Source organism: Petaurus breviceps, unplaced genomic scaffold (genome assembly GCF_028583685.1).
Source record: "Petaurus breviceps papuanus isolate PSGF00001 unplaced genomic scaffold, PetGlider_PUasm1.0 140, whole genome shotgun sequence".
NCBI lineage: Eukaryota > Metazoa > Chordata > Mammalia > Diprotodontia > Petauridae > Petaurus > Petaurus breviceps.
Window position 1 is genome coordinate 40717439 of NW_027185698.1, and position 72089 is coordinate 40789527.

A 72089-nucleotide genomic window follows, 5' to 3' on the forward strand; every position below is an offset into this window, starting at 1 on the left:
TTTCAATTGTAAAAAACCTACAAAAAATAGGGAAGTAGAGAGTCCTGTTTCCACATGAAATTTATTTTCAAGTCCCAAGTTTTGGAAGTCCATGACCTATTCTTGGTGGAAAAGGAGCAGAAATATATTAGCAGTTTGTCCATGCAAAAGTGGAATGAACTAATGCTGTTAAGTACTCAACTGAAGGACCATCTATCAGGAATGCTGTAGGAGTACTGGAGCCCAGGGAAGAGAGGTTTGTCTAGACAACCTCTGAAATTCCTATCCAACTGGGATCAAGTGAGTCAAAGAAAATGGAATACCACAGCTAGAACACCAGCAACTTAGAGATAGTCTAAAAAAGCCCACGTTTTTTACAGAAGAGGAAACTGGTCTGAGAAAAGCCTAATGATATAATTTCTTCAATTAGTAGTTGAATTATAACTAGAACCAGGGCTATTGACAAATATCTAAGTTCAACTGAGTAATTTTACCTAATAAAACAAATTTTAATCATTTCAGTGGCGTGTGCCTGTTCCCAGCTATATTTTGTGTCCTCTCTGTTTTGGGTACAGTATTAGTATCAAAATCTCTTTACTGTCTATTTATAGATGGGAGAAAATCTAAATAAGAATGTTCAAATAAGATGACATATAATTAACATTTAATTAGTGTGGTATAGATAGTAACTGCTATAGAAGTCCTGAAGACATTGTCAGCTGAGGTCAATAAGGAGGAATCTTGAAAAAGAGATGGAATTTGAACAGGGAGGAAAAAATTATGAAATCTACATAAGCATTATAATATACACAGTTCTATAATTCACCAGAGCAAATCAATATTCACTCTTCTAGTCTTTCAATTTGGTTCAATTTAGTTCACTGTGGAAATGTTTTATATAGAAACATAAACATACATTTTCCTCCTTACCATTAAACTTGAAAAATTAGGTAAGTCCAGAGTGTATCATTCATCTACACAAACATCTTTGAATCATGGATCTGGAAGCCTGGGCCAGGCAGGCCATTATTAAAGACTCTGATCTAGCCAACAGATTCCACACTCAAAGCTGTCAAGACTTAATGGAAGTCTTGATTGAAGTGACTCTGCATCCCCATTAAATGAAGAAGCAAAGTTTTAGCCTGATCAGCATGAACAGCTTTATACATATACAGGCATAGACACAAGTTTATGTAGATATGCACTAGAGGACGTGCTGCAATTAACCTTTTGGGATCAGATTTATGATTCCATTGCTATAGCAAGCACCTTATTAAAAAAAAACCATCTGACAATATAGACCTTCACCTTCTCTGCAGCTCACTGTCTTGGTTGCCAGTGGTACTGAGAGACTGAGACTTGGTCAGCGCCAGAATGTGTTACAGGCAGAACTCACTTCTCTATGGACTGTGCCACCATGTATCTAATACTATGAATGAACTATTGTCTATGTTTTTCTTCTTCTTATTATTATTATTACATTTAGTTTTGGTTTTCAACATTCACTTTTATGAGATTTTGAATTCTAAGTTTTTCTCCCTCCCTCCCAACCCCTTACCCCAACATGGTCTGCAATCCTATATAGGCTGTATGTACAATCATATTAAACATATTCTCACAGTAGTCCTGTTGTGAAAGAAGAATCAGAACAAAAGAGAAAAACCACAAGCAAGAAAAAAAGAGAGAAAATAGTCTGCTTCTCTCTGCATTCAGACTCCATAGTTCTTTCTCCAGATGTGGATAGCTGAAAAGAGCTAAGTCTATCAAAGATAGTTATCGCACAATGTTGCTGTTACTGTGCACAATGTTGACCTGGTTCTGCTCATTTCACTCAACATCAGTTCATGTAAGTCCAGGCTTTTCTGAAATCCACCTGTTCATCATTTCTTATGGAACAATAACATCCCATTACATTCATATACCACATACTTGTTCAGTCATTCCTCAATCAATGGGTGGGTAGCTCCTCAATTTCTAAGTCTTAGCCACCACAAAAAAAGAGCTGCTATAAATACTGTCCATGTGAGTCCTTTTCCCTTTTTAATGATCTCTGTGGGATACAGACCTAGTAATGGTATTGCTGGATCAAAGGGTGTGTAGTTTCATAGCCCCTTGGGTGTAGGTCCAAATATTGTCTCTGTTGAATACTCAGATGGGAGCTATGATATTGTCAATGTGAATATTTTCTCCAATAAGACACACACACCTGCCTGAGTGATTCTTCTCCATATCCTCCTAAAGGTTCACCACAAGACATGCACAGGCCTTTCTTTCTCCTGAATTCGAAAGGATACTAGTGGATCACCCAGGCTTTCTGCTGGTCATCCCTTACTGTCACCACATGAGCAGCTCCATTTTCTTTTTCAATTCTATGTTTATTTGATAATATCCTTTAGCCAAGTTCTTGGTCGTGGTTTCTTATTTTTATATTATTATAGTTGGCTCATACCCACATGCATATGTATATTATATATGAATATAATTATGCCTAGAGAATATATAATGATAATATAGAGAGATAAATTAGCATGTGTTTGCATATTTGCATGTATATAGCATACATGTGTGCACACATATGCATGTATGTTTGTGTATATACAATTATATCTAGGGAATATGTATATATGTGTACATAGATGCATTGTATATATGTGTGTACATGTAATTCTATCTAGAAAATATCTATATATAGTCACCGTATATCTGTAAATAAATAGGTTTATATATACATGTGTGTATATAGAATTATGTCTAGAGAATATATATAACATAAAGCTATAATATATAGGAAATAAGTTTAAAATAATCTATAGATATTGATTTATAAAGAAAGCCATATGTAGTATTATATAGACATGTATATGCACATACACAAACACATATTATATATATTTATTATGTTATAAAGTCCCATGTATTCTATAAACTGGCATTCCGTCTTCTTGTTATCTCTCCAAGCTAGATCACTTCCAAATCTAAAATTTTGCTTTCTATGTTCTAGTAGAGGAGAGGAACCTGTGGCCTCAAGTCTACATATGGCCTTCTAGGTCCTTGGGTACGGTCTTTTGATCGAGTCCAAGTTTTACAAAACAAATCCTTTCATTAAGGGGATTTGTTCTGTGAAGTTTGGATTCAGTCAAAGGGCTGCACTTGAGGACCTAGAAGGCCACAAGTTCCCCATCCCTGTAAATCTAAGGTCTCTTCTACCACTAACATTCCACCCTCTCGCTTTGACATCCTATATTCTAAGGTCCCGTTCTATTCCGACCAGAATCAAATGTAAAGGATTACTGATGAGTCTGCATGAGCTACATGCATGGTAGAGAAAGTACTGATACAGAAGGTACAGAAGAGTCCCATGCCACACGCTGCTTTTTTTTTAAATATATCTTTATACTTCACTGAGGCTCAAATTGTCAGTGCTTTTCCTATCCATTTGATCCTGAAATCTACTTTCTGGGATTTAATTTCCACATGGATAGAAAACCAGTCAATTAGTAGATAATGAACCAATTTGCTGCCTATAAAAGGCAGGTGGTAGACATATTAATATTAGGAAATTGTCAGAATTCATGGCTGATTACTTGCAATACTTGTAAAATTCCAAACAGAAAATTTCCACCCACCCTATTCCTTTGATATGGGAACAGTTTGCTTATTGTCATAGATTGTACTGGACAGTAAGCCTAGAGACCTGTGTTCTAGGTTCAGCTCTGCTCCTTGCTTAGTGTGTGACCTTGGACAAATCATTTCTCCTCTTTAAGCCTCGGTTTCCCAATTTGAAAAATGAGGATCCTAGACCAGATGTCTAAATTTTATCTTGTTGATTCTGCCAAGAATGATAAGAAAAGATTAGGCAGGTTTCTGACTCATTAATCCCCTGAAGCTTCACCCTTTTATCAGAGAAGCATGATTTCTCTACTTCCATCTGTTCTAATGTACACACCCATTTCCACACTGGGAGACTCTACCTAGGGCCATCTTCATCTGACTATATCAGAAAAGCTGTGGCAGTGGACAAACTGTCTATGGCCTTCCCAATCTGACTGCACCCTCCTATTCCAGCCATGTTTCACATTCATTTTTTTCATACTTTCCCTTTGCAGACCAAATGAACCGTCCCCTGATATACCCCAACCTGTCCCTCATGCCTCCATGCATTCACAGAGTTTTACCTTCACTACCTTAAACACCACCACTATGTGAAATGTTTTCTACTTATCTCCACCTGTTAAAACATTTCCCTTCCTTCAATATAGACAGTTATTTTCTCCTTGACATCTCTAAAGTATACTAGCAATAATTTGTTCAGATCTCTCTGTTTTGCTCCCTTCCCACTTCCTATCCCCCCACAGGTTTCAGTTTGCCTTTATTCATTGAACATGCTCAAAACTGGAGGAGAAAGATTACTTAGATATCATCCCTACCCATGTTCATCTCACATGGATCAAAGGGTGTGCAGTTTCCTAGCCCCTTGGACTATTTAATTTCAAGCTTCTTGAGGGTAGAAATAGTTTTGTCTTTTAAACTTGCATCCTAGCACCCAGCACATAAAAGAAGGAAGGGAAAAGGCATTTATTAAGCACCTACTACCATGTTTCCCCGATAATAAGACCCATCCCGAAAATAAGCCCTCCCCTTACTATGTAAGATTCCTCTAAAATAAGCCCTCCCCCGAAAATAAGCCCTATTGAGATTGCTACTGTAGTGAAGGTGATCCCCTGTGCTACACACTACATTACGGTACCCTCTGTATGCACCGTCCCTCCCCCCCCCCCGTGAAATGTACACCGCGCTCCAAGCTGCATCCAATCAGAGCTGCAGCAGTGAGCGGGTCATCCTGTTCTTCCCCAGTGATTTGCTTATTGAATAAAGGTACATTTTTTTGTTCACATTTACCTGTTTATTAAAATTGCTGTCAATGTTCATTAAAATAAGCCCTCTGGTGTTTTTCTGTCCAAAAATTTAATAAGACAGTGTCTTATTATCGGGAAAACACGGTATGTGCCAAGTACAGGGCTAAATATTTTATAGATATGATCTCATTTGTCCCTCACAACAAACTTGAGAGGTATGTGCTATTATTTTCCCTATTTTAGAAATTGAGAACAATTGAGACAAGCAAAAGTTAAGTGAGTGGCCTGCCAGGATGCCACAGCTAGTAAGTGTTTGAAACTGGATTTGAACTCTGGTCTTTTTGACTCCAGACTGAGTATTCTATATATACTGTAGCACCTATCTGCCTTCTTTGCACATAACACTATATACATATGTATGTATGTATGTATTTGTTGAACTGAAGTGAATTACCTGAATCAATTCAGATCACCCAAACCCATTATTATAGGGATGAGGAAACTGAGGCCCAGAGAGAAGGCACTCACCCAATGTCAGCTGATCACAGAAGCAAGACATATTGACTATGTCAACTCCCAGACTAGCCCTCAAAGAATATTAGAGATCCAAGCCCCTAGCTTTGCAGTTGAAGAAACTGAAACCTGAAAGGGAGAGGTGATTCTCCCATGGTCATGTATATGGTCATGTATAAAGTCACAAGACATCCAATTAATACTTGTCAATGGGCTGTTATTTTTTTAAGCAGAACTTAAAAATGAACAGACTCAGTCTAACTCAGTCTTCTCATGGTACCTCGGACAGAAACTCCGATTCATAATCAACAGAAATTCTAGGGGATACAAGCTTGCTTGTGTGTCTGAGTGTCTCTAAGATGTAGCTATGTCTTATTCATCATTATAGCAACTCTACAGGCACTGGAGAAGAGTAGAAATAATGCAAAATATGGTTTCTAGCCCAGTTCCTCCACAGACCAGGAGTGCGACCTTAGGAAAGCCCAAAAGCCTGCTAGGACTAAGGAGGGATGGACTACATCTTTCTTCATAATAGAAAGGTTTAATTTTTTTTTTGGTAAGTGAATTCCCAGAAAAGGAAATTGTTTCAGTGTGTGGGAGTTGACAGAAAAAGAAATGCAAGGAGCACTTACGAGACGAAGTAAGTTGTGGGAGGGAATATCTGCTGAGGGGAAAGAAGGCCTGAATTCCTTACAGTAAAGCAGTTAAGTTGAAGGTAATAAACTTTCTCCAGCAAGGAAAAGAAACACCTTAGGGCCTAAGAGCAAAACTCCCAACTTCTATATAAATTTCCCGTACAAGCTAACATCTGTCCAATAATGCTTTATTTAAGCACCTACTTTGGAACTACTTCCCCCATTCCCACATATACTGGTGAGCTGGGTCCCCAAAGACTGGCTATTTCCCTCCTTCAAAACTCTAAAAGTAATCCTGAGGGATTGGGAATGGCTTTTAATACTGCCATTCATGAGCCCCTGTCTGATGTGCTCCATATTGATTACAAGCCAACCTTTAGAAAGGAATATTTACTAATGTGGTATAGTATAAGAACTCTTAGTACAAAAACATCTATCTCCCCAGGTCAAAGCATATGAATGAGTCATTTTTAAAAAAAGAAACCAAAGCTATATTCAGCAGTCATATAAAAAGAATGTTCTAAATTACTAATAATTAGAGAAATTCAGATTAAAATAACTCTGAGGTACCACCTCACATCTATAAAATTGGCTAACATGACAGAAAAGGAACATAACAAATATTGGAGGGGGTGTGGAAAAATAGGGACATTGTTGGTGGAGTTGTGAACTAATTCAACCATTCTGGAGAGCAATTTGGAACTATGCCCAAAGGTCTATAAAACCATGCATATTCTTTGACTCAGCAATATCACTACTGGGTCTGTGTCCTGAAGAGACCAAAGAAGAACGAAATATTTATAGCAAATGTATTTAAAGCAACTCCTTTTGTGGTGGCTAAGAATTGGAAATGGAGGGGACATCCATCAATTGAAGAATGGCTAAACAAGCTGTGGTATGTGATTGTAATAGAATTTTATTGTGCTATAAGAAATGACAAACAAAATGACTTCAGAAAAAACTGGAAAGACTTACATGAACTGATACAAAGTGAAGTGAGCAGAACCAGGAGATCGTTGTACACAGCAATAGCAACATTATGTGATAATCAACTTTGATAGATTTGGCTCTTCTCAACAATACAATGATCCAAGACAATCCCAAAGGACTCATGATGAAAAACGCTATCCACCTCCAGAGAAAGAACTAATGTCATCCGAATACAAACCAAAGAACACTATTTTTCTCTTTCTTCCTTCCTTCCTTGAGTTTTTGCACAAAACTAGTAATATGTAGAATTTGACATGACAGCAAATGCAAAAAAATGATGAGTAGGATGGTTTAAGAAAAATCTGGGTAAACTTTTCTGAACTGATGCAAAGTGAAGTGAACAAAATATCATACACATTAACAACAATATTGGAATGATGATCAGCTATGAAAGACTTGACTAATTCTCAGCAATACAATAATCCAAGACAATTCTGAAGGACTTATGGTGAAAAAATGCTATCCTCCTCTTAGAAAAAACTAATAGATTCTGAATACAGATCTAATCATACCTTTTTTTTTACTTTATTTTTCTTGATTTTTTTTGTCTGCATTTTCTTTTGCAACACTCCCTTGGGGTTCCATGCTGTTAGAGTTCTGAGGGTTGGTGCCCTTAGAAAATTCTGAGGCTGCTTTTCCTTTCTGTGGCTAACTTGTCATTCATTCATGATATATGTTGCTATTAGTTACTACTGTGTTAAGGGTACTGCTACCAGCAATGCCAGTGGAAAGTCCAAAATTTCTGACCTTTCAAAGTTCACAAGGTCATCTTCTGATAAAATTTGGGAGCATGTGAAACAAATTCTGTATCCTACTAAGAAATTCCCTTTAATCACTACACTAGCTTGCTAATGGAATTCTAGATTCAAAATTAGATTACTATTTTATCCAAGCTGCATTGGGCACGAATGATTTTCTTCAACCAACCATAAGACCTTACATATATTATGTCATCTGCTTTCTTTCAATTCTTACTATCTCCTAATAGGGGTGATAGTTTAAATCTTGTATTTATTGAACTAACTCAATAGAAGTATCTGGGAATGGTTTATACCTGGTTTACACCATTGATTAGGTAACTCAAAGAAATGTCCACACCTAATAATGGTAAGAGACAGTAGAACATCTCATTGTTTACATTAGTTGTAGCTGCAAGAAGAAAGTCAGTCCCTGCTTTTAAGTTTATATTCTAATGGAGAAAGACAACAAAAAAATGGAGCTGAAATGCAACTGACATGGGGACATAGTATCCACAAAATCAAGAACTTCAGAAACAGCTGGGAAGGGAATGAACATTGGCTGGCCTGGGTCTCTCCCTCGAATGGAAGCTCCAGTAGAATTCATCCTACAAGTATATCCAATGAGATAAGGAGGCCAACATGGTGGAGGGAAGTTCCGTAGCGAGATGGGAGGTGAGGCATGGTAGCAAAGTCCAGAAAGTCAGAAGTACAGCTGTGAGGAGGATGGACTAGATGATACAATGATCTTGGAGCAAGTCCATGGGTCTCACTATCATCCTCTAGTCTGAATGAGAGAGCCCCAGGACTTGAAATCAGAAAGAAACAAGTGTAAATCCTGCCTCAAAGACTTCCCAGCTACATGTCGATAGAGTCAAGTCTCAGTTTCCTCATCTGTATGGGAGGACAATAATAGCATCTACCCAAAGGGATTAATATGAGGATCAGAGAAGATAATGTATGTAACACACTTGGCAAATTTTAAGGCACTATGTAAACGTGAGCTATTTACATCAAAATCACAAAGAAGTACATAGGAAATCAGCTTAGCCCCAATAGGCACCAAAGCCAACTAATCTATCCTACCAAACAAAAAAGATTCTTAGAGCCAAGTTGTCAGCCCTGCAACTATTGGGCAAATGAGCAAACTAGGCTCCCATCAGGAAGCCTGAAGAACAGACACCTAGAGAAGAGAGCAGAATTTTCTCACCTCCTATTAAAATTCATTCTGATGAGGACATTGGCTTCTCAGCTACTGACAAATGACCTGCCAGACTGTTCCGCCTTAAAACTGGTAAGACCTTTGGCAAATCACTCACTGAATCTCTCTTGGTCTCAGTTTCCTAATCTGTTAAATGGGGATGATAATTGCAGCACTTTCTCCCTCACTTTTGTCAAAGTATATATCTTACACCTTCCTCTACCCTTCTTCTTTATAGGAGGCATAGAGGCTCCTAACACTTGGCTGCCTCCATACAACTTCTTAGAGAAACAGCATTGTATGGTGTCGGAGTGTCAGAGTTCTCCTTCTTGGAAGTCTTGAAGCAGAGGTCAGACTATCCTCTAGGTCATCTAATGTGGCCCTTTGACTGAATCCAAACTTCACAGAACAAATCCCCTTTATTAAAGGATTTGTTCCGTAAAACTTGGACTCAGTCAAAAGGCTGTGCTGAAGGACCTAGAAGGCCACATGTGTCCTCAAGACCACAGATTCCTCACCTATGGGTTAGACGACCACTTAGGTATGCCATAGTCAGGATTCCTTTAGTATATAAATTGGATTAGTAACCAAGGATGTCCCTTTCAACTTGAAAAATGATTCTTTTTTAATAGTTTTTTTGTTCTTTGTTTTGTCAAGGCAATCAGGGTTTAAGTGACTTGCCCAGGGTCACACAACTAGTAAATGTCAAGTGTCTAAGGTCAGATTTGAACTTAGGTCTTCCTGAGTACTATATCCATTGTGCCACCTACATGCCCAAAATTTATGAATCTTTGATGGGCTTTCTGAGCCCTCCATTCTCAGTTTGACACCCCCTACATCAACTTTGTCCTGGGAAAGTAATTTTCTGTCCCATAATATTCTCAACTGCTTGAAGAGGTTCCATTTAAGCCTGAAGGAGAGAGATCATCACTCATCCTCAGCACATACAGGTAGAGGACTGCATGACTCCCCTTAGTCTACTTTAAATATCATGATGATCTGTTTCCAATAAGGAGATGATTTTCCCTTTATATGATTCCCTTTTTTGGTGAATTCCCTGGTCATCTGAATCCCAGAATTTCTGCAACACTGAATACAGATTTCATGAATTAAACTATATTTACTTTTCAGCCTTCTTCACTTCCTGTAACACCTCTTAAATATCATGGATTTAAAGATGTCTCTCAGTAGGACCTCAAACTCAACATGGCCAAGAATGACCTTTCTCCTAAAATGTGCCCTACTAGCACCAATGTTTCTTTCTGTGGAACCACTATCCATGCTGTCTTACATATTCAAAACTTCAAGACTGTCTCTGACTCTTTCTTCTCACTCATTTCTCACAAGTATCACTTACTAAGTCTTGCTTCTTCTTCTACAACTCTCTGATCCATGCACACCTATCTTATCTAAGCTTTACATCTACCTCAGTGCCCAGCACAGTGTTCTCAACAAAATAGGCATTTTTAATAAATGTCAAATTCATTTAACAACTTACATGACATTAGGCTAGTCTGCAGTTAATGCAGGGGCTGGACTGGATGACCTCTGAAGTCCTTTTCAGCTTTAAATCTATGGTCCTATGAATCAAACCAGTATATTAATCCAAACATGTTCCAACTCAAAGTCCACATTTTCACTACCCCCATAATGCTACTGCTTTGAAAGTAATAAGTTGGGATGGCCAGGTGGCGCAGTGAGTAAGAGCACTGGCCCTGGTGTCGGGAGACCTGGGATCGGTTCCGGCCTCAGATACTTGGCACCCACACAAAAAATAACTGGCCGTGTAACCTTGAGCAAGTTACTTAACTCCAATTGCTTTTTTTAAAAAAAAGAAAGTAATAAGTATTGTGAAGATTAAATTATTAAATATTTTAAAAATTGGGGAATAAGTAAGTACTGCATTCTTAGCAAAACAACACATCTTTAAATGTGTTTTACTTGGCAAATATTTGGCAAATAATGGCAAATTTCATGTAGTTTTCCCCTGAGCTTTTGTTATCTCTAAGTTTAAATCATTTCAGAAACATTTTTCATAAGTTCTTTAAGGAGTTCACTGCCAGTCCCCCAAAGAACTCAAAAAGCCTATCAATTTCATCTGAAAATATAAATATCTTAATAAATAAATATGAAAGAAATTTGAAGTGTTCTTCTTAGCCCCAGGGGACTGAACTAGAAACAGTGGGGAGAAGTTGCAGGCTAGATTTCTATTTAAAACAAGGAAACATATCCCTCACAGTCAGAATTCTCCAAAAGTGGAATGACCTACCTCAGAAGGGAATGAGTTCCTCATCACTAGATGTATTGAAGCAAAGGCTAGATGCTCATTCTGAGAGATGTTATAAAATGAATTTACATTTCAGGTAGGAGTTGGACTCAATAGCCCCTGCCCAAGGTCCCTTCTAGTTAGACGAATTTAGGATTCTACAATTCTATTATTTTGTATCACAGAGTAGCTAGATACTTCAGGGAGGAGTTTCAATTCTACCACCCATTGATCCCTTCCAATTTCAGATTCTTTGATTTAATGGAACATTGGTCAATAGTACAAGCTATCTTTTCTTCCTCTCCTTGAATTTCCTAAAAAGAGCCCCTTAGTAATGGTTAGATAGGCAGCAAAGATTGATATAATAAAGGCAGAAATAAAAATGGCAAAGACCACCATGTTCTAATATAGCTATGAGAGCTTTGGCATCATTAGGAATTCAAAACTTAATATATTCTTGCCTATGGCTTAAAGTCCAACTCAAATATCACTTCCTCCATGAAAACTTCCCTCATTACCTGCCAAACAAACTTCAGTAACAGACATTGCTTACTGTACCTCTTTCATGTTCTCCCCTGTATCATGATAGTCACAGCTCACATGTCTAGTAAAACTGTTTATAAACTGCTCTCCTAACAACCATCCCATGAAGAAGATAGTCCAGGTGTCATTATTCTCATTTTACAGATCAGGAACCTGAGATTCAGAAAAGAAGTAAAAAATTATTTGTCCCTGGTTACACAGTAAATATGCAGATTTGAATCCAAGTAGTCTGATCCCAAATCTAGCATGCTTTCGACTACACCATGCTCCCTCTCTTGCAATGTCAGATACAATATTTGTGTGTGTATATATATATATTCTTTCTCCTTCCACTAGACTCTCAACCTGAAGAGGACAGTGACTCTATTATCTAAATTTTATCACTTCCCCCACCATATACTATAGAGTTCTACACATGGACTTAGTCAAGCATTTGTTGATTGGTTGGATGAATAAATAGTAATTACATTTTCTGTGATAAGTTGCATTTCTCTAGTTTTCCCATTTCTTTCCTTACTCTGCACACACTGGCGAGAAAAGAAAACATCTTTCTCCCACTTGAGAAATTTCACTTGTTCATGACTCACCTCACTCATTTAGATTTTGCCCTAGGGCTACTCCACTTCATCTTCCTCTCAAAGCTCTGCCATGAGCAATTGATTCCAAGTGTCTGTTCCAAGCTCACCACATCCAACCTGTGTGTGTGTGGTTTGTCCTTCACACCCAACCAGGAGACAGTTTAATCATTAGCAATTTTGAGTATTAGGTGCCTGCTTTTGTCATTAGGATGTGGTAGATACATCCTGACCTGGAGATTGGAAGACCTGGCTATGACACTTACTAGCCATGTGACCTTCAGCAAATTAGTTCCCCTCCCATTTCCTTAGTTTCTTCCCCTGAGAATAACCAACTGCAATACCCTTGTTACCCAGAGCTCTTGTTAGGAAAATGTTTGGCAAATCACAAAACAGTATAGGATTTGGGTGGGGGGGGGGGTGTTTTGTTGTGTTTTGGTTTTGGTGGTGGTGGTTGATTGCTTGATTGATTGTTTGGTTGGTTATCAAGAGATATGGAAGGAAGCTTTCATGAGAACAAGTTAGAAGAGAGTTCAATGTTCTTGTTTTAAGGAAACCCACATCATTCATGACAGCTGCTCCCTCAGGCACCTAAGTTCAGATATTTTCCAACACTCTTCCAAGGAAGGGCTCACTTTTTCTTACAAGTCAATTATCTTTCTCCATATTTAATTGTTGCGTAAAACCCAACTCTACAGGGAGGCAAGTTGGGTAGGCAGTAGCTACAAATCCTTAAGTGTTGCATAATTCTTCTTTCCAAAACTCTCCCTCAGCAGCTAGTTAACAGAATGGATAGAGGGTCAGGCTTGGAGTTAGCAAGACCTGAATTTGAATCCTGCCTCAGACACTAGCTGAGTAACCCTAGAAAAGACACTTAACCTCTCAGAGTTAAATTCCTCATCTGTAAAGTAGAAATAATAATAATAATAGTACCTCCCTTATTGAGTTTTTGTAAGGATCAAGTAATGAATGTAAAGCACTTTGCAAATGAGAATGCAAGTATCGTATGTATGGAACTGTTATTACCCAATTCATCATCATTATTAGTTATCTGTGCTTCATCCCCCACCCCATTCATCTATCCTCTCTTCACCAACTGGGAGACAAAAGATTTGGGTTTGAGCCATGACTCTGTCCTTGTCAAAGCTGTGGCCTTGGACAAGGTATTGTATGTTTTCAAGTCTTGGTTTTCTCATCTATAAAAATGGAATAATAACATTCTCATTCTCTACCTCACAGGGTTGTTGTGAAGATAATGCCCAATATAAATTGTGAAATGTTATAGAAAAGAGAGCTATTCTTACCATTTCAGAAATGGGTAAAAAAGGGCATTTTTTACTCTTGACCAATAAATATTTTCCATTGTGGTGCTTTTCACCTGCCTTAGTCATATTTGTTTCATTGGCATTGCCTTAGAATTATAGAATTTTAGAATTGAGAGATCCCTCAGTGACATCTATTTTAATCCACTCCTAAAGCAAGATTCTCCTCTACAATATCTCCAATATGAAGATATCCAGATTCTGTTTAAAGACCTCCAAAATGGGGAACCCGCTTCCTCCTAAGACAGCCATTCCACTTGCAAGTACACAGCTCCCAATAATCTAGATCCTTTAATGAAGCTGTTATCTTATCCACTCGACTATGCCTTCCACCATTTGAGATTGTTCTCCCATGCCTTCTTATTCTGGGGAATTCTTGCCAAGGTTTTTCAACAGATTCTCAAGAGAGTCTCTAACCAACACACTGGAGATATTCTTCTTTGGTAATTTGTTTTAAATATTTTGCACTTACCAGTCCCACTCTCAGACTACCCCTCAGTTAGCTGTTGCTTTTGTTAAATGACTACACTGCCTCCCTTTCCACTAAAGTGTGTCCTTGGTGCTGTCTTTTGCATTGTTTCTCATGCAGCGTGTCAGTGTTTATTAATTTGCTTGAGCTTTCTGACACCCATCTTGCAGTGTCTCCTTGCCCTCTTGGTCAACTGCCATTGTAATTCTTCTGAGATCGGTACGTTCCATGATTCACAGCCATACAACATTACTCAAAGACTACTGGCATTGAAAAGATTGGCTTTTGCCCCAGCAAGCAGTACCATCACCAGGAACATTTTTTATTAACAGAAGAAAAACAAAACAGAGACCCTTGCATAAGCAGTCATTAGTGCTGAAGACACAAATCTCCAAAGTCACTTTAACCTTCTTCATTTAAAAGCCACACTTGGTAAGTGGCTTCTCAGGCCTGATACAGGGCAGGGTAATTGTTCCACATCTCTGGTAACACAAACATAGGTCAAGGCACAGAATTTAATGGGCCAATAACAGAACTTAGAATAATAACAACTCATTTTCCTAGAGCACTTTACATTTTTACAAAGCCTTTTTCTCTCAACAACCCATCAAATAGTTTAAGGGTTGTCACCTATAAGAGAAATTGGACTTGTTCCATTTGGAAACAAAAAGCAGAGCTAGGCAAAATGAATAGAAAGTACAGAGAAGAAAATTTTGGCCCAAGGTGAAGGAAAAACTTTCTAATACCTAGAGTTCTCCCAAAGTGGAAAAATAGGTTACCATAGAAAGGAGTGCATTATACTTCAGTGAATGTCTTTGAGTACAGGGTGGACAACTAATTTTGAGCAATATTTTAGCAGGGATTCTTGTGTAGGCACAGTTTTGACAAGAAGACCACTATAGTTCTATTCTAGGTCTATTATTATGATGCAGTGACCTCTGAAGTCCCTTCTAACTCTGAAATTCTATAAATTTGTAATACTGAGAGACTCTCCTTGGCATCCTCTACATTCCAGTCATACTGGGGGTCTAGCTACTCTGATCTTATCATGCCATCTCCCAGCTTTTGTACATGTGTTTATGACATGCATTATTCCTGGTACATATTCCCTCCACATCTCTGCCACATTCCTCTATATCCTGCTCAGGTGCTACTACCTCTGGAAAGCCTTCTCTAATTTCTCCATAAACTTCTTTAAGTTTTCCTTATGCCCCCTATTTCTAACCTTCATTATAATCATTTGTGTACATTTTTCATCCAAAATTTAAGCTTTTGATTTTCATATATATGCCCATAGCAGTAAGCAGAGTGCTTCTGCACATACTTAATGTTTGTTGAATTGAATTAATGTAGATAATCCAAGTATTATTGACATTCCATAGACTCTCAGAAACTCATCTATACTGATCTAACAGGTGCATGAACAGAAACTGACATTATACCATTTCTCAAAAGGGGCCATCTGGCTTCCACTTGAAATTGTTCAGTGAAAGGGAATTCATGGCCTCTTGATGTAGCCTATTCTACTTTAGACATATTACATTCTTTTTATTGATTCTTTAAATATGTTTCCATGCAACACATATCAATTGCTCTGAGTTCAGCTCTATGAGGGTAAAATAGGACAAATTTCATCTCTGTTCCCCATGACAGTTCATCAAATACTTGAATAAAATTATCATGTCCCCCCTTAAGCCATCCTCATGTCTTGATTAAACATCCTCAATACCCTCAACTCATACACATATGATATAATTTCCCATTCTCTTACCATGATGGTTCTTAAAAATATCTCTTTTAATTGAATACTATGTGAGCTGACTAGAGTATAGATAACAGTGCTGTCCCACCTCATACTCTGTCTCTCAATGTAACTTAAACGCACTTTAGATTTTTAGACTGACAAATTCCTCTACTAATGCAATGAGCCTAGAGTACACTAAGATTCCCAGATCTTTTTCATATGAACTGATGTCTACTCATACCTGTCCTATCCTGACTTGTGTGATTGATTACTTGAACCTGTGTAGAAATTTGCACTTATTCCAATCACATTTTCTTTTTCTAGCCTACCAAGATATTTCTTTATATCCTGTTTCTGCCATCCAACACATTAACCACTCTTCCCATCTTCCTAGAATATACAAACATAATAACCCTGTCATATATGCCTTCATCTAAGTCATTGATAAAAATGCTGAACTCCACAAAGCCAAACATAGATCCACTACAGATCAACCTCCAAAATGATATCAAACCAAAAGCAACTTTACAGTAATTATTATTATTAATACCTTAATATTAAAATGTAGTTTTTATTCATATTTAAGGGCATAACCAACCACCTTTATTGCTTCTAAATGTTTACCAGTAGAGGGATGTATGTAAAAAGTATATTCTGTTTTCTATAGTTCTATCTTAGTACTCTTTGAGTACTCTGATCCAATCAAATCCAACTAGCCATGTGGATATCTAGCCTATATCTCACCATTTTGTTCATAAGCATAACATTGGAGATCATCAAATACCTCACTAAGAACCATATATTATATGTCTATGGCATCCCCAGATGAATCAGTCTAGTAACTGAAGAGATCACCTACTAAATCCTGGGCCATGAGCAGTTGTCTTGACTTTTGTTTTGCCACTGGACTCTGATGATTCTGGAGGAGATAGTGAGGCTGATGACCTTGAGCAACTCTGCCTCACTTAAATCCAATTCATGCACAAGTCAGGACATCACCATCATGATATCATTGATTCTCTTCAAGAACAAAGAAGGAACAGTCTAGTAATCTCCCCCCAAAAGTAGAGAGGTTAGACTGACATAGCTTGTCCTTTAAAAAGTCTTCCTGGTTCTTAGTAATCATCTTACTGTTTCTAAGAACTCACAAACCAAGAAATCAATCAACAAGAATTCTTAATGTCTACAACGTGATAGGCACTGTGTTAGATGCTGGGAATATAAAGAAGAAAAGGAAACATTCTCTGCAGTTAAGGATTTTGTATTTTATTGGAAAGACATGTACATACATAAACATACAAATATCTCCATATATGTATGTGTAAACACACACATACACACACCCACAGACATATACAAAGTACAAGGCAGTTAGTAAGGGAAGGCACCAGCATCTGGAGGAATCAGGAGATTTTAGGTGGTGTTTGAATTGTCTATAACAATTAATAATAATAATAACTAGCATTTATATGATACCTAGTATGCACTAAATGCTTTACAAATAGCTCATCTGATCCTCACAACAGCCTTGGGAGGTAAGTGCTATTATTATCTCCATTTTACAACAGAGACTGAGACAAATGGAGGTTAAATGACTTGCGCAGAGTCACACAGCCAGTAGGTATCTAAGACTAAAGCTGGACTCAGATCTTCTTAACTTCAGGCATAGCACTCTCGCCACTGTACCACATTCTTAGAATCACATCATGATTCTACCAGACAGGAGGAGGTCATTCATTCCAGGAATTTCAGACAGATTTTAGACCAGAAATGGAGTGCCGTGTGTGAAAAAGAGCAAGGCCAGCTTGTTTGGATGGCAGAGTTCAGGAGGAGAAGAAAGATATGATGAAGTTGGAAAGGTTAGTTGGGGTCAGGTTGGTAAGTGCATTAAATGCCAAATAGAGGGGTTTATATTTTATCCTAGTGCGCCTAGAGTCTACTGAATAGGAGAGGGACATGGTCAAATGTAAGGTGTAAGATAGGGTAGATTTAGGATGGATATTTGGTGGTTGAATGAAGGTTGGGGTAGAATGGGGAGAAACTGGAAGCAGAGACTGATTAGGGAGACCTTACAATACATGAGGTAAGAAGTAATGACCTAAACTGCAGTGGTTGCTGTGTGAGTAGTGATGGGGACTCAAGTAAAATGATACCATGGAAGTGGAAATGGTAAACCTTGGCAACGAAATAAATATGCAGGGAGAAGGAAAGCTTATGGTTGAAGATAACATTGAAGTTGTGGATCTGGGAGACAGAATAACAATGATCTCCTCAATGGGACTGGTGAAGTTTGAAGGAAGGGTGGGTTTGAGGAGAAACATGATGAATTCTGCTTTGAACTTGTCCAGTCTGAGATGTTTATAGAACACTGAGTGTTAAACATGTGATCCAGAACTGAAGCTCAGGAGAGATACTGGAACTAGATATATAGTCTGAGAGTCAGAAGTATAGAGATGAATATTAAAGCCATGGATGCTTAAAAGGTCACCAAATTGGAGAACATGGAGGAAAAAAGAGAGAAGAGAATCAAAGGGCAGAATCTTGGGGAAACCCCATAACTAGGGGCTGTGATATGGATAACAGCCAACAAAGAAGAATGAGGAGAGGTCAGACAGGAACACAATTCTAGAATTCTGTTAAGAATCAAAATAAAATTCATTGTCCTGAGCATTTCTTTGGGGGGGGGGATTTGAATTTTAGAGGGAGAGGGCAGGGCAATTGAGGTTAAATGACTTGCCCAAGGTCACATGGATAGTAAGTGTTAAGTGTCCGAGGCTGGATTTGAATTCAGGTCCTCTTGACTCTAGGGCTGGTGCTCTATTCACTGTGCCACCTAGCCATCCATATCCTAAGCATTTCTTTTTAATTTTGAGATCATTCTACTTGGCAAAGAAAATAGAAGCAAAGTCAGAACTAACTGCCTCCCTTCTTTCTTTCATTTCTCATTCTACCCACCCCAGCAATGGTCCTATATATCATTTCTTTGATCTTCCTCTTTATTTGAAGAAACTTTAAAAAGCCCTTTCTGTCATCCTTTGCATTCATCATCAGCGTCAGGTCATTCTGAGCATTCACACTCCTGACATTACTCTTATGAGGCCATGCCACTTTGGGGCATTTACATGCCCTTGCTCTCAACTTTTATATATGGCCCTTAAATCTGAAATAGCTGATGAGCACCACAGTCATCTGTACTGATCTCTTTCAACAGCACCTCTCTTTTCTTCTTCATGGAAATCTTTTCTATTGGTGCTTTTAGAAATGTATCTTTGAAAATCTTCTCATTTCTCTTGGACTAACTTCCCATGGCATTATATTTATTATCTCCAAAATATGTTACCCCAAATGTTTGGTACACGTTGTTGTGGCAAGAAGACCTACTTTATTATAATTTAGAATGCAATTTCTTCTACCTAGAGGGTTTCTGCATCTTGATTTTGCCTCAAACATAAAGATATCCAGGATCAGTTAGAGATGTTATCAACTGCTTGACTTTAGTCAGAGAGAATGCTAGCAGAATCAATTAAAAAGCATTTATTAACTAATTACTTCGTTTATGGATCACATTTTCCTATATCTGAGGCTGCTTTTCTATCATTTTTTTCTAGTTCTATGAAATAATTCTTTGGTAGTTTGAGTGGTATAGCACTGAATAAATAATTTAGGTAGAATTGTTTTTATTATTTTATTTATTTTATATTTATTTATAAATAAATACATAAACATAAATAAATAAATGCTTATTTTATTTCTTTATTTTATATTGACTCAGCCTACCTATCAGTAGTTAATGTTTCTCCAACTAAATTTTATTTGTGGAAGAAATATTTTGCAATTGTGTTCATATAGTTCCTGGGTTTGTCTTTTGTAGATAGAATCCCAACTATTTTGTGTTGTCTACAGTTATTTTAAATGGAATTTCTCCATCTCTTCCTGCTAGCCTTTGTTGGTAATATATAGAAATGCAATCTATGTGTGTATGTGTCTGTGTCTGTCTGTCTCTCCTATACTCCTTGAGAATTCATCTTGTTTCATGACTTCCATTTTGTCATCTACTGCTAAAGGATTTTCCAACTCCAAAGATTTCAAAAGCAAATTTCCAACTCTCTCCTAAGTATTGCAGTTGGAATATCCTGCCATGATATCAAACACGAAACATTTAAAACTGAATTATTTATCTTTCCCCCCAAATCAAGTCTTCCTCTTGGCTTTCTTACTTCTGTCAGTGGTCTACCATGCTCTCAGTTAGAGAAGCTCCAAATCTTCATGTCGCTTTTAACTCCAATATTCAAAACCGATCCATCCACTCCCTGGAATAGCATAATACAATGAATAGAATTCTTGATCTGAAGTCTAGAGACTTGGATTTGAATTCTAGGTCAGATATTTAAGAGTTATATGACTGGTCACCACCTATTTCTGTCAGTTGATAATACTCTATCAAAATGATGAAATTGGTGAGGGGAGAATAACGTTGTAGACCCTGTCACAATGTAGAAATAGGAGATATTACTGTCTAATAAGCGACCAGATTCTGTTGTTTTTACATTCAAAATCTTTTGGGGATGAGAACATAGAGAAAAGAGGCCAGGACAGGGAGAATAAGGGTGCCAAAAACTAGTTTCACTGACCTTACAATACCTTCAAAGACCGGATCTGCCCAAACAGCCTGGTTTCCTTGAATTACTCATTATAGCTCAGGCAGCCATGAACTCATCTCAACCTTTTTCCCCAGAAATTCATATTTTCCACCTGATCCACCTCTCTGGGTAATGAGTTACTGAACATTATTCCCCAAGGTGTGAAGTAGGAATTCCTGCTCTTTGTCCAGGGTTTCCCTTCCTCAAGGTCAGGATTCAAACAATTCTACTTAGAAGTATTTTTAGTGAGACAGTATCAACATTAACATTAGAGAAGAGGCATCATGGTGATGGGGAAAGCAAACTATATTGGGATCCTGGTGAGTTGAATTCTAGCTTTCATTCTGGGCATTAACTTAGCTGTGTGAACTTTGGATAAATCAAATATTTTAACCTTGCTGTGTTCAAATCCCTTATTTGTAAAACAGAAATTATAATAGTAGCACAAGCTACCTCATGGGGTCATTGTAGAGATTCATAGAAGGCCAGAGCTGGAAGTCTGGAAGAACCTAGAGACATAGGATAATTGAATTATTGATTTAGAGCAGGAAGAAACCTTTAAAGTCACTGAGTCCAATCCCTTCATTTTACAGATGAGGAAACTGATTGTTTAACTAATAATAGCTAACATTTATAGGGCACTTCAAGGTAGACAAAATATTTCATATATGGTATCTCATTTTATCCTCACAATAACCATGTGACACAAAAATTATTACCTCCATTTACAATTGAGGAAACTGAGGCTGGAAAGGATAAATTAATTGCCTAGGATCTCACAGTTAATGATTATTTAAGGCAGGATTTGAATTTATGTCTTCCAGACCCTGAGTTGTCTGATAAGTTCTATCCACTGTGCCAATTAGCTGCCCACTAGACTTGCCCAGTCAATAAGTAAGGGATTCAAATCCATGTTCTCCTGATTTCAGGTCCAATATTCTCTTAACTATGTAAACCAGCTCATTTGGAAAAACTGAATCTCAGAGAGGTTAGAGCTTGAAGAAATATTATAACATGAAACCTAAAATGTCGGATGTGGCAGATGCCTTAGAACACAAAATACTAGAATTGTCAAGGACCTAAGAACATAGAAAATATGTCAATGGGGTAGCTAGGTGGTGCAGTGGATAGAGCACCGGCCCTGGAGTCAGGAGGACCTGAGTTCAAATCCGGCCTCAGACACTTAACACAAAAACTAGCCTGTGACCTTGGGCAAGTCACTTAACCCCAACTGCCTTCCAAAAAGAAAATAAAAAAGGAAAATATGTCAGATTTGGAAGGGACCTTAAAATATAGAAAATAAAATGCTATAAGTGGAAGGGACTTTAGAACATAGAACATCAAAACTAAACTGGACCTTAGAGATGGTTCATCTAGTCCAATTCAGATAGGGGAAATGAGGCTCAGCGATTAATAAGTCTCCCAAGGTTACACAGTGAGAAATGGGAAAATATTGACTAGAACTCAGGTGCTCTGACTCCAATCAAGGGTTTTTACCATTGATTCAGGCTAGTAAGATGCATGATATAAATGTATGCTATTCTTATTTTTCCTATCTTCTCTAGAGGAGAAAAGTAGAATTTCCCTTCCCCACAGGCCCCTATGCTCTGTAGCAGCTGGGGCTCATTCGATGTTGTGCTAATTCCTTCTCTCCCCCACTCCTTCTCTCCTTGCCCAACAATTCCCAAATACTTAGTATTCAGGTGGCTATTGAAGACAACTCTTCCCAGAGATAGTAAAGGGCCTGGCACAAGCGTGGCATATCTTGGTAGAGAGGCACAAGTTAAAACATTTTCTTCCAAGTCCTATGCCAGAATTGATGTTGTAAAAAACTCTGGACCTTGAGTCAGGAGATCAGGATTCTTATGTTGGCTTCAACACTGACTAGTTACATCATCTTGGGTAAATCACTTCTTCTCCCTGAGCCTCAGTTTCCATGTCTGTAAAACAGGGACAATCATAGTTGCATTTCCTACACGACAGAATTGAATGTACAGAAAGTGGTGTAGAGCCTTTAAAGAACTATAGAGATAGGAGCACTTATTGCTATTAACTAACTATACTGCATGGTGCATAGTAGGTACTTAAAATGCTTATCAATAGATGATTACAAGCAGTTGAGATAATTTATAACAAATGTAAAATCAAGCTCTGAGGGTCTTAAATAAGCACCAGATCACACTGATGTAAGATATGTGCATGTATTTTGTCCATATATGTTATGTGTATACCAATATAGATTGTCTAAATGCAACTCAAAGAGAGGATTTAGTAGATATGCTGGAAATCTTGCCCACCTTTCTCCAAGGGGTTTTGATCTCAGGCAAAGAGCCTTGTCCACCCTTCTCCATCCTTCTCAAAGGGGTTTGATTCCTATCTGGAGGAGAATAGGAGATTGGGGTCTCTTTTCTCTCCTCAGAGGCAGGTTACCAGAAAAGTATATCTATAGACTTCCCCTTAAGTACTGTTAATCTAGGGGAAATGAATTGGAGGTTCTAATCTTCTTTCCTTATTTCTATCCCTTAAAGGATGCAGCTTATATCCAAACACTTGACACCTTTTACACCAAAAGCTACACAAAAGACCATCAAAAATAGTGAATATTGATGGTTTATAAATAATAATATATGCTATATTATATATGACATAATTCTAATAAATACAAATAAAATAATAATGAAACCACTTATCCACACAAATAGCAAGTATAAATCAGAGAATTTATATAAAATAAAATATATAAGACAATACATAGAGTGAATGAATTTTCCCAGTGGGAACAAGATACCTCAGCATAACCAAAAGAGGCTGTGATCTACTCAAGAGTATTTCAGGGACATATTGAAAGTCTTGTTTTGGAGAGGCCAGGTAGCACAGTGAGTAAGAGCATCAGCCCCAGAGTCAGGATGACCTGGGATCGAATCTGGGCTCAGACACTTAGCACCCACCCAGAAACACCTGGCCGTGTAACCTTGAGCAAGTTACTTAACCCCAATTGCTTAGGGGCGGCCAGCTGGCACAGTGAGTAAGAGCACCGGCCCCAGAGTTGGGATAACCTGGGATCGAATCCAGGCTCAGATACTTACCACTACACCCAGAAATAAATGGCTGTGTAACCTTGAGCAAGTTACTTAACCCCAATTGCTTAAAAAAAAAAGTCTAGTTGTCCTCTATATGTCTGCCTTGCAATATTTGTTCTCTTTCTCTCTATATTTCTCCCTGAATAGGGTCAGGAACCCCCCATGTCCTCTCTCTAAGCAGGAAGCAAGAAGAAGTTTTCTCTTTTCCTAAGCTCTCATATCAGCTCTGCTCCTCAGGAAGACATACAAATAATCATTCTCTCTATGCATGGGGACAGTTTTATGCAAAAGCAAAGGATTTTACTATGAGTTACATTGATTTAGTGAAAAGAATCATCAATTTGGATCTAGGAGAGAACTTAGAAGTTATATGATTAGATTTCCTCATTCTACAAATTAATTTAATGAAGTACAGTAGATATAGTGCTGAACCTAGAATTTGGAAGACCTGATTTAAAATTCTGCTCCAAATACTTCGTAGCTGGGCAAGTTACTTTAATTTTTCTCACCCTCAGTTTCCTCATCTGTTAAACAAGGAAAATAATAGCACCTATATCCCAAGATGACTGTGGGGATAAAATGAGAACATTTTTGTGAACTGAAATGAACAATATAAATTTACCACTGTTGTTCTTGTTATTGTGTTGTTGTTGTTGTTGCCCAAGGTCACATGAATACTAAATAGAGAGTAGGATTTTGAACTTAAGTTCTCTAACCTGAAATTATACATGCTTTCCAATGCAGCACACTGCATTTCAGAAACTCATCATGTCAGTTTCCTTATTCCTCAGTCCCAGCAAGTACAGTTGTCCCTCTCTCTGTGATCCAGGATTTGGCTTCTTTCAGAACTCGGGAAATCAAATTAATAACCCTCTTTAATAGTCATGAGCAAGATTCTTTCTGTATCTGGATTTCAATTTCTCCATTTCTAAAATCAGGAGCATTAGATTAGATATTTTCTAAGATTTATCCCACCTCTGATATTCTCTGATATCTGGATCCCTGATTTCTAATAATGTTAGGCATAGAGGTTCAGCATCAAAAGATTCTCACTGTCTGATGTAAGTCAATCCCAAAAGACTCATGATGGAGAAAAATATGTGCATCCAGAGAAAGAACTAGAAAGAACTAAGTTTATATCCAGGTGGAAGCAAAATACCTGATCTTTTTCCTTCTCTTAATTTGGTTTTGTGTCCTCTTTACCATTTTTCATTCCAGCTGGTACAATCCATCCTTATAACCTGACTAATGTATAATGTGAAAGTATTTACAGATCCTATACTTGACTATAAGCCGCCATGGGGGGGAGGGGAAGGAGGGGGACAAAATGTGAAACTCAAGGAATTGTGGAATTGAATCCTATAAACTAAAAGGAAACAAACAAATTAATAAAAAAAAAAAAAGATTCTCACTGTCACCAGATCAGCACAGATAATTAAAAGGTACCCCATATCCAGGACTCTATGGGACCAAAAGTTTCCACAGGAGAAAAAAAAGAAAACAGTTCACCTGAGTTTGGTCACCTTGGCTATAAATGTATAACAAAAATTATAATGATAATAAGTACAATGACCTTCTAAAAGTCCAAACCATTATCCATTATGTGAAGTGGTAAAGTAGCAGAATTTCAGTCAGGATTGTGTAGAGTAGGGACCTTATGCACCCTGAGACTGCCATAGTACTTGCTGTGAAAGTCTGACACTTTGACAAATTGGGCAAAGGTTAGCAAATTGAGCTTTGGCAATATCACAGATGGGGTTAAGACCCTGTCCAATATGATTCAGCTGTTCCTAGGAATCTAAGAGGCAGGGTAGTTTAGGGGTTGCAGGCTGACCCTCTTCAAAGCTGTGGTGAGAGTTAGCTTGACAACAGAAGACAGTCGCACAAGAGGCATTCTATATGTTCTGGCTCCACAAGAAGACAAGACTCAACAGGATCCATCTCCTACTCATTGGAAATGCTTTGGGCCAGATAGTGCCAAATGCCAAAGCAAATGGTCACTCACACCACACTGCCTTGCATGAAATGGAATAAAGATGAGCATGATTTAATTATTAGCCAGTATGACATCAAAACGAAACTGGAAACATCTTACCAGTAATAAGCAAGGCCTTCATTCTACCTTTGCTATATTAATGTTCTCAGTTCTAAGTCACATACAATGTATTGCAGACCAGTAATGCTGGTCAACTTTTAGAAATAATTTCATCCCTAAGCTCTGGTTAGATAAAACAGGAGGTAAAAATCAAGGATTTATGGGAATCTGAAGAGGAAAAAGGAATAAAACTGATTATTGATAATAATCTTTAAAACTTAAAATGAAACAGATGAAAAGTGTGACATTCATATCTCAAGTGATTTTGAAGAGGAGATGGGTATACTTAGGATGTAATTTTGAGAAATACTTCTGTGACTGACAGCAAGAATCCAACTAACAGAGTAAAACAGATTCATTCAAAAAATCTAGAATTTTCTATGTATTATCATCCTCCTATATTTTACAAAAAGTACAAAAACATTTCAGGGCCTGCACACAACAGAGCAGAGCATGGTGCCTAGCACAACTTAGGTGCCTGATAAATGTTTATTGATTGATTAATATGGAGTGATCATTGGCTTGGTAAAAATCATAGGAAAAAAGGCAGATCTATCAAGTAACCTTAAAAACAGGCATAAAATATCCCTGAGGTAGATGCAACAAACAAACTATTGAAGATCAGTGAAACAGCATTGAAAGATTACAGGAGGGGCGGCCAAGTAGCACAGCGAGTAAGAGCACCAGCCCCAGAGTCGGGATGACCTGGGATCAAATATGGCCTCTGATACTTAGTACCACACCCAGAAATAACTGGCCGTGTAACCTTGAGCAAGTTACTTAACCTCAAATGCTTTAAAAAAAAAAAAAGAAAGATTACAGGAATATATAGCTGGGTATGTAATAGAAAGTGAATGATATATCACAAAATTAAACATAATCAAGGGACAAGTAGAAAAGAATCTAGAAAACATAAGTATATTAGCATTCCAAAAGTTCCTTAATGAACAATTGAAATAAAAAATAAAAAGATTAAGGAATCAAAAAAGACCAAAAGGAACAAGTCAATATCCACCAAAAACTCACTAGAACCAAGTAGAGGAATAACTGTGTATGCTTCATAGTTGCATGATTGTGGAAAAGTCATATGCTTAAAACAAAATGTTAACTGGATTTTCAACACCTTCATTTGATCTTAGAATCTCTGGATTTTAGAGCTGTAAGGGACCTAAGAGGTCATTTGATTCAACTGCTCCCTGAAAAGTGATTCCTCTCTACAATATTACCCAAAAGTTGTCACCTTTCTACTGTTTAAACACCTGTAGTAATGGGAATCCCACTACCTAACAAGAGAGTCCACTTTACTTTTGGACAGTTCTATGAGGATGTTCTTCCTTGAACTGAGCCAGAAGGTACTTCTATGTAACTTCTACTCACTATTCCTAATTCTGTCCTTTGGGTACAGGAAGAATAAATCTAAACCCTGCTGAACACAACAACCCTCAAATTTTGATTATAGTTAGTGAACCTATACTGTTCTCATGATTCCCACCAAACCTTATCTTCTCTGGGCCAAATATCCCTAGTTCTTCCAATATAATGTAGCTTTGAGCCTTCTTGCCATCCTGTCAGTGAACCAATTAACATTTATTAAGTGCCTACTGTGTTAGAAGCCTTGTGCTATCTTCCTCTGGATGCTCTATAGCCTGTCAATACTTTTCCTAAAATGTGGCTCTCAGAGCTGAATGGAATAACTATGGCGGACTCTCAACACTAATTGCTTATATAATTGCTTAATGCAATCCCAGATTACATTGGCTGTGTAGCTGCTATGTCTATCATGCTGTTAACTTACATTGAACTTGAAGTCTATTCAAATCTCCAAGTCCTTCTTTTACAAATAGCTGCCTAGCCATGCTGCCCCCTCCTTTTACTTGTACAGTTGTTTTCTTTTAACTTCAGTCTAAGGTTTTACATTTATTCCTTTCATATCCAACAATTCACCATTACATTTAGTCCCACATTACAGCCTCCAGGACCCTGAATCTGGTGACAACATATGGGCTACCTTTTCCAGCTTCCTGTCATCTGCAAGTCTGATAAATACATTATCTAAGCCACATTACCAATATTTTCAACACATCATTGAACCAATATCCTAAAGTTAATTCTATTTAAAGCAAAATCCCACTACATGCCATGCAACAAAGACAGAATGTCATCTTACTGAGAAAATAAGAACAGGAACTTTGACTTAATTTGGTTAATTAATATGTGGGAAGCCTTCATTTCATTGATTAATGGCAATAGTACTTTTTAAACCCATAAATTCTCAAGTTTATGTCATTATGCATCGCACAGAGACAGTCTGGTGGGGTGGGAATGAGCCACATGTTAGAAAAGGCAATGACAAGCTGGAGAACATCCAAAGGAGGGCAACCAGGTTGGCGGGAGACTAAAGATGATGTCATCAGCTGTAGGAATAGGAGATGTTTAGTTTGGAAAAGGAAAGACTTAAAGGAGACCTGATCACTGGCTTTAAGTGTTTTCCTACATTAGAATGAGTTCCTTTCTCTGTACTCCCAAGACCTGGCATATATTAAGTGCTTAATAAATGTTTTTTGACTGACTAGCTGAAGAGTTTTCATGGAGCAAAGGGATTTGACTTGCTCATTTGGTCCCATATGACAGAGCTGGGCACAGTGAGTGAAAGTTATAGGAAGGCCAATCTCTGCTCAGCACATGGTAGAATTTCTTAATGATTAGAGTCTTTAAAGTGGGATGAGACTTAGTGAGTTCCTCATGAACAGAGGTATTCAACATAGAGCAGATGACCCTTTGGCAGAGATGTTGTAGAGAGGGTCTCTTTTCAGACACAGGTTAGCCAAAATGACTTCTTTTAACTCTGCCATTCTATAAGACAAGTATAGAGTCAGCATACCTGGATTCCAATCTTGGCTCTGACACTGATTTATTGAGTGACTTTGGACATCACCTCTTCCCTCTGAGTCAGTTTCTTCCTCGAAAAGAAGAGGAATTGGGATTAGATGATCTCTCAAGTGCCTTCTGACTCTGAAAGTAAAGTTAAAAATATACCCTTCAGGGGAGGATAGCCAAAGCCACAAGCGGAACACCAGAAAGACAGGACAATGAGGGAAGGTGGCTGAGATGTGCTTGTGGCCATGAGAATAGTAGGCACAATGGATAGAAAGTGAAACCTCCCTCCCTCCCCCCTCTCAGAGAAGGTAGGCCATGGGATGGTATGAGAATGGCAGTCACAGCAGGTAGGAAAATTTATCTCTCTTCCAAAGAGGAAATTTGTCCCCTCTTGAAGGTAAACACCGTAAGACAAAGCCATTTTCTCCAGTACTAGTTACAGTGTTGAATCCACACCAAACAAAACTCCATACATTCATAATACTAGAGAATGACCATAAGAAACAAAGTTTGTGATGCTGGCGCTTGGTTCAATGAGGAAGCTATCACAGAAAAGTGAACAAACGTGGGTCCTAAAAAAAAGGATCCATAGCAAGAAAATCTGATTGAAGAACAGACATCACCAAAAGTAACCTACCCTCAAAATGAAGAGAATAGACCACTCAGAATAGAGGGAAAATGCTAGCATATGGCAAAGGGTATAAGTAGAAGAGAAAGAAGAGGAGGAAAAGTCGGGGGTTGTGGGTGGGAAGGGTAGAATCCTTGGAGGCACTTCAATGAAAGCCCCAATCACTTGTGGAACCATCTGAATTCAATTATTTAAAGCTATGATAACTTGGAGGCATGGAAGTTTGCAGGGGCTGACATGGGAGCACTCTCAAAAAGTAATTCAATTTTCCAGACTCTAAGTTTCTTCAGGCATATCTGATTTTTACATTCCTAATTTGAGTTGGTGGGTTTAGGTGGTTATTTTTGTATTGTTTTGACAAGAGCATTGAGCTATTATTCTAAAAAAGAGACTTGCTTTTATAATTCTTTTCAGTACTTCTAGATTTACAAGTTCCTCAGCTTGGGGGCTCCCATCCCAGCATAGATCTTCGCCTTTGAGAATTGCCAGAGTCAAAAAAATGAAAGAAAATTATTCCCCTGCAGTCCACTAGGAGATAAAAGCAACTACTACTAAACAATAAGCTAACATTTACATAGCCTTAGAAAATGAGCCTCTCAGAGAGGCTAGGTGGAGCAGTGAATAGAGCACTGGACCTGGAGTCAGGAGGATCTGAGTTCAAATCCGGACTCAGACACTTAACACAAAAACTAGCTGTGTGACCTTGGGCAAGTCACTGAATCCCAATTGCCCTCCAAAAAGCAAAAAAAAAAAAAATGAGCCTCTCCAACCTTATTTTTTCAGTGATACTATAAAATTGTAAATCATATAAGACAACCTCAGAAGATTCAGAATATGAATGATCCAAAGGGCAATATACAGATGATAGAAATGGGTAGGCTACTACATATTGCCAATTGTTACATATAAAGAAACAAAAATGTGTTATGCAGGAAATATAAAATCAGACTTAGACTGAGGTACAACATATATATTATAGAAGCCATGATTTAAAACTGAAGAAAATTTAAAGACCATAGAGTTTAACCCCCTTATTTTACAGATGAGGAAACTGAAATCTAGGGAGTTTAAGTGAGTTGTTCTGGTCACACAACTAATACCTGATGCAGAATTTGAACTCAGGTCTTCGTGACTCAATTTCCAGTGTTCTACCATCCCTAAGAGGTGGTCCTCCAATCTTCACCTAAATACTTTATTACCCTCTTTTCCCTTTTTCCACATTTGCATAGCTCTAATTATTAGGAAGCTTTTCCTTAGGATGAGTCAAAATCCATTTCTCTGTTATTTCCCTCTATCACTCCTAGTTATGCCTTCTGGAACCAAGAAAGTCTAAATTCTTCCACATGAGATTCTTTTGACTACTACAACACATTATTGATGCATATTGGATAATCAAATATTAACTATTAAGTAATAACTATAAGACTTTATATTTATTCATTTATCTCTGGAAAAGTTCCCTTTTTAGTCTTGATCTATTGGTCCAGTTTCTTCAAATTGTTTTAGGCTCTGATTCTTTCATCTACATGCTAACTTTCTTTCCAAACTTTGTACTATCCACAAGTTGAATAAGTATGCTATCTATTTACTCATGCAAATCATTGATATAAAACTGTTGAAGAGAAAAAGGGTATTATGAGCAGGGCATTTCCATTGGAACATACCACTAGATATTCCTCTCCTGGATGATATTGACCCATTAATATACACTTTTCATTCAGCCAGTTCTCAACAAACCTATTGATATAGTCAAACATCTTTATCAATCACTTCTGTAAAATTATGAGTACAAGGAAAAGACATATACCTGGCTCTAAATTTCTAAAAGGTCCTAGGCTGTTGTTCACTCAAGACTAGCTTGGTGATTCTGATTCAACCTGGGCCAGGAGTAGTGACCCTTCTTCTCCTCTCTCCATGCTATTAGATGACTTTTCTCCAGAGTTCAGATAAATTGAATTTGAGATCCACCCATTTGGGCTCCCTGGATGGGAGAGGCTAAGAGGACGGGTGTTTCAAAGTATCTGACTAGCGGTTAAGTCATGACTTAGTAAAGAGAAAAATGCTGGTGTAGAATCCTAGAATCATAGTCTTAAAACTAGAAGAGAACTTAGAACATAAACTGTTAGAACTTTAAAGGATCACGGAACATATAATGTTAGAACTAAAAGTAACCATAAAACAGAGACTGCTAAGTCTAGAAGGAGCCTCAGAATACAGGATTTATTTTGGAATTTTGCCTATAGTGTTATAACTCTACGCTCTTCTCAAGAATCAAGACACTTTTCCCCCCAGTATTACATACCTCTCTTGTTCCATATAATTTCTTAAAGACCACCAAAGTCAATTCATAGAATCAAAGAATCTCAAATTTAAGAAGTCATCCAATCTATTTTGTCATTTAGTTACTTGAGTCATGTTCAATTCTTCATGACCCTATTTGAGGTTTTCTTGCCAGAGATACTAGAGTGGTCTACCACTTCCTTCTCCAGCTCATTTTACAGATGAGGAAACTAAGATAAATAGGGTTAAGTTACTTGCACAGCTAGTAAGTGTCTGAGGCCAGATTTGAACTCAAGAAGAAGAGTGTCTCTGACTCCAGCCCCAGCACTCTATCCATTGTGCCACCTAGCTGCCATAACTAAATTTGCCCCTCCCCAAAAATTATCTTGTATTCATTTTACATATATTTTATATATTCCTGCATAATATGCCTGTATCATCTCCTCTGATGGAATACAAGCCCCTTGAAGGTAAGCATTACTTATTTCATATTGTGTCCTTGAATCTCCAATATCTGGTATATAGGTGCTAAATAAATGTTTGTTGATTCCAAATACTACCTGTGTAAATTCAGGCAAGTCACAAACTCTCTTAACTCCCTAATCTATCAAATGAAGGCATTGAATTGATGACTTATAAGACCCTATCCAAATCTAAATGTCTATGTTCTTATAATCACATGTTCAAGACAATATTGAAGCTGGAAGAAATCTTAGAATGCAAATTGGTAGGCCTGCAAGGAATCAAAGAACATAAAATATTCACATTGGAAAGGAACTGTGGGCTGTAGACTGTTAGTCCTTGAAGGGGCGTTAGGACATAGGATATTGGAACTGGACGAGACCTTTGAACATATAATGTTAGAGCTGGTAGAAGAGATCTAATCTAAGCCTCTCAATTTCCAATATGAGAAAAGAGCCCCAGCTTTAAAGGGGAAGTTGCATCCCCGAGGTTATACATCTAGCTATTTGAGATTTGGAACAAGATCATTCAACTTCCATAACAATCAGCTAAAAGTTTTCTCATAAAAATAGAGATTGTTTCATTGAGAACAACACAAATTAACTACAGAACTTTTGCTTTGTCTTGTTCATCCCAGAGTCGCCGAATGTTAATACCACTCAGTTTTTAGTAAGGAATTAAAGGAAGGTGTTTTGAAGTAAAGTTGAAATGTGTTCCTCCAGAGAGATCATTTCTTGGCATTGATATTTAGATAATAAAGAAAAGCAGATAGCACAGGCACTATTCTGTAGACGGCTGGCACATAGATGCATTTTTTTTCCAGTAGGAAAGTCATAAACTCAGACTTAGTTAATAAATTACAAAAACAACAGACCATGATGCTGCCTACAATGGAGCTCTAGGGGCTCCGTTATCAGAGACTATAACCCTGGCTGCATCGATAAACCTAGTGTATTGTCCTGTCAATTCTACCTTGACCACTCCTCTCTATTATAGTGGCCACCATCCTTACTCAGGTATCAATTTTCTCTTCCTTAGACTATCATAACAGCCTCCTAGCCAGTCTCCTTACCTCCAGTCACTCCGTTCTAATCCATCCTGCACATACTGGCGGGATGATGAATGATGATGGGGCTGGTGGTAGCTCTTACGGTTACAAAGTCCTATCAAGCCAATTACTTCACCAGGCAATCCTGTAAAAGAGGACACTGGTATTACTCAGAGACTTCCAAAATTGCTCACATTCCTATATTACTTTAGCACTTTCCTTATGTTAGTCCTATGAAGTAGGAAGCAAAATTTTATTATTTCCATTTAACAGAGGAAGAAACTGTGTCTCAGAGAGGTGAAGCAGTTTGCCTAAGATGACATAAGTCAAACAATTCCTTAAACCAAGGATATAGAATCAAATAATTACAGAGAACTTGGGGTGGCTAGGTGGCACAGTGAATAGAACACCAGCCCTGGAATCAGGAGGATCTGAGTTCAAATTTGACCTCAAGACACTTCACATACTTACTAGCCATGTGACTTCGGGCAAGTCACTTAACCCCAATTGCCCTCCAAAAAGCAAAAAAAAAAAATTGTAGAGAACTGAAAAGCACCTTCAAAATCATCTGGTCCAGGCTTTTCCATTTATAGATGAGGAAATGAAATCCACCATGCAGAAACGATCTGGTCATCATGCAGTAATTCAGCAGCAAAGCCAAGATCCCAATTCAGGTCATCTGACTCCTGTTTAACGCTTTTAGAACTACAACAAGCTCTATGAAACATTAGAATTCCCCATTTGGTTTCAAGTATTGTCTCCAGAAGGCCCTTTTAAAATACACACAATACTTGTAACCTGTAAGGTATTATTAAAACACACTGATACATCCAGATAGTTTATATGATCATATTAACTCTTGTCACCTAACAGAGTGGACCCTAGTGGAAAGGGACTCAAAACTATACTACTAGTAAGTATGAATCTTTGAAGATATCAAAGACAAGGTAAAAGGTCTTATATGTACAAAATCTTTATATTAGTATATTTTACTGAAATGAAAGTGGGCAGCCATTGATTAGGGAATGGTTGAAAAAAACTGGCACATCAGAATGTAATGGAATATAATTTTGCCTTAAGGAATTGTGACTGAAGAATTCAGAAAAACTTGGTTAACATTATATGAATTGATAAATCTGGAAGTAAGAAAAACTAGAGAATATAGATTGTTCAAGGACAATAATCACAGTAATATGAGAAAAACAATGTTTAAAAGACAGCAGAACTCTGATCAATACAGAGATTAATCTTGATTCCAGAGGACTGACAGTAAAGCCTGCATAATTTAGAGGTGGATTACACCTACAAAATAGGAAATCCATTGTTAGACATGGGCAGTGAATTGGTTTATTTCATGTGAGTGCACTTCTTTTGAAAAGGGAGGTTCTATGGGGAAGGGAAATGTTATATGAAATGACAATGTTATGAGAAATAGAAGACCATCAACAAAGCATTTTTATAAATAAAAATCGTAACAATAAATATCATTAATACTTTTTAAAATGTGCAAAAGTTACCATTTTAAATCCAGTATGTTATTTATCAGCAGTTCTGCAACAGATATTTTGTCATCCAAAATCTATAATCACTATTATGTGACAGAAAATAAAATCGATTCTTTAAAAATAAAAAAGAGAAAGGAACACAGTGGGTAAGCTTTAATCAAAGCAGCGATTAGCATGGTATAGGTAGAAATCTAAGCTCCTTCAGAGTAAAGTCTATGTTCTACAACTTCCCCTCTGTGTCTTCATCTATTTGTACAAAGTCTTCTATATAGCAGAGACTTAACAAATGAATTGTGTTAAACTGTGCTGCTTTACATTGAGATATAATCAGTTTAATTGGTTTGAACTAAGGAAAGGGTTTAATGGAGGATTGAAAATAGTGCCAAATTCAAAAGGAAAGATGGAATCTGATACCTTATTCTATGACTCAAATCCTCTACTGATATTCACACATATCTAGAGCACAATGAGATATGATGTTCTCACTGTTGACTCCAAATCCCAAAAGGGTTATTAAGTGCCATCTGAGTCCTCAGAGCAACAAATAGCTATGCAGAGTTGCTTTCAGTGTTAGGCATTCTGAAAATGAGTGGCCACATTTATGCAGAATTTAAAGGCTTACAAGGTGCCTTTTTCACAACATATCCTTAAGGCAGGCAGTATAAATATTATCTCTGTTTTACAGAAGAGGAAACTGACATTCAAAAAGGTGAAGGAATTTGCCTGTAGCAATACAAATAGCTAGGACAGCTAGATGGCACAATGCATAGAGCTCTGGAACTGGAGGGAGGAAGACTCATCTTCCTGAGTTTAAAACTGTCCTCAGACACTTACTAGCTGTGCAAACCTGGGCAAAGCACTTAACCTTGTTTGCCTCGGTTTCCTCATCTGTAAAATGAGATGAAGAAGGAAATGGAAAACCATTCCAGTATCTTTGCCAAGAAAACCCCAAATGAGGTCATCAAGAAGCAGACATGACTGAAATGACTGAATAACAACACAAATAGTAAATATTAAAGGAAAGATTTGCATCCAGACCAAATTGGTGGATTCCAAGTCCATTGTTCTTTCCTTCATACCAACTTGGCTCACTATTTAATTCAAATTGACAAATGGTAGACACTGAGAATACAAAGAAAAATGTGAAAATTTTGTTTCTGAAGGGTTTGATTATATTAATGGTATGTTTAATGATTATTATGCCAAGACATGTAAAGTAGATCCTTAATGATTCGTGACTGGCACAAAATAGTTGGGCAGGTAAGGCCATTGTCATTAGGATCCAAAAAGATAGGAAGAACTAAGACTTATGTGAAATGTCTTGGAAAGGATTTCAGCACAAGCCACTGGCCAAAGCAGTAGCCAAGTCTCATAGTGCCAGATTCACTTCCAAACATGAGTAAAGATGAGGCTAACTTAGGTAACGAAACTTTGGGCTAGTCAAATATATTGATTTGTTAAATTTAGAACACTCTAATTTGTTGGGTCCTAATTGTGCTTAGGTTGTAGATTTTAGTCTTCCCTTGTAAATAAAAATCTTGCTAAACATTCAACTACAACAGAAACAAAAAAGAGAAAGCCAGGAAGAACTCCCCATCACCAAATTAAGCAGAATGATCTGAGGTACCTGCAACTGTAGGAAATGAGGTTCTGGTGGGTTCCTTCATAGGTAAAATTTATTGAATACTCTTTCTTTGAAAATTGACAATTCTTCTTTGGTATATATCCAGATTATAGGTTTAGAGCTAGACTTTAGAAGTCATCAAGTACAATCCTGTAATTTTACATATAAAGAAACAGAGGCCCAGAAAGATGAAATGACTTGCTCAAAGACACAGGGACTCCAACCCATATATTCTGATTCCAATTGAGTATTTTCTACCATTAGAGCCATGACCTTTGACTTCTAGCATCATATAGCCCATAAGAGCATCGTCCTCTCATCTGCATCCCAGGGAAAGTAAGGAACAATTATTAGGTTCCATTGGTCTACACAGGATTTGAGAAATGTAGTACTAGACCTTCAGACCTACAACTATATTAGCAGTCATCATCAGATCAGCAGTCTAAGTTGACTCATGACCCATAGCCTCTTGTATAAAGCAGCCCAATCTGAGATTCCACCCTTTCTTGGAATTACAACCAAGAAGACTAGCTGCCCATGAGATGTGGATAGCTTGGCACTGACAAAAACAAGCTACTACATACTCTGTGAATAATTTTTCAAAATCCATACCTTCAGTCTCCTTACCAAGTAAAGTCCAAAATCTTTAGCCTAGAATTCTAAGTTCTCCATAATCTGGTGACAGGCTTGTCTTGCATTTTTCACTTCTACACACATTAAATTTCAGCCAAGCTAAAGTAATCCATGTCCCCCAAAATATAGTACTTTCCTTTCTTGCAACTTGCGCTTGCTTTTTCCTTGACCTGTGGTATTTTTCCGAACTCTTACTCAGCCTCAAAATTCCAACACAAAATCACAGAATCTATTGATTCTGATCTCTTCTAGAAGAAATCTCAGGAGCCATCTTGCCCAATCTATACATGAGCAAGAATCGTCTCGGCAACATACTCTACAAGTAACTGTAACAGCAACCACACTGGCATCCCCAGGATCATTTCTAACACAGGTTCTTAGATCTGCTTTACTAGAAAAGATAACTGTTTAAGGGGTCAGCAATCTTTTTTAATTACATCCACTAGGTCAGGGGAAAAGTCAGCACCCTGAACTTCAAATAAAATACAAACAGAGAAAATACAAGCAGAGAAATAAAGACCAACAGACAGGACTCTGACTGCCTGAATCAACTATATACTTTACACACATCCCTGGATCAAGAGAGCCTTTACCTCTGAGTAGTCAGAGAACTCTGAATATATAGCCAACCACTCAGAATCTCAACCAAGGAATCATGAGATCCTTCTCATAAATAAGCACCCAAAGCAAAATACCAACTCTGAGTATATTTACACTTCTCGGTGCCAGAAGACATCACAACTCTCCTGACTCAGTGCTTAATTAGAAATTAGCAAAAGGTGTGAAAGCCTTCCTACAAGCAAACCTCCCCTAAGCAAGCTTCCCTTAATGAATTCCACTAGGCCTTTTAATGGGTGGGGAAGATCTTGTATCCTATTAACATTACAGTGACTTGACTCAAAGACCACAAGTGAAGGGAAACCCAATACCACCTTTGGTAGCCTACTACACATTCAGGTTACTTCAAGCCTAAATTTGTCCCTTTGCAATGTCCATTTTTCCTCATTCTTCTCTGTGAGGCCATACAAAACAAACATAATGCCTTTTCTACATATAAGTCCTTCAAATACTTAAAGACAGATAACCAAACCACCTCTAAATCTTCCCTTCTCCAAGTTAAACATTCTTATTTACTCCAACTGATTGCTATATAGCATGATCTTTTGAGTCTTTCCCTTTCTCCAGGATACCTTCCTCTGATCCCATCCGCCATGAATATTCCTTCTAGGAGAGAGAGAGAGATTTTAGTATTTATATGTAATATATGTAATAATATTTTAGTATTTTTATGTAGTTATACACACACATTTGTGTGTATACCTCTCTTGTACACTTAGCATGTGATGAATATTTCAGTTTCTGGGTCCAGATCTTATCTCTCTGCTGGACTGTAAATTCCATTAGGTCAGGAATTTATCAAACTTTGCACCTCCATAATTGTCAAGTATGGTGCTCAACACACAGGTAAATGCTTAATGTATGTCTATTCAATTGAATATAGGAAGGCATACAGGCATTGAACAAGTATTTTATTAAACAATTACTCTGTACCTAGCTTTGTGTGAAGTTTCAGTCTCAAATGTTTGTCAATGCCATCACACAACATCTTTTCCTCTTCATGAATCTGAAAGCAGCTGGAACCTAAATGCTGCTAAGATAATTAAGGCTGTTGTCTTTAGAGAGGAGCGGCTAACTTTGGTTGACAATTTTCACATTCACAGCTTTGAATATTTTGTGACAAGATGTAGGAGAAATATGAGACTGGGAAGACAAAACAGTAAAGCAAATGAAGACAGTTAAATGCTCAAACCTCTTTGATGAAGGGACTAACCACAAAAACTTGGTGACTTGGTCGCTCAACTCTCTAAATTCCCTCTTTCCTACAGTTGCCAACATGCTGAGTCAGCACCAAGGTCAGCAGCCTGCCTTGGCTGCAAATTCTTGCCCCTAGGCCCTGCTGTAGGCCAAATCCCTATAAGTAAACAGTGAGCTTATATATTGTGCTACTCAGGGAATGATAATTCCCATTACCAAAAATTTTTTCATGTTATGCTAGGTCATTATGTGATAACAAGAAGAGTTCCCTTTAATACCCATTTCCCATGGCACATGTAAAAAAATCTGATTTTTCCCAGAACTCAAGCCACACTTAAACAAAAACATGTGGTCTACATTAAGAGCACTGGATTAGCCTCAGAGACCCTGGATTCAAATGTCACCCTAGACCTTGATAAACTTGTGACCCATGGGCAAGTCACAATCACTTTGAGCCTCTTTCCTTTTCCACAAAATAAGGATAATAATATTTGTTATACATTCATGAGGATTAAATGAGGTAAAGTATTAAAGGACTTTGCAAACCTCGAAGCACTATATAAATATTGGTTACTTATATGCCTTTGGAAAAATAATTTCACTTCAAGCCTCTGTAAAAAGATGAGATTGGCCTAGATCAAGCATTCTTAAACTGGATTTTATAAACTTGGATTGTCAGAAACAAAAACAAAAACCTATGCTGATAACTGTATTTCAATGAAATTGTTTTCTTTTCTAACCCTGCAAATTTTATTTTTTGCTTTTAAAAATATTATTCTGAGAAGGGGTCCTAGACTTCACTAGACTGCCAAAGAAGTCCATGATGAAAAAAAAAGTTTAGAAACTTTGTTCTATAAGATCTCTAAAGTCACCAGTAAACATGAAATTTGTGTTACCATAGAACTTCAACATTGTTTACAAAGTACTCTCCCCAAAACAGCTCTTGGAGTTAAATAGAGCTCATGTACTCTTATTGAATTAGGGCTTTAAAAGACCTTCCTCACAATCACCTATCCTTGCTAGCTGGGTAACCCTGGGCAAGCCAACTAACCTCTCTGGTCCTCAGTTTCCTCTTCTGTAAAACAAAAGCATTAGATAACTTTTAATGCTCTTTCAGCCTGAATATTCTGATTTCTGTAAAATTGTCAATTAAAGTAGTGCCTAGAAGAACTTCGACATGAGCCAGATCTTCTTACCCCAAGTCAAGCACTCCTTTTATTAGACTACATAGTCTCTTCAGGTAATTAAAGGGAACCACAGAAAGTTCAGGAGAAGAGCAGGGAAACAGTAAGAGTTGGGCTTTAGGAGGATGATATGTGCAGAAAAGATTGACAGAGACACTGGGGGCAGGGAGGCCAGGTAGGAGGCTGTTGATACAGATCAAAGGTCATAGCTTCATAGTTTTGAAGCTGAAAGGAATCTTGGGGATTATGTAATGCAAACTCTTCATTTTATAACTTAGAAACTAAGCCTCTTGGAGGAGAATTGTCTTTTCTAAAGACAGCGAGCTAAGAAGTAGCAATGCCAGGATTCATAAGATCACAGGATTTCCAGCTAAATACCCTTAGAGATTATCTATTCCAACTTCCTTTAATTTAAAAGTAGGAAATGGATGCATAAAAACTGCAAGTAATATGATAAAGTGGGAAGTACACTGGATCTGTATAGTCTTACACAGCAACTACATAAATAGAACTGCAAAACATCCTTGTGGGAATAAAAGTAATTGGAGGAATATTAAATGTTCATGTTTAGACCAAGCCAATATAATAAAATGTCAGAACTATCTAAATTAATTTACTTATTCAGTGCCTTACCAATCAAATTATCAAAGGATTACTTTGTAAAGTTACAAAATGATAGCAACAAAATTCATCTAGAGAAACAAAAGGTCAAGAATCTCAAAAGAAATAATTAAAATAAATGGGAGGGGGCTTGGCAGTACCAACTCTCAAATTATGCAATGAAACAGTAACCATCAAAATGATTTGGTATTGGTTAAAAAAAATAGAGAGGTCAATAAGTGGAACAGATTAGTAATGCAATATACCAAAGCAAATGTACGTAATAATCTAGTCTTCAATAAACCCAAAGACTCCAACTCCTGAAATAAAGACTATTTGAAAAAAAACTTCTGGGAAGACTAGAATGACAGCCGTAGAAATTCATTTTATACCAAAACCTCTCACTATAAACCAACATTAGTTCAAAAGCACACATGACTTCATTTTAAAAAAGTCATAGCATAAAAAAAATCAAAGAAACAAGGAAGAAACTTCTTTTGGAATTTATAGATAGGGGAAGAGTTCATGACCAAGTAAAGGATAGAGAAACAGAAAAATAAAATAAAATAAAATCAATAGCTTTGATCATATACATTTAAAATCTGTACAAACAAAACCAATACAGCTAAGATGAGAATGGAAATAACTTGCAAAAAAGATATTATATCACATTCCTTGATAAATGTCTTATTCCCAAGATATACAAGGAATTGATTCAAATTTATAAGACTAAGAGCTATTCCCTATTTAATAAATGGCCAAAGGATAAAAACAAGAAGTTCTCAAAGGAAGATGTCCAAGCCATCAAAACATTTATGGAGAAAATGAAATTAAAGCAGTTAAGAAATTTCATCTCACATTCATCAGATTATCAAGGTTGAGAAAAAAAGGAAAATAAGAAATGTTGAAAGTGTTGTGGGAAAATAGGCACCTTGGTGGAACTGTGAATTGGCTCAGCCAGTCCAAAAAACAATTTGGAACTAAACCCCCAAAAGTAACTAAACTGTACTTAGCCTTTGATTCAGTGATACTGCTGGTAGGTGAATTCCCCCAAAGAGATCAAAGAAAGAGAAGTATTTCTGTATAAAAACACTGATAGTAGCTCTTTTTGTAGAGCCAAAGAACTGGAAACTATCAATGGGTAATGGTTGGACAAATCATGGTAAAAGAATGTAATGTAATGTAATACAATTGTGTCATAAGAGATGATAAAAGGGATGGTTTTGAAGAAATTCAGGAAGACCTTAATGTCAGTCATTCAATTATCTAGCATTTATTAAGTGTTTACTATGTGTGACACATTGTGTTAAGTTCTGGGAATATAAAAAATGCCCAAAAAAGTCTATTCTATCAAAGAGCCCCCAGTCTAATAGACTAATAAATGGTTCCAAAAAGAAGTGAGAAGAATAAAGAGAACAATTTACTCAATAACAACACGGCAAAGGCCAACATAAGCACTTTAATCAATGCAATAACCAACAATGATTTCAAAAGACCAATGATGAAACACATGACCTACTTCCTGACCAAGAAGTGACAAACTCAAGATTCTGGCTAAGATATGCATTTTTTGACATGACCAATCCCCAGCATGTGTTTTGTTTGAACATCCATACTTGTAGCAAGGTTGGGTTTCCCCTCTTTTTTCCAGTGCAAACAGGGGACAATGGGAGAAAGAAAAGAAGGGATGCTTGTTAATTGGTGATCAGATACAAAAAAAATCATTTTAAAAGTGCACTGTTTTGGAGTCAGAGGATATGGAATTCAGATTTCCATTCCTCCACCATCTGCTTGCATGACCTTGAACAAGACTTCAGTTTTTCATTTTCAAAAGGATGGGGTTGGACTCAATGACTAATCTCTTTCAGCATTAAATCTATAATGCAATAACATGAAATGTTTGTTGAATTGAGAAATTGACTCAAATCCCTATGTGGCTCCTAAATCAGAGCCAGGATCTTAATTCATGTCCTTTGATTACAAATCCAACAGTCTTTCTACTATGCCATGCTACAATTTTTTTTAAAAATCTTGAGCTTAAACTGCTTACCCCAATCATGTAGAGAACACAGGATCTAGTTTTAGCAGCAAAAATATTCAACCATATTTGAACAAAGAAAGCAATATGGTATGGAGGACTGAACCGTATGGTCAGAGGCAAGAAGACCTAGGTTCAAATGCTACCTCAGATACATTCTCGCTGTGTAATCCTGGCAAGTCATTCAATATTTCTTGGTCTCAGTTTCCTCATCCGTGAAATAAGTAGGTTGGAGTGAATAGAACCAAGGTCCCATTTGACTTTAAATTTATCATTCTACAAGCAGGAGGAGATCCTCAGAGCTCTCTTTCTGGGTGGGAAAAGAAATAAAAAGGCCTGTTCCCAAGAAGCTGGCTTTTGTTCATGGAAGTGTCAACTTTCATATTCATGGATAATTCCCTAAGGAAGCTGTTACTTTGATTGGAATTCAAAGCCAGAGAAGACGACTCTGTAATTTTCCCCTCTTGGCTCCTTTTAACCAATGCACAGGGTTTATTTAAAGTCATCAATATAAAATGGGCTTCACTGATGAAAAGAATATAATAATGACTCCATTTCTCTGGTACTTTAGGGTTTATAAAGTTCTTCCTTCAACCCCCCACCCCCATCCTCACCACCACTATGAGGTAGGTAGTCCAAGTATTCACATACTATGGGGGAAACTAAGGTCCATAGGAAGGGAAGTTCACACACAAATTTAATACCAGATGTAAGACTGAATTCCAAATGTTTTCCCCAGTGCTCTTGTCAATGTATACTAACTGCTTCTCTATCATCCAGAGTCACACATTACTGCAGTATAGCAGACTACCAGAGCTGGAAGAAGCCTTTAGAGGCACAGAATGAAGGAGGGCTCATCTTCAAGGAAGTATAGAACTTTGAATGCCTGGACTGGACAGGACCTTGGCACAGAGAACATACAATGTCTGAGCTGGAAGGTACTTTGGACACCATCTACTCTCATCATCTGATCCTACAGAAGATGACATTGAGAGAGGAAAAGTCAGCTGTCCATTAGCAAATGCCCACTTAACAGCAGAGCTAAAAGTAGGTGGCCTGACTTCCAGGCCAGGAATCTTTCAATTCTACAACAATTACATAGCCCTGGATCATAATTTGGCATCTTCCTATCAAACTTTGTTCTCAGTCCAGAACTCCGACCAAATCTCTATGCTCAATATTCAACATCAGATTAAGGAACAGGTTTAAATTTAACAGGATCATAAGATTTAGAGTGGAGGTAGACTTAGCGATTATCCAGTCCAAATCCTCCATTTTATAGAGAGGCCCAGTAAGAGCAAATGGCCAGAATCACACTGCTGTTAAGTAGAGGAGCCAAGATTTGAACCCAGGTCTTTTGAACTCCAGATCCTTTGTTCTTCTCTTCAAAGTGGTTGTCATTGTTTTACTGTAGATAAGACTTCTTTAGTAAGAAAAATCTATAAACTACAAAGTAATAATTAAGCCTGATCCAAACAGCACCTTAAACCTTAAAATAGAGTTTTCATAAACTGAAAAATAAACAAACTAGCATTTTGAAAGATTTAGAAAATGAAAAGCTTAGGTGGCATCATCTAATGCAAACTCTTCATCTTATAGCTGGGAACATAGCCACTGAACTATAGGATTTTCTAACATTAGGGTTAGAAAACCATGTGGTTTCTGACTCAGTGAATAGTGCGCTAGGCCTGGAGTCAGAAGACTCATCTTCCTGAGTTCATAAGCAGCCTCAGTCACTTACTAGCTGTATGACTCTGGGCAAGTCACTTGCCTCTGTTTGCCTCAGTTTCTTCATCTATAAAATGAACTGGCAAAGGAAATGGCAAACCACTCCAGTATCCTTGCCAAGAAAACCCCAAATAAGGTCACAAAGAGTCAGACATGACTGAAACGACTGAACAACAACAGGAAATGAAAATGTTTAGCCTGTAGAAGATTTGGGGGGTGGAAGGATATGAGAAATATCTTCAAGTATTCAAAATTCTTTCAAGTGGAAAATGAATTAGATCTGACTTTTTTGGCCCCAGAAAGCAGAACCAGATCCTCAGAGAGAAGAAAAGATGGCATATTTTGGTTCAGTGATAGAATGGGTTACTCTGAGGGTTGTGATAACCTCATCAATGGAGGTGTTCACACTGAAGTAGAATAATCATTTCTAAGAGATGCTGAATTAAATTCAACAAACATATCTTATAGCACTTCATATGACACCAGAAAGATTTTGAGTCTGGTTCTAGTAATATAAGGTAAGTTTATTGTTTGAGGACCAGTCTTGCTAAGGATGTGGAGTTTCATCACCTCTAGTCATCATGTAATGAATCTTTTGGACCCAGTAAGTCATTAAGACAATCTACTAAGACATGATAATCTTTGATTTATACATACAGAATATACATATATATGTACATATATACATGTCTGTATATATGAATATACTTATATATAAATACATGTATTATATACACATGCATATATATATATGTATATATACATGAATGCACACATAAGACCTTAGGTGTGCAAAGATGAAAAATGACATAGTCCTTACCCTCAAGGAGATTAAAATCTAATCATTGTGATATGACAAACATTTATATGTACAAGATAGAATGTGATAAGAGCAAAGGAGAGACTGAAAAAAATTTTGTAAGAAATTAAGGGAGGTAGAAATCATTTTAGCTAGGGGGAATTAAAAGAAGCTTCACAGAGAAGGATGCACTTGAGTAGACCTTGAAGAGGTGTTTGACAACTCTTTGGAATGATTGTGTTCCAAGAATAGAGGTAAGCATCTGCATAAATATATGGAGGTAGGAAGGAGCAGAAAGAAATCAAGGAAAAGCCAATGGTCTGGTTAGGCTAGAATGGAGAATTCATAAAGCTGAGTACTTTGAGAATGAGCCTGAATTTCTTGGAGTAACAAAGAACTAGAATCAATAGTAGATGTCCATTACTTAAGACATGGCTAGGGGCGGCCAGGTAGCACAGCGAGTAAGAGCACCGGCCCCAGTGTCAGGATGACCTGGGGATCAAATCCGGGCTCAGACACTTAGCACCCACCCAGAAATAACTAGTCATGTAACCTTGAGCAAGTTACTTAACCCCAATTGCTTAGGGGCGGCCAGGTGGCTCAGCGAGGAAGAGTACCAGCTCCAGTGTCGGGATGACCTGGGGATCGAATCCAGGCTCAGACACTCAGCACCACACCCAGAAATAACTGGCCATGTAACCTTGAGCAAGTTACTTAATCCCAATTGCTTTAAAAAAAGACATGGCTAAATAAATTATGGTACATGAAGGTAATGGAATACTAATTGCCATAAGAAGCAAGGAATATAAAAAAAAACCAAGAAGTATAGGAAGACTTGTGTGAACTGATGTAAAATGAAGTAAATGAAGCAGGAAAACAATATACAAAGTGACTACAGAAATGCAAATAGAAAGGGCAACAATACTGAATCCCATGTAAATATGATGACCAAATTTGGCCCCAAAGGGAGAGATGAGAATGAAACTCTCTCCTGTATTTGCAGAAATGGTGAATATGGGTCTACTTTGGTAGTGGATATGTTGCTTAGTTCTTCGGAACTGCTCTTCTTTATTTTTCATTCTTTATTATTACAAATATTCTTCTGGGGGGGCGGCCATGTTGGGAAATGAAAGTGTTCTAAAAAATGTACCAATAACATTTCTGAAAGTCAAAGAAAGAAAATGGTATGTGGAAGGTTCATTGAATCCAGGCTAAGACCTTTGAAGTTTGTCTTACAGGTAATGTGAATATTACAGAAGATATTCATTCTTCAGTTAGATATTTGACTTGGTAATCTCCATTATCTCTTCAAGTCCTGAGATTTTTTTTTTTTGGTTCTAAAGAATTATTCTTCTCTCAATAACACATAAGCTATGAGATGCGACCACTGCATTCTGTAAAAAGAAAATAATGCCACAGATGGGCAGAACTAAGCATCTGGTTCCTCCTTGCTGGTGGGGACCATCTTTTCACTTTTCTAGCTAAAGTTTTGGGATTTCCTCCTCAAGAGAAAAGAAGGGAATAAGCATTTATATCGCACCTATTACATGTCAGGAACTTTACAAATATCATCTCATTTTCTCCTCACAAAAGTCCTTCAAGGCTGGTGCTGTTATTATCTCTACTTTACAAGTAAAGAAACTGAGGCAGACAGAGGTTAAGTGACTAGCTCAGGGTCACACAGCTTTCTGAGGCCATATATGTACTCAGATCTTCCTGACTCCAGGACTACCTACCTACCTTCACTATCTAGCTACCTAAAGACCAAGATATTTCAGTTTAGAGGTAATGGAAACATCTTCAGGTCACAGTTCCCATATCTGTAAATATTTAAAGTGAATGCAGCACCTTCCTCACAGCTTGCCTTTCAAGTACACAATGCCAGGATTATTATACCCCTTCACAGTGAAGAAACTGAGCCTGAGAGTTTAAGAAACTTGCCCACAGCTGTACCACTTGTATCAAAGCCAGGATGGGAGCTCTCCTGTTTCCAGCTCTGACCTTGTTTTCCTACAACAGACCTATTTGTGTGCTGCTACTTCCACACAAGCTCCTTCCTTCCAACAGTTCCTTTTTAGTAAGTATTCATTTTTATTTTTGCCCTTTTTCCTTTTGGCCCAGACCTATGATTTTGTTAGAATATGCAATGCCCAATTTGCAAACTCCCTCTAAGTAATTGTTGATTTTTATTTTTGCCCTTTTTCCTTTTGGTCCAGAACTATGATTTTGTTAGAATAGGGAATATCCACTTTGGGAACTCCCTCTACCAGTGTAGATGGGCCCCTGCTCTGAAAATAATAAATTTTAGTCAATGGTCTGGGGGCATCAAGAGGTTACTTTGTCCAAAGTCCCACAGGTAGGACCTGGATCCAGCCTTGCTGACTCCAAGGCTTGTTTCTATTCAGGTTTCCATCATGCTGCCTCTCTGTCATCACATTGTTTGTCTGGATATAAAAATATCATCTCTGCAGTTCAGGTATAAAGGCTTGCATCTCTATAATCTCTCATGCTATACTGGGTAGCAGTTTATAAAAGCTCTCACATTCCTTATTTTATCTGCTCCCTCACTAGCATCCTATGAGAGAGAAGGATGGGGGTTGGTGGGGTATTAGCCCCAATTTACATATGAAGAAGTTAAGGACCACAGAAGGCAACTGATTCACAGAGCTCGTAGCAGAGTGAGGATCCCACCCATATCTACTGATTCTAAGCTCAGTGGCCTATCCAAAACTTGGATTGATAGAATCCCCACATCTAACTCTATAGACTTCTTTGGCAGGTTTGGATATCCCAGTCTCACTGATAGAGAGGAATGAAAAATGGAAGAACCAACAGGTTTGGCCTATGTTCCTGAGAACTGGGGTACAGATGCTAGCAGCATGCTGATGAAAGCCCCTACTAAATCCCATGGCTTCATCCTCTTCAGGTCTGCATTTAAATTCTATGCAAACCCTTTAGCATCATGTACCGTGCATGTGATCAAAGAGCTACACAATGGGAGGTGGCCTTAATACCTGTAAAATTCCAATTCAGGAGGTCACTGGGGTTCCTTCAGAGAAGGATCAGGATTACCAGGATGCTCCAATTACTATGGTAACCGCTTGTGGCTGACTTTGTGAGCTATTTGGGCTTCCTCTGACTCATGCCTTCCACAGGTGTGCTTGAAAGGCAAAAGGCACCTTTTATTCCATCTTTTAATATTTTTTTCCCATCATATACTTACTTGACCCCATGCTTGGTGCTGTGAAGTTTGGAGAGTGGGTAGAAAGGTTAGGGTTTAAAGGGGATTTAGGGTTTAGTCTGGAAAGGCTTTAGAGGCAGGCCCAGCTTCACTACTAACCAAAAAAGACCCTGAGGTTCTGGATACTGAGTTGAAGATGTTAAGGTTTAGAGTTGGAAGGATCAATCTAACCCCTTTATATTACAGTTAAGGACATTGAGACTGGAGAGAATTTCCAAGGTCGCGTAAGGTAAATGGCACAGGATTCTTGCCAACATCATTTGTGTTTGCCAACTCCAGTGTGCTTAACGTAGTGCTTGGCACATAGTAGGCACTTAATATATGTGTATTGATTGATTTCAAGAGGTCTCAAGGCCAGTAATGAAATCCACTTGCTTCAAGCAAAAGCTAAACCTACCATATAGCCACAGTGATTTCAACTAATATTTAATAAGTGTCTACTGTGTAGACAACACTGCGTTAAGCGGTAGGATTGATACGAAGTTCAGATAACATATATTCTTTACCTTCATGGAATGTACAGTCTTATAAGGAACTGAGATGGACATGAATAATAAAATCTTTTTTTTTCATAAATGAGTTCATTCATTTACTCTTCGATCAATACAAATCTGTTTTCTCCTCTTCCTCCTTCCCCCAAACATTGAAAAAATAAAGGAAATAAAAAAGAAAACCCTCCTAACAAATACATATGGTCAAGAAAAACAAATTTCCAGATTGGCCAAGTCTGAAAAATGTTTGTCACAATCTGCACCCTCACTTCATCACCTCTGTTAGGTTGTGGGTAGCATAAATAATACTAGTTTTTTTTTTTAATAAAAACATTAGTAAAAAAAAACTACAGCAACTTATCATGAGAATAATACACTTTGATCAGGTAGGATTATTCCAGGAATTCAAGGATGGTTCAATATTAGGAGAATTATCAGTATAATCGATCATATCAACAACAAGACTAGCAGAAAACATATGATTATCTAATAGATGCAGAAAAGGCTTTTGAGAAAATACAACACCCATTCCTATTAAAAACACTAGGAAGTATAGGAATGAATGGAGTCTTCCTTAAAATAATAAGTAGCATCTATCTAAAACCATCAGCAAGTATTATATGTAATGGGGATAAGCTAGAAGCATTTCCAGTAAGATCAGGGGTGAAACAAGGATGTCCATCATCACCCCTCTTATTCACTTTGGTGTTAGAAATGTTAGCAGTAGCAATAAGAGAAGAAAAAGAAATTGAAGGAATCAAATTAGGCAAAAAAGGAGAATAAACTATCACTCTTTGCAGATGATATGATAATATATTTAGAGAAGTAAAAAACTACTTGAGACAAATAAATTTGGCACAGTTGCAGGATGTAAAATAAACCCACGTAAATCCTCAGCATTCCTATATATTTCTAACGAAATCCAACAGCAAGAGATAGAAAGAGAAATTCCATTTAAAGTTACTGTAGACATTATAAAATATTTGGGAATCTATCTGCCAAAACAAACCCAGGACCTATATGAACACAATTACAAAATACTTTTCACACAAATAAAGTCAGATCTAACTAACTGGAAAAACATCAGCTGCACATGGCTAGGTCAAGCTAATAAAAATGATAATTTTACCTAAATTAAATTACATATTTAGTGCCATACAAATCAATTTACCAAAAAATTATTTTATAGAGCTAGAAAAAATAATAACAAAATTCATTTTGAAGAACAAAAGGTCCAGAATATCAAGGGAATTAATGAAAAGAAATGCTAGGGAAGGTGGCCTACCCATAGCAGATTTTAATCTGTATTATGAAGTAGCTGTCATCAAAACTACTTGGTACTGGCTGAGGAATAGAGAAGTGGATCAGTGGAATAGATTATGTACACAAGACACAGCAGTCAATGACTATAGTAATCTTCTGTTTGGTAAACCCAAAGACCCCAGCTTTGGGGATAAGAATTCACTATTTGACAAAAACTGCTGGGAAAACTGGAATATAGCATGACAGAAACTGGGCAGAGACCAATATCTTACATCATATACCAAAATAAAATCTAAATGGGTTCATGATTTAGATATAAAAGCTGATACTGTAAACAATCTGGGAGAGCAATGAATAGTTTACCTGTCAGATTTATGGAGAAGGGAAGATTTTATGACCAAACAAGGGATAGAGAACATTACAAAATGCCAAATGGATAATTTTTATTACATTAAATTGAAAAGTTTTTGCACAAACAAAGCCAATGTAACCAAGATTAGGAGGGAAGTGGAAAATTGGGAAAGAATTTTTACAACCAGTATCTCTGATAAAGGCCTCATTTCTAAAATATACAGAAAATTGAGTCAAATCTATAAGAATACAAGTCATTCCCCAATTGATAAATGGTCAAAGGATATGAACAAGCAGTTTTTAGAGGAAGAAATTTAAGATATCTATAAGCATATGAAAAAATGCTCTAAATCACTATTGATTAGAGAAAAGCAAATCAAAATAACTTTGAGATACCATATATCACTGTTCAAATTGGCTAACATGATAAAACAGGAAAATGATAAATGCTGGAGAAGATGTGGGAAAATTGGAACACTACTGCATTGTTGATGGAGTTGTGAACTGATCCAACCATTCTGGAGAGCGATTTGGAACTATGCCCAAAGGGCTATAAAAATGTGCATAGCCTTTGACCCAGCAATACCACTTCTAGGGCTGTATCTCAAAGAGATCATACAAGTGGTAGGAGGACCCATATGTATAAAAGTATTTATTGCAGCTCTTTTGTGGTGCAAAGAATTGGAAATCAAGGGGATGCCCATCAATTGGGGAATGGCTAAACAAGTTGTGGTATATGAATGTATTGGAATACTATTGTGCTACAAGAAATGAGGAGCAGACAGACTTCCTAATAATCTGGAGTGATTGATATAAACTGATGCTGAGCAAGAAGAGCAGAACCAGGAGAACATTATACTCAATTACAGACACATCGTATCTGTGATGACTAACTTTGATAGACTGGGCTCCTCTCAGCAAGGCAATGCCACAAGACAACTCAAAAAGGCTCATGATGGAATGAGATATCCACCTCCAGAGAGAGAATTGCAGAATCTGAATGCAGATTGAAGCAAATTACTTGGTCTCTCTCTTTTGTTTTGTTTCACTCCTTTCTCATTGTTCATTTCCTTTGGTTATAAGTCTTCTTTATTTGAACTGAACTTGCACTTGAACACAACTTGACTAATGTTTAATGTGAAAGTATCTGTAGAACCTGTATCAGATGGCATGCCACCATGTGGGGTTGGGGGGGAATTTGGAACTCAAGGCATTGTGGAACTGAATGTTGTAAGCTAAAAGTAAATAAATTTATTAAAAAATTTTAAAACACACATTTCAATAACTTTACACAAAGCTTTCCTCCCAACAACCTGGGGAGGTAGGTGATGAATATGTTTCATCCCCATTTTACAGATAAGGGAACTGAGGCTCATAGAAATTGAAAAACTTACTTAAAATGACACAACTAAAAACCCATCAGAACCAGGTTTGAACACAGGTGCGCTGACTTACATACCATACAAGCATATAGGAAAGGTTAAACAGAGGGGAATGAGAGAACCCTGGCTCTGATGGGTTTTTAGTTGTGCCATTAAGGTAGCTTCCTGAAGGCCTTAGTACAACAAGCAGTTTAAGATCAGCACTCTGGCATAGACAGCAGAGAGGAAAGAAACTTCCACGTAGAATCAATGTTGTATAAGATATAAGACTAATACCCAAAGAAAGAGAATTTAAAAATGAAAAACTCTGGAGGGAAAGGCAGAAAATTCTTTGGAGCATTTTATGTTGGGAAGAAATATTCATGATTCCTCTATTCATGGGCATCTCTAGACTTATGCCTCATAAATGAGGGGAAAACTGTGTGCCTCTCCCCACCCCAGCAAACCGTCCAATAAAACATGAGCAACCACTGAGGCATCCTGAAGTATTTTTGGTTGTCCATAGAGGGGATTTTTATTAAAGGGCAACCATTATTCCAACCACATACAGCTGCTTCTGACACAAATCAGATTCAGCCCAAAGCAAAAATCATAGCCATAAACTACCTTTCATAATGACTATAGCCTATTAATTTTAATATTGGGTATTTACAGGCATATAAATTGCTTAGTGAAGTCATAGAAATAACACTGGGTTGAGAGAAAGGAGAATTGGACTTGGGTGATATATTTGTCACTAATATTGTTCCTTTGAACAAGGTATTTGCTTTCTCTGCATCTCAGTTTACTCATTTATAAAATGAGGATGGCACATGGGTGAGCTCTAAGGACCCTTTCAACATGGGCAGTCTATGACATCAAGACCTTTCTAGCTCTAATATTCTATGTTCAAAGTTCTAAGGTCTCTGCCAGCTCTAATAGCCAGTATTTTAGCTCTGACATCAACTTCAACAGTAATCAACAGATTACTTCAAGGGTCAGCTCAAATTCTACTTCAACTCCTACCCCAAAGCATTGCATATTCATTTATGTACATAAATGAACAGTATACCCAAATGTCTGAATATACAGTCTAACCAACATGTATCATATAAACACATGTGTATATGTAAACACATACATGAATATATGTATATGTGTATATAGGTGCGTGTGTAACCTGTCTTATTTATGAACATGTATTCCTACATAAAATGTAAGCTCCTTGAGTGGAGGGAGTGCTGTTTTTGCCTTTTTATTTTTAGTTCTAATACAATGCCAGACACATAGTGTATGCTTCCCAGATAACAATGGTAATAACAACATTTACATAGTGCCTTAAGGTTCACAAAGTGCTTTAAACACAGCTCCTCATTTGATCCTCACAACAACCAGGTGAGGTAAATGCTATTATTAGTGTTATTCCCACTTTTTAGAGAACTGAGGCTGAAATAGTTTAGTAAATGCCCAAAGCAGGATTTGAACTCCTCTTCCTACCTCCAGGTCCATCACTTTATCCCCTACACTGCCTAGCTAACTCCCTCATTAAATGTTTGTCAATCAGTTGGTATATTCTAAGGTCCCTTCTACTCCAGTATTTGCCTAAATATCATTTTGTCTGCTAGATTTTCAACGGAGTTTGTATCTTATAGTCTGAACCATAAAGACAAAATCGGGCATTGGTCACTTAAGAGCTTGGAAAGGAATGTGTTGCTGGACAAAAGAATGTGAGCATCCCTGTCCCTGAATGGTTAAACCTTTGATTCCAGAAATCTGTGCTTTTCAAATGAGTCCCAGTGGCTCAAAAACCTCTCTAAATTCATGAAAAATCCCTATTGCCTAGGATGGTAAATATGATTGTCATGACTTATTACTTATTCTGAAGTGAGACCCCTTCAGGCTCAGGCAATCTCTCAACACAGAAGCCACACATGGTCAACATTCGGTGATGCAAAAATCTAAAAGCAAACTATCTTCACTTGGATTATTCAAATAACCCAGAAACAACCTCTTGTATTAATGAGTGTGAAAGTGCTTTATAAACTGCAGTGCTGTATTTATGTGTATGGGTGCATACACTGAACACATGCATATACCTATAGTTATATATGCATGTGCCTCACATGTATTATATGTGCATATATGTAGATAGGCAGGCAGATAGAGAGGGAGAGAGACAGAGACACAGAGAGAGAGAGAGAGGGAGGGAGAAAGAGAGCTGGACAGACAGACATATGGATAGATAGATGGATGGATGGATGAATGGATACATGGATGAATAGAAATAGAGCATAGAGAGAGAGAAATAAGATGATAAAGATAGACATAGAGAGATAAAATCTCTGATTTCATACATGTAGGACCTTCCTCCAGCAGCACAAATCACAACCCTAAATCTTAGGAAGTTTCCTGAAGTTCAGAGATATTTCATGACTTAGCCATGGTCACACAGCTATGAAGTGTCAGAGATGGGACCTGAACCAAAGATCTTTATGAACTCCATCCACTATGCCACACAACCTCTCTAAGGTAACCCTTGGTGATTTTTTTTTCTACATTTACATCAGTGGCGGCAACACAAAGGGATTTCTTATCTCTGGAGTGCTAATAGCTCCCATTTTTATACTATAGTAAGGTTTTTGATACACTTTACTCAAACCACCCTGTGAGATAGGCAGGTTAAATACTAAATAAGGAATATGGAACTAAGGCAAGAGAACTGATTTGTCCAAGGTCACCCTGTTAGTCTTCATCTGACCTGGAACCCAAGTCTCCTAACACCAAGACTCATCATGCAGAATGATTAATAATTGGCAAAACCAAAAGCATAATAATAGAATATACGTACTACTTTAAAGTTCACAATGTACATATTCATATATAAATATAGATATAATCTCAAATGAGATTGTGTGTGCAGGTGCATGTATGGGACACTTAGGTGGCACAGAGGATATAGTGCTGAGCTTGGAATCAAATTCAGCCTCAGACACTTACTAGTTGTGTGACTGAGTAAATCACTTAACTTTTGCTTCAGTTCATCATCTGTATGAGCTAGAGAAGGACATAGCAAATCTCTTCAGGATCTTTACAGAGAAAATCCTAATGAGTCCCGAAGAATCAGACACAAATGAAAATGACTGAAAAACAACCACAACAATGTGTATATGTGCGTATGTATGCGTATATACACATACACAGTTTATAAATAAGGTGGAGAAGTCCAGCCTGACTCTGGACATAGAATATACAATGTTGTCCCTGGAAAGAACTAGAGAGATTACTTGAGTAAAATTCCTCCCTTTTACCAATGGGGAAAGTGAGACCTAGTGAGGGATTTTCCCAAGGACATGTACAAGATTTCCCCAGGGATTCATACAACATAGACAGAGGAATTTGGGGAAAGTCATGCAGGAACACTAGCCTTCCCAAAAATACATTGCTCTGCTTTAACTTTCTCAGCAGCCCTCCCTCTGGCCACACAATAACATGCCACTGCAGGGTAACAAACCAGCCTAACATGGGGACAGAGGTCTAAGGTTCCCCCACTTTTGCTCTGATGCCTCTGGGCAGCCTCAAAGTGGGAGAAAGGCTAGTACCTTTTACAGGTCCATTGGCAGTAGTTGTTGCCATCCTGACCCCAAAGCTCATCTGCCACATCACCCAAATGGTATCAACAGCTGGAGTGTCTAAGACAGAAACGCTATAGGAGTTGATTGGAGGGAGAGGACTGAATGGCTGTGTGTCAGAGAAGGATCCTTGGAGAAGTCAGGACATGGAACCATAGAAACAATAAGGTAGAAAAGGTCTTAGAGGTCAATTACTCCAATGAAATTCACCTAATGCTAGAACTCCTTCCCTCACCACACATCACTCTACTATATACACACAATATTCCCAGGTGTGAAGTCAGAGGACTTGGATTCAAATCTCTCCTTGATGATTTTTTTTTTTGGCCTTGGGCAAGCCACTTAATTCCCTTTGGCCTCCATTTACCCGTATGTGAAAGGAGAGGGTTTGATTACACTGCCTCTGAAACCTTTCTAATTCTAGATCTATAATTCTCAGCTTGAATACTCCAATGACGGGGAGCTCACTATAAATGTGAGTTGTTACTACTTCCCATAATAGACCCAATGACTGTTTCAGAAACAATCTAAATATTTCATATCATATACCCAGCATCATCTTACTTTTTGTTGTTCAGTCATGTCTGACTCTTCCTGACCTCATTTGGGGTTTTCTTGGCAAAGGTACTAGAGTGATTTGCCATTTCCTCCTCTAGCTCATTCTACAGATGAGGAAACTGAGGCAAAGGCAGTTAAGTGGCTTGCCAAGAGTTACACAGCGAGTGTCTGAAGCCAGATTTAACCTCAGGTCTTCCTGACTGCAGGTCCAATGTACCACCTAGCCACCCCACCATCCTCCCCTGGAAGAATGCAATAGAGAACAAGAGAAAGTATTTTACATAACAAATATCCCAAGCCAGCACCTAATCACTGAGTCAGCATCTCTGATCAGATGCCTAGTACACTACAAACTCTGAGAGGCTCTCACAGAGGTAGGGGCAATGTGATGTATGGAAAAAAGACCAAAAGTGAGGTCCAAACACCTGAATTCAAATCTTGCCTTGAGGTTTGTTAGCTGTGTCTCCTCAACCAAGCTGTTCAACCTCTGTAGGTAGGTTTTAGTTTCCTTGTTTATTTAATGAAGGGATTGGAGTCAGGTCAAGAAGCTTTTATTAAGCACCTACTATGTATCAGTCACTATCCTAAGACCTGGGGATATAAAGGCAGGCAAAAGCAATCTTTACCCTCTAGGAGATCACAAGTTAAAGGGGGAGATAACATGCAAACAACTGTACAAATAAGAGACATACAGAGGAAATTGGAGACAATCTCAGGGGAAGCAGACTAGCATTAAGGGAGACTGAGGGAAAGACTTCTTCAAAAAGATGGGATCTGAGCTGAGATTTGACTAGGATTGGGCTGGAACTCCAAAGTTCCTACCAGTTCTAAATTCTAGGATTTTAAAAATCCATAAACCTGTGACTTAGTAGCTCTGTGACCTTGTGCAATGTGCTTACCCTCTCTGGTCCTCAATTTGTTTTGACATATTTAAAATGAAGGATTTCGATGATCTGATTTCTAAGGTTCAAAGCAGTTCTTGAGGCTATAATCCCACTGACAGAGGAAATGCTGATAAGGCTAAGATAATTAAAGAAGAGACAACCTTCGCAGTTCCCATTTTAAATAAATTGTAACAGAGAATTGTTGATTTGACTAATTTGTGTGGGAGCCAAGGGGAAAGCAATTATTTTTTCCAGAGAATTACTGCTTACTTTGGCATTTGAGGTAGGCTACATTAATTGTTCCGAATGAGCTGAACGAACTTTGCTTTATTAATCATTTTGTTTTCCAAACCAGGGAGCCAAGCTAAGACTTGGCCACCTTTCTGAGGTGGCCTGCTCAGTCACCAAAGGGTTATGCTGCAGAAAGATCACTGGATCTGAAGTCCAGGGGCCTGGGTTCAAATCCTAACTACCATTGAATGATATTTGACAAATAATTTCATCTTTCAGAGTTTCCATTTCCCTATCTGTAAAATAAACAATCAAACTAGATGATTGAGGAAGTTTCTTCCTGGTTCTGTTATCTATCACTTAATCAAACCACCAACAAAGAAGCATTAGTAAGTGCCTACTATGTGCCAAGAACTGTGTTAAACCCAGGATAGAAAGAATGAAACACTCCCCAGTCATTTGGCACCAGATTTTTATGGAAAAGATAGCAGAAGTATATAGAAATAGAATATGAGTATATTCTGTACATTATTATATTCAATATTCATATTCTATAAATAGGATATAAGTATATAGAATAAAAATATAGCAAGAATGAATAAGTAAAACAAATACAAGTTAGTTAAATATAAGGTGGTTAGAGAGGGAAGACTCCAACAGCTACCAGGATCAAGGAGAGTAGTACCAGAGTTGTCTCTTCTTTAACTACTTTGTGTGTGTGTGTGTGTGTGTGTAAAATATATGTGTGTGGAGGGAGAGAGATAGAAACAGAAACAGAGAGGCACTGACAGGGAGACAGAGAGACAGAGTCAGAGAGGATACTAGCAGCCACCAGGGTCATGAAAACCTTTGTGCAGAAGGTAGTATTTGAACTACATCTTAAAGAAAAGGAGACTCTTATTAGAGGTGAGGAAAGAGTATGATCCAGATAGTGACAGTTAGAAAAGGGAGATGGGGTGTCCTTGGTGAGAAAGAATAGTGCATGGATTACCTACTGCAGAAGTGGGGAGTTAAAGACTGGAAGGAGAGGTTGGGTACAGGTTGGGAAGGGCTTCATGGGCCAGATAGAGGAGTTCATATTTTATCCTAAGGCAACAGGAGGTCACTGTGGTTGATTGCTTAAAGGAGTCACATGGATAATGTTCTCTGGAAGGAAAATTACTTTGGCAGTCATAAGTATGATGGACTGAAGTGGAAGGAGACTTTAGGCAGGGAGACCAATTAGGAGGTATTGCCATAGTCTAGGTAAGGAGTTCTAAGGGCCTGAATTAAGGTGATACCTGTGTGACTAGGGAGAAGAGTCTGGTCTGAGATATGTTAGAAAAGAGAAGATGCTCAGATATATGGGAGGGGGGGGTGGAGAGGGAAAGAAGAAGAGAGAGAGAGGGAAGTATGGAGGGGAGACAGACAGACAGAGAATTTAAAGGCTACAAACCTGGGAGACTAGTGGTACCTTGGACAGAAACAAGGAAGTTTGGAAAGGGAATTTCTTCATCTGTAAATTGGAGGGAATAATACTAGAATTACCTACCTCAAGGGGCTATTGTGAAGAAAGCACAGGGAAGGATGGATCTTCTCATAAGGCTGATTAGCAGCAGATCCAGGATTTGTATCTAGGCCTTTTGATTCCCCATAGATGAGGCTTTTTTCCCTGCCATAACATATTGATGAAATCAGAATTCCTGAATCTCTCCCATTTCTAAGTTGGTACCTAAATAGAAAGGCTCTCTCCCTCTCTCCTTTATTTTCCCCAGAGCATAGCATCTAATATTTCTGCATTATACCCTGTATCATACTTCTTTATAAACAACAGTAGAGCATATGAAAAGAATAAAGAACTGGAGTAAGAAGACTATACTTGTGTGACCTTGGACAAGTCATTTAATGCCTCAGAATCTGACTCCCCATCTTTAAAGTGGGGTAATAATATACTTATCATCTATCTTGCAGGGCAGCTAGGTGATGTAGTGGATAGAACATTAAGCCTAGAACTAGGAAGACTCATCTTCCTGAGTTCAAATCTGACCTCAGACACTTGCTAGCTGTGTGACCCTGGACAAGTCACTTAACCCTGTTTGCCTCAGTTTCCTCGTCTGGAAAATGAGCTGGAGAAGGAAATGGCAAGCCACTCAAATATCTTTGCCAAGAAAATTTCAAATTTTTTTGAATCAGACACAACTGAAAAATGAATATACAACATCTTCTATCTCACAGGGCTGTTGTGAGTGATTGTTATATTGAATTCTGTCTCCCCATCTCCTTGCTTCTCCAGTAGATTAGTTCATTCAGAGCAGCAATTATATTTTTATATTGTATGTGTGTATGTATATATAGATATACACATATTATATTTGCAGAATGAAGTAGCATATCTTGTACATTCTAAATACTTAAGAAATGGTGTTGAAATCAAATAATTTCTTGATTCCTTTGACAATAACCACATTAACAGTAGTGAGAGCAGGTAACATTTATTTCTAATGTGCCTTAAGGTCTACAAAGTACTTTTCATACATTAGCTTAGTTGATCTCTACAACAATGGATAGACAAAGCAAGAATTATCTCCATTTTGCAGATCAAAGGAACACAGGGGTTTGGAGCTAAAAGGATTTTAGGGATCATCTAGTCCAATCTCCCAATTTTACAGATGAGAAAACTGCAGCTAAAAGAGAAGAATTTTGTCCAAGTTCGCCTAGCTATTAAATGTCCAAGGTAGAGTTTAGGCACAGACTCCGACTCCAAATCCATGGGTTCTTTTAATCATGGTTGGCCCCTCCATGCTTCTAAACTGTAGCATTTTCAAGGCAGCTTGGTGGTAGCCATACACAATGGTTTGGGGAGGAGGATGTAAAGTGAGTGGACAGGGAATGATGAGTCATATATTACCTCTATGAATATGTCAAGTCAGAACTGTCTTTACTGAGTGCCTGAGGTGCTCCAGTTCTTTGTTAATGAATGCAGGGAATCTAAGAACCATCAGATATTAGGCTTCAGAGATCATCTAGACCAGGGATGTCAAACTCACATAGAAACAGGAATAACTAAGCTATATATTAGGATCCCTGTGAATTGCACATTGACTTAGAATTTTTATTTCTTTATTTTTATTTTTACTTATTTTATTATTCATTTGTTTACTTTTACTTATTTATTTATGTGTTAATTTATTTTTTAGAGTATTTCCCCAATTTTTTACAACCTGACGAATGTCTAATATGAAAGTATTTGCAGATCCTATACTTGATTGCATGCCACCATGAGGGAGAGGAGGGGAGAGAGGAGATGGAAGGGGAGAAAATTTGAAACTCAAGGGATTGTGGAACTGAATCTTGTAAACTAAAAGTAAACAAACAAACTAATAAAGACAAAAAAGGGGGGGTGGGAAAGAATATTTCCCCAATTATATATAATTTGCTTTGAGCCATCCTATGAAGGGCTGCCACCATGAGGCCTGCTGACACCTCTGATCTAGGTTAAGGGTTGGTTCTTACCCTTTTTTTGTCCTATACCCCTCTGGCAGTCTGGTGAAGCCTATGCACTCCTTCTCAAAATAATGTCTTTAAATGTATTTTTAAAAATACATCAGATTACAAAAGAAAGCAATTATGTGGAAATACTTAAGAAAATTTTTGTTAATAAATTTGTGGACTCCAGGTTAAGAATCCTTAATTATAGGGGTGGCCAGGTAGCGCAGTGAGTAAGAGCAGCAGCCCCAGAGTCGGGATGACCTGGGATTGAATACAGGCTCAGACACTTAGCACCCACCCAGAAACACCTGGCTATGTAACCTTGAGCAAGTTACTTAACCCCAATTGCTTAGGGGTGGCCAGGTGGCTCAGCGAGTAAGAGCACCGGCTCCAGTGTCGGGATGACCTGGGATTGAATCCGGGCTCAGATACTTAGCGCCACATCCAGAAATAAATAGCCATGTAACCTTGAGCAAGTTACTTAACCCCAATTGCTTTAAAAAAAATCCTTGATTATAGTCCAAACTTTCTCCAAACAAAGCATGATTAAACTGCTGATTTGTTTCAACGATGTGCATAGGGGCTGTATGAGGAAATTCTAATACCAGCAAGTATAATAGGACTGGCATCCTAGGATTGGACAGCATTCCCTATCATCCCTAAAAACCCCAAGATACCAATCTGTCCTGAGATTCCTACTCAGACACTGCATGGAAACATTCACCCAGCACCACACAAAAATAGTTAATTTGGAATCAGAGTGCAGGAACTAGAATCCTGGCTCTGCTCTTGACTAGCTCAATGACCTTAGGCAAATCACTTTGTCTTTTCAGGCCATTGTTCCCTCATCTGTAAAATGACAGAAATGTAAGGATCCCATGATCCTTAAGGTCCCTCTTAGTTCTAGAACTTATGATCTTGCAACCTCTCTAAAAGGGGGGATGGGGAGACTTTATACTGAAAATAACACCCATTATAAACTGAATTTATTCTTTAATACAAGCATCACACCAGCATAGATTTCTAGCTGGAAGGGACCTTAGAAAACAAGTTGTTGCTGTTGCTGCTGCTAGTGGTGGTTGTGTTGCTGCCGCTGTTGTTACTGTTGTTGGGTTGTTTTTTTTTTACATTTTACAATTGAGGCAAGTCAGAAAGGATTAAGAAGCTTGCCCAAATTGGTACAGTCAGGCCCACTTTGGAGGGAAAGTACAGGTTACCACAAAATATTGCTAAATATAATATTCCCTGAACACTTTCTCAAGTCATCTCCCATGTCTGAAAGGCCTAGAATGCCTGCAAAGGAAAACCTCTTCTCCTCCTACTGAATCCTTTTTATTCAAGGACTGGCAGTTCAGATACCACTTCTTCCGTGAAGTCTTCTCTAATCTTCTTTCCTTATTTCTCCCATTATCCTACTGAAAGTGATCTCTCTCTCCTCAAATATTGTCAGTTAGTCAATAAGCATTTATGAAGGGTCCACTATATGTCAAGCACCGTGATAAGCACTGGGGATACAAAAAAGGTAAAAGACAGTCCCTGGGGCTCACAGACCACACGGAGCAGACAATGAGCCAAGAGCTGTGTAACAAGCCACGTACAGGAGACACTGGAGACCACCAACAAAGGGAGACTCCTAGAAGGAAGGGAGATCTGGGATTTATCTTCCTTTGCCCCATAACTTTCTACTTTATATCATTATAATTCATGCCTACATTGTCATACACCCCTCCCATTAGACTTTAAGTTCATTGAAGTCAGAAACTGTACACTAGGGGCAGCTAGGTGGCACAATGAATAGAGCACTGGCCCTGGAGTCAGGAGGACCTGAGTTCAAATCCAGCCTCAGACACTTACACAAAAACTAACTGTGTGACTTTGGGCAAGTCACTTAACCCTAATTGCCCTCCAAAAGAAAAAAAAAGGAACTGTACACTATTCCATCTTCCCTGGATGCAACCACAGATCCTGACACATAGTAGATGTTTAATACACGTGTGCCAACTCAATTGAATGTCTTCCCTTATAAGGTTTAAGTTTCTGAAGGACTGGGACTGGATTATTTTTCATCTTTATAGTCTAGTAAAAAAACCAGTCTTGTACATAATGGAAACTTAACAAATGTTTATTAGATGTATTTGAATTCAAGAACTGTACATATGACTCATTGTCCTATAAGACTCGAGGTCAGGGATTGTATCTGTACTTGCACAAGGTATCGAGGACAGGGAACTGTACCCTTTTGCATTGTTGTATCCCAAATGCTATGGTCAGGGCCTTATACATGGTGGTGTTGATTTGTGACCCCATTTGGTGTTGGCTTCTTTATTAGCAAAGATACTAGAATGGTGTGTCATTTCCTTCTCCAGATCATTTTACAGATGAGGAAACTGAGGCAACAAGGTAATGTGACTTGCCCAGGGTAATACAGCTAGTAAGTGTCTGAAGCAAGGTTTGAATTCATGAAGGTGAGTCTTCTTGACTCCGGCCACCTGGCTGCCATGGTAGGTGTTGAATGAAAGTTTGTCAAAACTAACTGAAATGGAAGTAAAATAAAATTTTATACTTCGTATTTCCCCTTATTAGACTATAAGCTCCTTGAGGTCAGGCATTATTTCATTATTTTCATCTTTGTATTGCTAGAGTCAGGCACAAGACTTTATCCATATTAGATTTTGATAAATGTTTGTGTTTGTCAACTTGAAATAACAAAAGTTGGTTGAACTGAAGAAACAAAACAACAAAAGAAAAAAGAGATCAAATAGTATGCTTTGAAACCTTCTGAGCAGAAACTTAAAGTAGATTTTTAAGTCATGATTAGACTATGGAAATAACAGCTGAGTTCACCAGATGATAATTCCTGCAAGTAGCTAAACATTAATATTCAAGTAAGAAAAGATTATTTCTGTTGGTAAGTCAGCAGAATCGCTGTATTCTGGGTTTTTGAAGACAGCCTTGGCATGGAGATATAACTCAGAAGCAATTCCTTTAAAGGAGCATTTGGCATCCAAAGGTTTCTAGGAAAACCACTTACATCCCACCCTGCTTCAGCCCTCCTGAACCTGCTGTCCCCATTTCTGTAATGTTTGCATTCCGAAATGGCTGAGTAAGAGGTTGGCTCCAGTGGTCCTTCAGCAAATTGGATATTGCATGTCCAACACATTTTGTTTCATTGGACTGGAGGCTTTGGAATTCCACAGCCAACTCCCCAAGATTAATTCAAGTAGGACTAGACACTGGCAAAATTGAGAAGATGGCAGGTTGTCTTGGGGGCCACAAGCAATTTGTTCTTTGGGATTCATTCCTGCCCCAGAACCCTTCGAGGCTCTTAGTGCCCAATGGTTGGGCCAAATCCCTTGTCAGGGGGAAAAAAAAGCAATCATTCCTACAGAAGTCAGTTCAATTTCCTCATCCTGGCATTCAATGCCCTCCATGAGCTCACTACTTACTAGCCATATGAGTATTGGTCAAAGAGCTACATATTTCTATAAATTCTACAGTTTGATATTTCTACACAAAAACTTGGAGTAAAAATGGCATAAAAATACAGTTAGAAGTAGAACAAAATAGATATTAAATATCTGATAGTTAACCTATCCACATACACAGAAGACTGTGTATTATAGTAAACACAATTGTGGTTATAATAAATTATACAAAGTTATTGCATATTTTAATGAATATAATTATAATTATAATAACATCAATTTTATAGAAAATAGATTTAAGTAATTAGAGAGGTATTTTATATTCATGACTTGGTTAGGTTTAAATAGTAACAATGTAAACATAACCCAAATTAACCTACACAGTAGATATAATATCAATAAAAATGCCAGTGATACTTATTTTTTGTTTTTAATATCAATTTAAATGTATTGAATACAATTTTTAGCATTGAGATTGCAGCAACAAATATGAAAAATTATTCATAATTATAATTTTGGATTTATACCAAGAATTCAAGGAGGACTTAAATTTAGGAAAACTATAAATATCCTTAATCACATTAGAAACAAGATAATTAAAATCTCATCTCAACAGTTGAAGGAAAAATCCTTCAACAAAATACAGTATCTATTTATATATATATATATATATATATATATATTTTAATCTCATCTCATTTTATTTTTAGGTCTTCATTCTCCTCTCCTACTTCCCCACCTCAAGAAAGAAAGAAAAAGAGAAACCATGACAAAAATATCAGTGATATATTTTAAAGAACTATGGAAAAGTATTAGAAAATTCATATGGAAAACAAAAAGTTATGAATATCAAGGGAAATAATGGGAAAAAGGATAATAGAAGGGTAAATGGCTCTGGCATGTCTCAAACTATACTACATAGCAATAGTTATCAAAACTATTCGAAATTGGATAAATGTAGAAAAAGTAGCAAGAGAATATAATATCTGGAGATAACCAAGATTGAGAACCAAGTGTACCAATTGAATATACTAGACTAATGTTTTATAGAACTGAAATTACAAATTACTGGGGAAGGAATCTTCAGCAAAAATTATTCTGCTGAGAAAATTGGGTAACAATTTGGCAAAAAAAAATTATAATAGATGAGCATCTAAAGTTCTATATGACAATGGATTCATGATGTAAAAAATAAAGTCTTACTGAAAAAAAATTAGAGTACAAGATTATACCTTTTATAACTATTGATGGGTAGACAATTCCTAAGGAAATAATGGGTTATTTTGAAGGACAATTTTTTAAATTATAAAAGTCTTTTACACAAATAAAAGGAATATATTTATAAAAAGAACATGTATAAGGGATGAAGAGGGGAATCCTTCATTGATTTGATGGATCCCCTCGTCCACCTGTTAAGATTACATGACATGGGGCAGCTGGGTGACACAGTGAATAGAGCACTGACCCTGGAATTAGGAGGACCTGAGTTCAAATTCAGACTCAGACACTTAATACTTGCTAGCCATGTAACCTTGGGCAAGTCACTTAGCCCCAATTGCCCTGCCTTCCCTCTTCAAAATGCAAAAAAAGATTACAGGACAAGGATATCTGTCAGAAAAAGATGTTTCCTATAGAGTTGGACGTGAGCCACATTCCCCTTATTGGAAGAGAATTTTCTAGTGGAACATAATGAACTCCTACTGACTGTGGTCACATCAGAGATGGCTAGTAACTTAGTCTTTGAATGATGAACTGCGAGCGTGAGGCTTCCATCTCTTTACATGTTACTGCAGCACTTTCCAGACAAATTGCAATGATGGGCAGGGAGGGGATTTCTGCCCTATACTCCATCAGCAGCATCCATGGCTGTGGGAATCGTGCTTGCACATAGCCTAAGGTTGGAAGTTCTTAGACTTCCCAATTGTTGGCTCCCTTACTTGCTTTTAATTTTCTTCTCTTGTGACAAGCTGTTAACTTAAAAAAAACATGAAAAAGAATGTTTTTCACATTGAAAATTATATCATGGAATTAGAGTTCCTGAATTTGGGATTTGGGCATCAGCCAACTTGAGAGATGAGAATTCTTTAATGCCATATTCCTCAGAGGAGTCAAGCAAGAGTGATAGGAGCAACTTTCATCTGAGGACTCAGAAAGAAATCATGTCCTAGCTGGCAAAGGGATAGGAACCTTGAGAGTTGGTCTGACAATCTGGGTTCAAGGTGAATGGGAAATATCTGTTCAGAAAGCCCATAAATTTGTCTTTACCATCCAGGAAAGCTTATTAGTGTAACAGACTATTTATATGTTTTAAGTTTTTCTATTTGTTCATTCTTACATAGATTGTATTTTATTCAGTTTCTGTGATAGAGAAAATAACAGTCATAATTAATAAGATGCTGATGATAATAGAATTTATATAGTACTTTATATAGTTTACAATAATATATAATGATGTGCAAAGCACTTTACATATATTGTTTCATTTCAGTATATGTGACTTAACCAGGGACATTCAGGAAGTAGGTTTCTGAGGCAGGCTTCAAACTCAATGTACCGGGCCCCCTAGACAATTGCCCTATACCTGATTTCCTTATTATAACTTGTGCATCTTTTTTCTTTTAAAAAAAATATTTGTTTTTAGACTTCAACATTCACTTAAATAAACTTTTGAGTTTTAAATTTTCTTCTCCTTCCTTTCCTTCCTCCCCATCCCCAAGATAGCATGCAATCAGATATAGGCTCTACATACACATTCATATTAAACATTTTCATATTGCTCAAGTTGTAAATAGGTATTAGAACAAATGGGAGGAACCACAAGAAAGAAGAAACAAATAACAAAAGAAAAAAAGAGATCAAATAGCATGCTTCGATCTCCATTCAGACTCCATAGTTCTTTCTCTGGATGTAGATAGCATTGTCCATCATGAGTCTTTTGGAATTGTCATAAATCCTTACATTGATGAGAAGAGCTGAGTCTATCAAAGTTAGCCATTGCACAATGTTGCTATTATTGTGTACAATGTTCTCCTGGTTCTGCTCACTTCATTCAGCATCAGTTCATACAAGACTTTCCAGGATTTTCTGAAATCTGCCTGCTCATCATTTCTTATAGCACAACAGTATTCCATTACATTCATATACCACTTCTTCAGCCTTTCCCCAATTGATGGGCAGCCCCTCAATTTCCAATTCTTGGTCACCACAAAAAGAGCTGCTATAAATATTTTTGTATATGTGGATTCTTTTGACATTATTTTTATCTCTTTGTGATACAGATCCAGAAGTGATATTGCTGGATCAAAGGGTATGCACAGTTTTATGCTTTTTGGGCATAATTCCAAATTGCTCTCCAAAATGGTTGGATCAGTTCACAATTCCACCAATAACTGTGCATCTTTCTCTAAAGGGAACTCTGTTACTCACATTTGGGAGAGACCCTAGATATAAGCCTCATCCTTTTAAAAAAAATTCCCTGGAGAGTTATTCCAGAGTGAGGACAGATCTAGAGAGAGAAAGCTGACTCTGCTGGTTCTAACCTGAGTTCATTTGTGCTTATATCTGTCTTTAGGGTAACCCTGACGCATGGAGATTCAAAGAAAATTTTTGGACTAGTAAAGCATAACATTGGTAATATACATTTCTGATAAAAGTTTGACACAAAAATCTATAGGTAATTCCATCTACCACTTCCATTCCTTTGCATAGGATGAATCTCATGCCTGGAATGCAATCCCTCCTTATCTTTGACTCTTAGACAGCCTTCCTTCTGTAAATACTTAGGCCAATTGCCGCTTCCTAAAAGAGGTCTTCCTGATTCTCTCAGTTATTATTATCCCCCTCCAAAATATTTCTTTTTATCTATTTTGTGTGCCTCTTCACATAGGTAAACACACACATATACACATGAATATATTTTAATTATCCATATCCATGATGTTTCCCCACCCTTAGAAGAATATGAGCTCCTTGGGGAATGTATTGTTTGCTTCTTTATTTTTGTCATTCCCAGTGCCCAGAACAGTGCATGGCACATAGTATTACTTAATAAATGCTTGTCAAAATGAGCTGACAAAAACTTATAAAAATAAGAATGATTCTTCCACAGATAAGGTGCCAAGAACTATGCTAATCATTGAAGTTCTGGTTATGAGAAAAGTAAAAAGAAAAGCAGCCCTTGCCTTTAAGGAACTTATACTCTAATAGGGAAAGATGACAATAAACTAATAAATGTTTATTAAGCACCTACTATGTGCCAGGCACTCTGCAAAGCACTGGGCATACAAAAAGAGGGCAAAAGAGAGTCCCTGCCTTCAAGAAGCTTACAGTCTAATCAAGGAGAGACAATATGCAAACAAATATATACTAAGCAAGCTTTATATGGGATAAATAGGAAAAAATTACCAGAGGGAGGGCACTATAATACCAAAAGATTGAATAGGGTTTTCTGTAGAAGGTGGAATTTTAGTTGGAACTTAGGGAAGTGAGTAATCAGAGCGGCACATAGATAACAACATGTAAAAGAGCTGAAAGGGGAGTTGGGAGGAAAGCTACACACATGAGACCATGGTGGCAAAGTCTGAAGCAGAGCCTGGAAGGGAATAAAGGTTGACTGGTCAGGTCTTTCCTCAAAGAAAGTTCCCAATTGAAGAGGGGGGCCATAGGCAGGAAAAGGATGAAGAGTGAAGGGCTCTTCCAGGGTGAGAAGTCCACAGGGATGAAGGGAATTTCAGAGTGAGAAGACATCTGATGTAGGGTAGGCAAGTCCAGAGAGTCAAAAGTAGAGTTTGGAAAGGAGTGAAATCCACAGAAAAGGAGGAGAAGGCTCCATTACAGATGTGGCATTTGAGTTGGGCTCTAAAGGATGGCTAGTAATTCACTAGGCAAAGAGAAGGCTGTTCTATGTATCAGAGCAGGAAGGAACTTTAGAAAATGGAATTTTTTTACAAGATCCCTGGAATGACCAGAAGTCATCTAGTTCATCCATACCCTGAATTTTAGAGGTAGGGAAAATGAGTCACAGAGACAGGGAATAATCTGTCCACATCACACAACACATAAGAAACAGAGCCAAGATTCTAGATTCCCAGACCCATGCTTCCTGACTATTGATTTAGGTTTTTTTAAAGCACTAGTCTCAAACTCATAGTCTCTGAGACACAAAACTCCAGAGAATGATCTAGCTCAGATTAAAACACAATTGGGAAGTATTTAACAAAACAAATAAAATATAACACAATAGAGATGTTAATTTGTGGTTTTCTAAGTCAATATGCTGCCTGTAAGGATCCATTTCTGTTTGACTTTGGTACAACTGGTTTAGAGAAAGGGAAATTTGGACCTAAGTCCCAAATCCTTAGCTCCACTACCCATCCCTAAACTGCACAGGGCATTTCTAACAACAACTCAATTTGGGACAGAGGTAAAGGAGATTAGAGTATGCATACCCATGCCAGGAGACAGGAAGGGTGAGGAAAGAGAAGGTCTCTTTGGCCATAGATGGAGAAGTAGTCTAGGTCTGCTTTGTACTCTTTTCTAGAAAGATCTATTCTAGAACCTTCAATCTGAAAAACATTGACTTAACTTTTCCCAAATGAGTCAGTTCTCAAATGATTCAGAATTCTTTGATTTACAAATGCTTGATGATAGCTGCAATATAACTGTAACTAATAATGACAGGTCAGAGATGACTCTCTTCTTCTGAATGCCATGTTTTGTTTTTCTTGGCTGATGCCCCTTTAACAGTCACTACCCTTAGAGCTGAAGCCCTCTGCCCCTGACCCTACTGAATCTCTCCAATACTATGATTCTCCCCAGTCACCAAGGCACAAAGTATGTTCAGGTCTTTTTGTTCTTAGAGGAACAGCTCAGAGAACTGAAGGGACTTGTCTTGAGTCTCACAGTGGTTAAACCAAGACTCAAATTCAGGTCTCCCAATCCCTAATCCAGTACTCTTGCAACTACTTTGTAATGTGGCTCAAGCTGGAATGTTCCTCCTACCTCTTGGGCTTTTAACATTCTACCTATCATTCAAGAGTCTACTCAAACACCCCTGCCTTAGGAAGCTTTCCCATTTAACCTACAAATAAGTAATCTCTCCCTCCTATGTTCCTATGTCCTAGTAGCACTTTGGTCTTCTCTTGTTCTCTCATCATATTCTAATTTTTTGTGAATAATCGCTATACTTCATCCTACTACATGATTATAATCTTCATGAGAACCAACACTATGTCTTATGCATCCTCATACCTACTCTAATACAGAATGTAGAGTTCTACACAGATCAAACACTTAATAAATGATGGATGGATGGATGGATGGATGGATGGATGGATGGATGGATGGGTGGATGGATGGATGGGTGGATGGGTGGATGAGTGGATGGATGGATGGATGCAGAGGCAATGTGCTGGAAAGAGCACTATATTTTGTAGTCAAAAGTTCTGTGCTAGAAACCTGGCTGTTTTACTTAATATCTGTATGACCTTAGACAAGGTTACGGTGTAAAGTACAGTCAATGACCTTGGATGGCCTTGGTGGCCTGAAGTCAGTGTCCTGGAGTCTAGACGACCCTTTTGCCCTGTAGTAAAAATGCTTACATAAAATTACCTCGAAGCACTGCACAAACATAGATGAAACCTTCTAAAAGACAAAACAGGAATAGGAGTAGGAAACCAGTAAAATAATTTATCTGTTTACTGACATTTATTAACATTTATTTACATAATTCATGTTAATGGACACTTGGTACTAACATAGTAATTCAAATTCCCTTGCTAACAAACAGAACAAATTATGACAATAACAACAGCCAACATTTATTTAGGACTTTAAGTTTGATGAAGTACTTTTGCATGCATTATCTTACTTGGTTCCTGGCTCTAGAAGAAAGAACTATGCCAGCCTTGTGGAACTGAGGGTTGAACAGGAAATGGGCAGAGCTGCCTTATCCACTTCCAGCATGTACTAGCTCAAGACTTGGGCACTTTGGGGGGATGAACTCCCCGGCTGCTTCCTGCTCAGTGGCCAGTAAGAGAATGGTTTCATCACTTCCAAAGCACCCAAGCACTGAGTCATGCACGAGCAGCTGGAAGTTGTTAGGAAAGGAATCTGAATGACTATATTAGGGAGAGGAGGCTTCAAAAAACCTGCATCTTTCCATTTTTCCCTCTAATTCTTATTTATGGAGGTAACATACTGGAGCTGCTACCCTTCTCCTCAGTTCTTCCCCAGGAGAGATGGGGTCAATACCATCCCTTTTTTATTCCAAACTAGAAGGCTAGACATCAGGGCCATCTGAAGGGCCACTCCTTTTCAAAGAATAAGTCAGTTGTAAATCAAGGGAGTCTGACCTCTTGCCAAAATACTACCTCAACACAGTTTTGTGACTTGTTGGGGTCTGCTTTCCCATGCTCGATCTATTGTTTATGACTAAAGCCAAGGGGGAAAGGCATAAGTCATTAACCTCCTCTCCTATTCGAATAGCTAAGAGGTAACAAGATTGTGTTCTATAATGAAGTCTGGTTCCCTAGACTCCAACAAGGGGATTGTGCCTCTGTCTTCTGCACTAGGCTAACAACATTGGGAAGATTGTTTTGTTCTGGATATTGTATCTTAGGAAAAGTCCAGAGGACCAGAATAATGGTGAGGGGACTCAAGATCTTGCCATATGAGATTGAATGCAACTAGGGATGTTTAGCCTGGAAGAGAGAAGAAATGGAGGGGTGGGGGAAACATTGTAGCTGCCTTTATACATCTGAAGGGCTGACATGTAAGAGGGATTATATTTGCTCTGTTTGACTCCAGAAAGCAAAGCTCAAGCAAATGTTGGGGGTAGAGGGGAGAGTTAGAAAGAAGGAAAGTTCAGCACAAATCTTAAAAAAAATTAATAACAATTAGGCCCGTCCAAAAAATTAAAAACTTTCCTTGGGAGGGAATGAGTCACTGGAAGTGTTTAAGAAGTTGAATGACCCCTAGTCAGAAATGCTTTAGCTCCAATTCCTACTCCAGGTGGCTCTTTTAACTAGGTAATTTCTATAGTCCTTCCCAATTCTGAGTTTCAGTGATTCTAGGATAGTCACTAGGAAATATACTTAGAGTATGACAAATGTATTAAAAGTCTTCTCTAATAAGATATCACAAGGGAGTCTGTCATCTGCTTTTCCGAAATCCAGAAAAACTGTATCCACAGTGTTCTCTTGGCCTACCAAGTTAATACTGACCTTTCAAAAAGGTAAATGAGCACAGTCTGTCATTATGTGTTCTTGATAAGCCTGTGCTAGCTTGTAGTGATCACTACATCCCTTTCTAAGTGCTTACAA